The 60,948-nt window shown below is 39.9% G+C and overlaps 1 pseudogene across 1 annotated transcript; it reads left to right on the forward strand.

Annotated features, from left to right (window-relative positions):
• Window positions 1–29,148: 29,148 nt before the first annotated feature.
• LOC308258693 lies at window positions 29,149–56,987 on the forward strand (annotated as a pseudogene). The gene is made up of 4 exons: window positions 29,149–29,214; window positions 29,295–29,403; window positions 30,742–30,924; window positions 56,421–56,987. The product of its transcript is annotated as an uncharacterized misc_RNA (transcript).
• Window positions 56,988–60,948: the final 3,961 nt, after the last annotated feature.

Here is a 60,948-nt window from a genome sequence, read left to right on the forward strand (position 1 = left end):
CATGGTCCTATTATATGACAAAGTGATGGCTTGTAAGGACAATGGCACAGTGAAACACCAGGCTGGAGAGGACACCATTTAAATAAACAACTGTTTTAAGGAACTAGGTCCTCACATAGGACTGAGTAATGAGCAATGATAGCAGTGCCATTGCTCACAGCCAGGTGTGGTGGTGCACGCTGTCATCCCAGGATGTGGGAGATGGAGACAGGAAGATCACAGGTTCATAGCTGGCCTCAGCAACTTGTGAGGCCCTCCACAATTTAGTGAGAACTTGTTTCAAAATAAAGGATGAAAAAATAGGTTTGGGGATGTAGCTCAGAGGTAGAATGCCCCTGGGTTCAATCCCCTGGTACTACAAAAAAGAAAAGAAAAAAAGAAAGAAAGAAAGAAAGAAAGAAAGAAAGAAAGAAAGAAAGAAAGAAAGAAGAAAAATAAATGGTGTTTCTCCCTTTAACTGATTGTCTTTGAGAAGTTGTGCTCATCAGTAGAACAGATAAGAACTCAGGACCATAGGGACTGGCCATTTCTTAGCACACCCAGAGATATCTAGAGCCCATTGATTTTCTTCTGGCTCCATGAGTGCAAGAGAGGATTTAGACTGTCTTGAAATAGTTTAAGATTTATGAGAAGTTGCAAAGTATAATAGTGTCTATAAACCTAATATCACTCAATAATAATATCTTACATAATCATAGTACAACAGCCAACCCCTTGCATCCTATTCTCCATCACTATAATTTCGTCAATTTGAGAATGCTACATGTATTGACTGAAAGGGAAATGGGAAGATAATTGACATTGATTAGCCACCTATACTTTCCCATGCTATCTTAGTCTGTTTGGGCTGTCATAACAAAGTATCATAGACTAGGTGACTTATAGACAACAGAAATTTATTTCTTAGAGTTCTAAAGGGTGGCTATTCCAAGATCAAGGTGCTGGTAGACTCAGTATTTCTGATGAGACCCTACTTTCTGGTTTATAGGTAGATGGGTTCTTGCTGTGTCTTCATATGGCAGAGGGATATGGCAGAGGGATGAGGGAGTCTCTTGTATCCTTTTATAGAGTACTAAACCTATTCACGGCCTAACAATCTTAAAGGCCCCACTTTTGCAATGTACCTTTTAAGTCTTACTCATTTCTTTCATTTTAACGTTGGAAGTTAATATTTCTTTGTGTGTGTGTGTGTGTGTGTGTGTGTGTGTGTGTGTGTGTGTGGTACTGGGGTTTCTAGACACCATACTACCTCCAGGCTAAACTCCCAGGCCTATTTTATATTTTTATTTGGAAACAGGGTCTCTTAAGCCAGTGAGGCTGGCTTCGAACCAGCGCGATCCTCCTGTCTCTACCTCCCAAGCGCAGGAATTACAAACTATGCTACCACGCCCGGCAGGAAGTTAGTATTTCAATGTATGAAATTTAGGGGCACACAAATATCCAGACCATGGTACATTAATTAGTTTATTCAACCTCACTAACAAAATTGAGTGGTAAGCGGCATTATTGTCTCTGTACAGCCAATGGCACATCTGCTCTGTAAACGGTAGATTCATTATGCATTTTTATCATCACCTCTAATCTAGGTCATGATAGAGCCACTAAAAATATCTTTCCATTGAGATTCTCCCTAGAATAGACATATGGGGTTTATATTCCAGAAACCTTTCTGCTGCTTGAATGTGTCCCCCGGGAGTTCCTGTGTTAGAAACTTAATCCTCAAACTCATATGTTGGTGTAATGGAGGCGGGGCCTTTGGAGTTAACTGGGTTAGGTGAGGCCATGGAGGTGACACCACATGGGACTAGTGGCTTTATAAGAAATGGAAAGGAGGCCTGAGTTTGTGCACTGCCCTCTCATTCCAAGTGACACCTTCTTCTTTGTTATAATGCAGCACAAAGGCCTTTGACAAATATTGGCGTAATTGTTCTTTGGACTTCCCAGCATGCACAACTGTGGGCCAAATAACCTTCTACTGTTTGCAAATAACCTAGTCTGTGATACTCTGCTATAATAGCAGAAAACAGACTACGGCACCATCCAGGCACCATCTTCCAGGAACAGCTCCTAATTACATGCCGAGTTTTGCTCTTCCCTGTTCTCCCCTACTCTCAGTCATGTGCTTGAGCTGCACTACACCTCTGTCCTCACTCGGAGGTGAGACATACTCCATGAACCTAACTGCAGTGAGGGCATCACATTCCCTTGGCCGCAGTGATTGCGAGGCACGCTTGGTCATTTTAGATTTGTTGCAGTTCTTGGTTTGTATATTTTTAGCAGTAGCATTATTGATTTTTCTCATTTGCATACTTTAAAAAATCTATTTTTTAAAATTTTTTGTCATATTGGGAATCGAATCCAGGGCATTCTATCTCCGAGCTACACCCCAGCTCTTTTTATTTTATTATTTGGAAGCAGGGTCTCACTAAGTTACTAACAGTCTCACTAAGTTGCTATGGCTGGCTTTGAACCTGTGATCCTCCTATCTCAGCCTCCCAAATACTGGGATTACAAGTGTGTGTACCAAGCCTTGCATTATAATCTGATTTTTTATCTAATTGTATCCCTCTAACTCTAAATATAATGCAGAATAAAAAAGACTTCAGGCTCCAGGGAAAAATGCCTAGAGAATAAAATTTGGTATTCCTGTGGCATCAGAAAAAAAAAAAACGATTATTTTTTCTGTTTGAACTACTATACCTAATTTGTGTGTGTGTGTGTGTGTGTGTGTGTGTGTGTGTGTGTGTGTGGTACTGGGGATGGAACCCAGGGGCATTCTACCTTCGAGTTATACCCCCCAGTCCTATTTTTAATTTTTTATTATTTTATTTATTCTATTATTTATTTATTTATTTAATTTTTTGCAGTACTAGTGTTGGAACCCAGGGGCATTCTACCTCAGAGGTATACCACCAGCCCTATTTTTTATTCTTTATTTTGAAACAGGGTCTCACTAAGTTGCAGAGGGCATCAATAAGTAGCTGAGGCTGGCTGTGAACCACGATCCTCCGGTCTCAGCCTCCCAAATGCTGGTATTACAAGTGTGCGCCACCACGCCCAGCTCAAACTACTACACCTGATTTAATAGCATTGTTTTATACCCTTTTATCAATACATCATTGATTTGTTATATTTTCTCAGATATGTTATAACAAAATAGATTACTAACCTCTAAATCACAGTAGTCACTCCTAGCCTCATGAATTGGGCCTGGGAGAACTGGCTATGTTTTTCACTGATTGGACTGAAAATAATATTTCTGAAATAAATTAATTTCATTTATTTCAACCAACGGCATCTCCCCACAGGTTTCGTGTGCCGCATGTACTTTTGCAGTGTACATCTGCACTTCTGACTTTCATTTCTCCTCTGTGCTATCGCCCATAAATGGAGGAAGAATAAAAGTGTCAGAACTCTGTGCAAGGGGCTGAATGTGTAGGTGTGAATCTGGGTGTGTGTGTTTTAGACTGCATCTGCTGCTGTGTGGGCGCAGAGGTTCAAAGAGCAAGGCTGTGTGTTAGGATTCAGAGACTGCTCAAAACTGCATAATGGCTTTCTTTTTTTGTATCGCATTACAACTAAAGCTCTGATTTTCTGTGTATGTGTGCATGTGCATGATATTGTAGATCTCAAATTAACCATTTAACAGAATTTTAAGAGAACCATGAAATTTTAGGGAAAGATCTATATAGACCATGATGTGAAATTTTACCTGTCACACTTAAATGTAACTTGATGTTTTACAACTCTGTGTTTCCACTCTCTATTATATTAAAATTATTTGTATCTCTTTTTACACATTGGGGCTCAAAACTAATCTTAACACACACACACACACACACACACACACACACACACCCCAATAAACCCAAATTTTTAAACAAATTATTGCTAATGTTAACATGAATTTTGGTGCTATAAATTTTGGGAAGACCAGTTGAATAAATATAACGGAAGCATTTTTTACTATGTTTTGTTTTATAAAAACATCAAGGGCATCAATATAAGAATTGATATTGCTGAGTCCTGCTTCTGGCCTTGATGCTCACCTAACACACACACTGAGCAAATAATCTCAGTGATCCAAGATCCAGACTTCTCATGTAACCAAGGTGGTTTAATCAGATCATCCCCAGGCTGCTTTCAAGGTTCATGACTCCCTAAAAGACACACGATTCGTAAGTGACAAGCATCACCTTTGCATTAGCAGGAAGGAACGTGATGTGTGTTTGAAGCCTTACTCAATTGTTTAATTTTGATCCTGTATACGGACTTAATATTTAGTTTGGGAATAAACATGCTGAAATTATCCATTGATCTTGCCTTTATTTATTTATTTTTTGGTCTATCCTTAAAATGCCCAGGATACTACATAATATGATATGATAATCTTTGTAAAGAAAAGGATTTTTGTTTTTGTCCCTGCCCAGTCTCCAGTTCCCAGAACAATGCCAGACATTGAGAAGGACTTAAAACTTGGTAAATGAACAGACAAGAAAGTGCCAAGTTAGATGCGCTCATAAAACCCACATGGAAAAACAGGGTGAGGGCTTTGTAAGAGGGATGATAATTGAGCTGGGCCTATAGGGTGAACTAGAATTTACCAAACAGAAAGGCTTTCCAGGCAGAACCAAGTGTGCTGTAGCAGAGGCTGTAAGTCACCCCCCAATATCCATCTGTTAGGCAGCTAGATGGAAATGGGCAGGTTGGCAAGATTGGGACACACCTGAGGGACCTAATGCACCAGAGGAAAAAGTGAAACAGCCTTTATGAAGGGAATATGGGGTCCCTTGACTAGCTGTGATAAGAGAACCTGGGCTAGAAAACTGCAGAAATATCCCAAGGCTAAATTAACTGCACACATAACCCCGGCAGGTTTCACCTCACAAAGGTGCAAAAAATACAATGTAAAAATGTATGAGGAAGGAGGCTTCCAGGGGAAGAATATAAGCTTTCCTACATGAAGAGCCCCATGCCATCTCCACTCCAGGAAGTGGTCCTTTCTAGATCTCTTTTCTCTGGAATATAACCTCATTTATCACAACCTTCTTTTTTACGACATCCTCGCTTCCCTAAATAAGCCTCTTCTATCCTCCTAATTGTGCTTTCTGTTTGAATTCTTCCTCTCAGAAGAAGCAAAAATCAAGGAAGGGATTACTGCCTGGTAGCACATCCTGCTTCGTCACTTGGAATACAATTTCTGGGCCCATGACCACTAGAATGAAGACCATATCTCCTACTCCTCTCCAGGTATGTGCAGTCAGTCGACTAGGTTAAAGTACAAGGACCAGGTAGCCCTTTGATGAAGTATCTTCAAATAGAGAAGAGTGTGAGCTCTTCTTCATTTCATATATGAAGCTGTACGGTGACTCTATTATGTCAATTTAGCCAGGCTAAACCACTTTTTCCAGAACGCCTTTCTGTGTGTATCCAGGGAAAGAAAGCCATGTGGAAGTTCTTTTACAAGATTTTGGAGGTCTTCAGCCATGACGTAGCTCGCACACTTTGTTGCTGATCTGCTGCCTCAACTCACTGATGTGAGAGAGAGACAGCTCTGTCTTCCTCTGGGTTCCTCTGCCGGATCCTTGCCACCCAGGTTAGAAGCAATACGAACTGGCCTGAGTTTCAGTCTGTCCTCATTAGGCTCCAAACTCATGTTTATGCATTTTTTACTTGCTCTTCCTGATTCAGTCTTCCTTCGGACTTCAAGGTCTAGTGGAGTGCTGCCACACAATAAATGCCAGAAAATGTGAGGAAAGCTTTGAAACCAAGCAGTGGGGAGTAGCTAGCAAGCAGAAACCTTAATTTTGTTGAATGGTCTGTTAGTGGAAATCTGGACTTGGAGGAACCTGAGTGAAGATTCAAAAGAAAGTGAGAAACACTGGAAAAATGGAAGTCCTTATGTAGTTGCAGAACTCTTAGCAACAGTGTTGTCTACCCAGAGAATTTGCTGACTAGCTAAGGCAATTTCCAAGAAAAGTGTTGAAGGTGCAACCTGGTTCTTTCATGCTTACGTATAGTTAAATGCAAAAGAAAGAGGATAAATTGAGAGAACTGTTAAACAGATAATTTTTAAATTCTCAGCCCTCTAGACAGTAAATGATCCTAAAGTTAAGAAATGATTCTTCAGTAAAGTTCAAATCCAGCATTTCCGGGAGTGAAACTAAGAGTATGATTGTAAAACCTTTTTCTAAGATCTTCAAAGATCAAAAGAGGTTGCTGAGAGTACTATTCAATCACAGCAGGAGTCCTTTAAAAGGATTAAGGGTGTGCCCCACCGATCCTCTTACTCAAACATTAGAGCCTTTAAACGGCTTAAGAATTTATCCCTTACCAGTTTCTATAAGGACACATGGTTTTTGCAGGTGTGTGTGTGTGTGTGTGTGTGTGTGTGTGTGTGTGTGTGTTACCAGGGATGGAACCCAGGCATTCTACATCCAAGCTACATTCCCAGCCTTATTTTGTATTCTTTATTATTTTGAAACAAGGTTTCACTGAGTTGCAAAGGGCCTAAGTAGCTGGTGCTGTCCTTGAACTGGGATCCTCCTGTCTCAGCCTCCCAAAAGTGGGGATTACAAGTGTACACCACCATACCTGGCACTATAAAAACTTTTTGATAGGTTCTTGGAGATTTCTTTTACATAGACAATCATGTAATCTCCTTTTCCATCTATATCCCATTTCTTTGTTTCCATTTGCACTTGCTTTATTCTTAAGATGCTGAGAAAGGAGTATTGTTCCCTTGTTTCTGATCTTGACAGTTATTCACTCATCATTAACGACACTATTTGTTTTGTTTTGTCAACATCCTTTATTAAGTTAAGAAACTTTTCTTATGTCGTCTGAGAGTTTTCAATCAAGAATTGATGTTGAATTTATTCAAATACTTTATCTGCCTCAACATATTGGACTGCTAATATGTTGAATTGCAAATTGGTTAATTTTGAACTATTGAACCAGGCTTACAGGGCACACTACACTTGGTTTTGGTATATGATTACTTTTATATATTATTTAATTCAGTTTGTTAATAATTTTCTAAGAGGTTTTGCATCTGTGTTAATAAGATAATGATCTTTTATATTGTTTTCTTATGCTTTTTGTATGGTTTTTATATGTGGATAAGGCTGGATTAATAAAATGAGTTGGAAAATGTTCTCCTATTTTCTGAAAGATAATGTGTAGAATTCTTATTTATTTAAATGTTTGCTTGAATTTGCCACCTCAATCTGGGGATTTCTGTTTTCAAGAACATTTAAATTCCAAATGTAAATGTTCTAACATCTATAGGACTATTTGGACTTTCTGTTTCTCTTCTTGTGGAAGTTTTGGCAGTTGAAGTTTTTAAGGAATTGATTCATTTTCTCAAAATTGTCAAATTTATGTTGATAGAGAGTTGCTTTAGCATTACTTTACCATTTTAATGTCTATAAAATCTATAGTGATATATTCTGTGATAGCGATATTCTTGATATTAACAATTTGTATAATCTCATTTTTTGTCAATCTGGCTTGAGTTTTATAAATTTTATTGATGTTTTCAAAGAACTGGCTTTAGGATTTATTGAATTTCTTCAGTGTTTTTCTATTTCATAGATTTCTACTCTTATTTTTATTAATTCTTTTCCTATCCTTGGCTTAGGTCATTTTACTCTTCATTTTTATATTTTTAATGTGAAACCTTAAATTATTGATTTAAGACTTTATTTCAGTTTGATTTTAGCATTTGGCACTAAATCAATTTAATCAATTTAATTTTAGCATTTTAATATCTCTCTAATTTCTGCTTTAGTTATATAGCACACATTTTTCATATGCTATTATTTCAAATGAGTTCAAATATTTTCTCACTTCTCTGAAACTACCTCACTGATTCTTGGATTATTTGGAAATGTGCTGTTTAACTTCTATTAAAATATTTTTTCTGTTACTGATTTTATCTCATTATGGTCAGAAAACATACTTTGTTTGATTTTACTTATTTTAAACCTGTTGAGGTTTGTTTTATGACTTAGGATATAGTCCATCTTGTTGCTGTTCTGTATGCCTTGAAAAGAATGTGTCCTGTTTAAGGGCAGAGTGTTCCATAAATATGAATACATCAGTTTGGTAGATACTATCTAGTTTTTCTAAATCCAAAGTCAGCAAATTAAAGCCCATAAGACAAAGCTGGCCTATAGAATGTCTTTGTACTGCCCTCGAGCTAAAAAAGGGCTGTACAAAACAAAACAAAACAAAACAAAACAAAAAAAAACACAAAGATTTTGTGACAGAAACTGTATGTGCTCAGAAAGCCTAGTATGTTTACTGTATCACTTTTTACAAAAAAAAAAAAAATCCAACCCTGTTTTCCAATTTTCTTTCTAAGAATTTTAGAGATTACTAAAAGAGATATAGTGAAGTCTCCAGCTGTAATTGTGAATTTGCCTATTTCTCCCTTCAGTTCTGCCAAGACTGTTTCGTTTTGGAAGGTAAGTTCATATATAGGATTCTTGGTAAATTCATATATAGGATTCTTGGTGAGGGGACCCAATTATCATTATAAAGTTTTCCTCTTTGGCCTTCATAATTTTCTTTCCACAGAAATATACTTAGTTTTAAAATAACCACTCCAGTTTTATTATGTTTTTTTTTTTTTGTGTGTGTGTGTGTGTGTGTGTGTGTGTGTGTGGTACTCAGGGTAGAACCCAGGGGCTTTTCTACCTCCGGGCTATATTCTCAGACCTATTTTATACTGTAGTTGAAAACAGGGTCTCACCAAGTTGCTGAGAACTTCACTAAGTAGCTGAGGCTGGCTTTGAACCTGTGCGATCCTCCTGTCTCAACTTCCCGAGCACTGGGTGGGATTACAAGCGTGCACCACCACGTCCAGCTTATGTTTGTCTTTTTATGGTGAATGCACATTTTTCCATTGATATATAATTATATTCAATTGAATATCATTTAGGTAGCATACAGTTTGGTCATTTAAAATTTAAAATCTATTCAAAGTAATATTTTTGTCCATTTGTCAAATGTTAAATGAGATGGTTCATTTTATAGTAATCCCATTGCTAGATATGCCACCTAACGTCAGAGTTCACTCTCTGCCTTTCATGTTTTCCCATGTCATCATTTGGATGTGACCAGCGCGTAAAACTGACTTGCTATGATCCTCATCTTCATGCTTGCAAACCCAAAACTTTTGATGTTTCATACTTACTTAGTGCATGTATTAATTATACAAGTTATCCTGCTTCCATTTCCTAATAAGTTATTTTATTTTGAAAGTTTACTATTAGATGGTCTGTCTTCCAAAATATCCAGAAGTAGTAGTTACTTTTTAAAAAATAATATAATAAAGATAAAAAGTCTAACAAAATACACCTGATTTTAACTTAATTTTGGGAAGTAGTAGGTAGGGACTGAACCCATGGGCATTCTACATCTGAGCTACACCCCCAGCTCTATTTTACTTTTTATTTTGAAACAGGGTCTCACTAAGTTGCTGAGGCTTTTGCTAAATCCTGAGACTATCCTTGAACTTGTGATCTTCCTGTTTCAGCCTCTCAAGGACTAGGATTACAGACATGTACCACTATGCCCAGTTCAACTTAATTTTTTCTTTTTCTCCTTTCTTTCTTTCTTTCTTTCTTTCTTTCTTTCTTTCTTTCTTTCTTTCTTTCTTTCTCTTTCTTTCTTCCTTTCTTTTTTTTGGTGGTACTGGGGTTCCTGGAAGCCCTTCTACCTCTGGGCTACACTCCCAGACCGATTTTTACATTTTTATTTGGAAACAGGCTCTCCTAAACCAGCGCGCACGGCTGGCTTCAAACCTGCGTGATCCTCCTGTCTCTGCCTCCCAAGCCCGGGGATTACAAGCGTGCGCCACCACGCCCGGCTCATTCTTTCTTTATTTATTTAAAAAAAAAATTTGAGGATCTGGAGATGGAACCCAGGGGTATTCGACCTCTGAGCTACATCCCCTGCCCAATTTTTTATTCTTAATTTTGAAACAGGGTCTTACTGAGTTGCAGAGGGCCTCACTATGTAGCTGAGGCTGTCCGCGAACCACGATCCTCTGGTCTCAGCCTCCCAAATGCTGGGATTACAAGCGTGCGCCACAACAGCCAGCTCAACTGAATTTTTTAAATGGAACTAAAAATAGTTACTGTGGCCCAATAAGTAAAAATACTTGTCCAACATAGAATATTTAATATGCAAATAATATCTACTGAAGTTTTAAAACACTCTTATCTTCAGTGCTATCTGAAATGTCCATTAAGGGCCCCGGGGAACCCTGAATTTGGAATCAAGGAATAAGCTCTATTCCTTGAGATATTATTAGCAAGTATTGTGGCTTTGAAAATCTCTATACCTTTTTTCATTCCCTGTTTTCCCAGTCGATGAAATAAAACTATCACCTAATTTTTCAGTATAGCATGAGATCTAATTCCAAAATGCTGTATTTAATAAGCTGCTTCATGAGTTTATACATACATTGACATTTTAGTGGCTTAAAGTCTGCCACTCATTTTATTGATATTTTTCAATTCAATGAACTAGGTAATATAAGTTCTAAGACATTAATTTCTCTGTGACACCTAAATCACTGTTTTCCTTTTAGAAATGGAAAACAGCAAGTAAAGTTTTCTTGCTTCTGGGTTGTATCCCAAATTTGGATCAAGACTGGGTCGTCTTTTCCCATGGTTTCTTGTTTCCAGAGCTTTCTGACCTCACTTAAATGCGCAGTCTCCTTAGGTTTAAATAACTTTCTGCATCTTCTAAATTCACTCAAGATGTCATAATGTACCTTGGTAATCTGGTTTACCTAGTGGTTGGGTCAGGTTAACACAACTGAAATAATTGGGCAAATTTAATGGATCTAAGCCGATAGTCAAAGATTGCAAGGGTGGGACAACTGTTAGCAAGGAGATCCATTCCTCCTACTGTGTTTCACTTCCCAACATATATCCTACACAAAATGCAACTCATCTGACTTACATTCTTATGAAGTTAGGAAATTATCATTAGCTATATGTGAGAGCAAAAAAGAGAAAGAATGATTGCACAGGGAGAACAATTCCTCTCTCCTTTCTACTCATGCGCTCAGGCACAGGAATGAGCACAATATAAGCAGTATGAGATATGTGTAGCTCAGGTCCCACAAGTTGTTAGAGTATGGGCAAAGCCAAGCTAAATGTGAGTCTAGTACTTAAAGATACATCTTTTATCTTGTTTAATATGGATCCAGTGCACAACTATTTAACCTTGTTCCAAAATGACAATAATCTATTCCAAACCCAGATGATAAGCAGACTATGGACTGTACATTATGGTTATTTTATGGAATTTAAAGATAGTTTTCAGACTATATTCAAAATTTTCCCTCATCTATCATTATTATTATTATTATTATTTTTTTGAGGGTGGTATTGGGGATTGAACCCAGGGGCATTTTACCTCTGAGCTACACTCCCAGCCCTATTTTATTTTTTGAAACAGGATCTCACTATGTTGCTCATCTATTAATATTAAAAACTATCCCTGTTGGTAGCCGGGCCTGGTGGTGCATGCTTGTAATCCCAGCATTCGGGAGGCCGAGACCTGAGGATCGCGGTTTGCGGACAGCCTCAGCTACTTAGTGAGGCCCTCTGCAACTCAGTGAGACCCGGTTTCAAAATAAAGAATAAAAAATAGGGCAGGGGGTGTACCTCGGAGGTCGAATGCCCCTGGGTTCCATCCCCAGACCTAAAAAGAAAAAAAAAAAAAAACTAGCCCTGTTGGGCACCTCTAATCCCAGTACTCAGTAGGCTGAAACAGCAGGATCGCAGGTTCAAGGACACCCTCAGCAACTTAGCCAGACCCTCTTTTTTTTTTTTTTTTTTTTTTCCGGTGCTAGGGATGGAATCCAGGGCACTTCTACCTCCAAGCTACATCATTGGCCCTATTTTTTTATTCTTTATTTTGAAACAGGGTTTCACTGAGTTGCAAAGGGCCTCTCTAAGTAGCTGAGACTGTCAGTGAACCTGGATCCTCCTGTCTGGGCCTTTCAAATGCTGGGATTACAAACATATGCCACCACGCCCACCTAGCCAGACCCTCTTTTAAAAAACAAACAAAAAACCCTCCTCCAACTATTTGGGTAAATGTCAACATTTACAGTATAAAAAAAAATCCAGCTGAAAACATAATTTAGTATTTAATTCAAGCAGGGAAATATCATTTGACATTCCTAAATCTGCTTGATTGTTTTCAAGGTTAGACTTGTGTCACCGTTTTCACTACTCCTTGAGCATATTTGATCTATCCTCTAGAGAGACGTATTTATTTTCTAGTAACGTTTCTAGAGATGATCGTTCTCCCCAGGTTAGTCCATGCATCACTTTGATAAATGGAGTATAAGCCCTCTGAAGGTGTGATCTGTACCTGCTCCGTCTTGTGCCCCCTGTGAATCCCCTCAAGGCGTTGGCTACACCATGTGTACTTGTTCACTGTCTGGTAGGAGGCGTGATGGGGTTCATCACGTAGTTTAGTGATAGAATGTGTGCTTAACTAAGACACTAGGTAACACACACACACACACACACACACACACACACACACACACACACTATGCTGGCAATGGCTGGCAACGTGAACCTGACACAATCTCATCAAAGTAGCTATCTTGTAAACAGGGAATCACCATATCGTTATCTTAGACATTTTGTCAGTTAAGAATTAATGTTGACTGCAAACAATAAAAGCCCCAAACACAGGCTTAAACAAATTGAGAGTTTATTTTTTATTTATTTATTTTGTGGTGGAACCCTGGGCCATTCTACCTCTGAGCTATACCCCCAGCCCTATTTTATATTCTTTTTATTTTTTAATTAATTAGTTAACCAAATTTTGTGCAGTACTAGGAATTGAACCCAGGGACATTCTACCTCTGAGCTACACCCTCAGCCTGATTTTTTATTCTTTATTTTCAAACAGGGCCTCACTAAGTGGCTGAGGCCGGCTGCACATCTGGATCCTCCGGTCTCAGCCTCCCAAGCACTGAGATTACAAGTGTGGGCCGCCACGCTCGGCCCTACCCACTGACTTTGCCCTGCCCTGCCCAAGGTGCAGTCCTGCATGTTTCTCCCCACCACTCTACTGGCAACTCCTTGACTAGAACAAAATCACGCAGCCTCCTACCTGTCTGGGAAATTAAAGGGCCTTTTGCTTGTTTTTTACTTTGTCTTGTTTTTCCATTGTTTGTTCATTTTATCTAGGAAAAGTTGCTGTTCTCATAAAATCAGGGTTCTGGAGTAAGAAAAAATTCAGGAAGTGAGAACATGTCAAAAGCAGCCTCTGCTAGGGTCATGTTTGTTTACTCCCACAGCTAACTACAATTTAGTCATCTCAGTATTTGCTTTTGACTCAAGTCATCAGCAATAATGAAAGAGAACTATGTATTCTCTTTCTCATTTTCATACTGTACAAACTCAAACACTCCAGGATAACATACCAGGGAAAAATGAATAAAATATAATAACAGAAATAGCTAAATAAAATCATAGTGCATTTATGCAATGGAATATTTATGTAGCCATAGAAACTTGAAGAGGTACATAGAATAACATAGAAATTGTTCATCAAAGCCGGGTGTGGTAGTACACACTTGTAATCCCAGTACTTGGGAGGCTGAGACAAGAGGATCACTGTTTGTGGGAAGCCTTAGCTACTTAGTGAGGCCTTCTGCAACTTTGTGAGATCTTGTTTCAAAAATAAAGAATAAAAAATAGGGATGGGGGTGTAGTTTGGAGGTAGAATGCTCTTGGGTTCCACCCTTGTGCTGAAAAAAAAAAAAAAAGAAAGAAAAAGGAAGAAAATTTTCATCATATATTGAGTAAAAAATGGCTTATACAACAAAATGTGCAGTATGATTTTATTTCCAAAAAATATATACTGCTGCCGGGCGTGGTGGTGCATGCTTGTAATCCCAGCATTTGGGAGGCTGAGACTGGAAGATCGCAGTTTGCAGACAGTCTCAGCTACTTAATGAGGCTCTTTGCAACTCAGTGAGACCCAGTTTCAAAATAAAGAATAAAAAAAAATAGGGCAGGGGGTGTAGCTCGGAGGTCGAATGTCCCTGGGTTCCATCCCCAGACCCACCCCTCCAAAAAAATATAGATATATATATTCTGCAAATGTATTTTATATGTGTTCCAAGGGTGTTACACACACACACACACACACACACACACACACACACACACACCTACCTTACCAAAAAATGACTAGACATACTAAAAGGTTGATAGTGATTGTAGAAGATAGGATAATAGGAGACTAACTTTTGGGGGGATTCTTCTCTATTTTCTAGCTTTTTGGTGAAAAGCCTTATTCTTTTTTGTTTTGAGTAAGCAAATGCCCTGAATTTTATTTAAAAATTATTAGCTTCATTTCAGTAAGAGTATTTTAAGATAAAAACTCAGCTATCCTTTCTTTCAACAAATCAATATGAAGTGTCTGTATTTTTAGTCTGTATTTGCTTATTTTTCACTATTGCAAAACATTCATATTTATGAATTATAAAACACAATTCTAAATCTGTGAATGAAGTAGAAGAAAAAGTCATGTTATGAAGTTAACTGTTTTGTTTTTTGTTGTTTTTTTGTCTTTGTCTTTTTGCTACTGAGTATTGAACGCAAGGGCATTCTATCTCCAAGATACCCCCCTCGTTTGTTGGTTGGTTGGTTGGTTTTGCAAAACTGAGGATTGAGCCCAGGGACATTCGACCTCCAAGCTACAACCTCCAGAGCTATGTTTTATTCTTCGTTTGGAAAAAGGGTCCCACTTATTTGCAGAGGGCCTTGCTAAGTATCTGAGGCTGGCCATGAACCTGTGATCCTCCTGTCTCAGCCTCCCAAGTACTAGGATTATAAGTGTGCACCACCACCACCTCTGGCTTATTTTTTTTTATTTGTTTGTTTGTTTTGAAACAGGGTCAGGCTATGTTATTGAGGCTGTCCTCAAACCTGTGATCCTTCCATCTCAGCCTCCCAAGTACTGGGATTACAGGTGTATTTCATCACTATGTTTACTGTTTTAAATTGATAAATTTATAGTCTGGCATGGTGGTACACCACTATAATCCCAGTACTTGGGAGGCCTGTCTTGGTGGTGACATCTGCTATAATCTGATATTGGTACCCTCCTCCCAGTTTATATCTTAGAACCTAAGATATGGGGCCTTTGGGGAAGTGATTAAGTCATGAGGGCTCCATGAATAGTATTAGTGCCCTTATAAAAGAGGTTGAAGGGTGATGTCCTGCCCCTTCTACTGTGAAGAAGTCATCTCTTTAAAACAAAGAGCAAATCCCCACCTAACAGCTCATCTGCTAGCTTCTCAGTCTTAGACTTCCCAGCCTCCAGAACTGTAAGAATACATTCTGTTGTTTATAAATTACCCAGCCTGTTATTTTGTTATCGTAGCTGGAATTGACTAAGACATCCTCTCACCCCTGCTTGCCATACTCTATTCTTTAGAAGCAACCATGAGATTTAACACACACTCTTAAGATGGATACCCAGAGGCCAGGATCATGGAAAATCATCACAGAGCTGCCTGCTAGACTAGTTAAAGGACAGTTGCTCAGTACTTATTTCAAAGCTGCAATGCAAAGTTCTGCTTGAGGGCTATAGAAACGTGTTGGAAATGTCTGTCAAGGTATGTCTCTGTGTATTGAGTATACATGCAGGCTTTTACAAACCAATGAAAGAAATTCAGGGACATTTAGACTCAAACTTTTGAAAACCACAGCAGATAAAACTACATGGTTCTTGGTGGTCTTGTGAGTAGAACTGCCCAATGTGTGTGTATTGTGAGATGTATTGCATCCTGGAGAGAGGACAGATTGGTAAGTAGAACAATGTCCTTTCCTTCTTCTCTGGAAGTGAAGTCAGGGAGTGCTTTGCCACCGGGCCCCTCCTTCGATGGACCACTAAGAGCACACCTGTGTAGATTCAGCCTGAACCAGTAGGATGCCGTCCCGCTGGGTTCGTGCCCTGATTGCCTTATGAATAGAAAGGGTGGCTATGGGGCGCCTGGGCAGGGGCTTCTGACTATTGTAGCTCCCGACCCAGCACGAGCCCTAAATCTATTTTTACATTTATTTAATCTTCTCCTCAGTGTATCCTTTAGAAACATCTAAGCAAGCTGCTAGGTAGCTATGCTGACAAAAATGCATGATAAGAACGCATTAATTTCACATTTTTATAGAATTCAAAAATCATCATATTAATGCAAGAAATGTCAACATTATGTTTGTCAATAAAGATATAGCCAGTAATCTTTATATATATATATATTCAATGGCACTAAATTTTTGAATTATTATTTTAAAGAGTTTTCATTTTTTTTGCCACCCACATGTGAACAGCTTCTCATCAATAGGAACTATGAAGAATTTGAAGAGCTCTTCACAGAAGTTCTTTTGATAAGAATTACATGTAGTCATTTCAAGCACAAATTGTAACATAAAATAAATTATGTTTAGGGAAGCCAGTTAAGGTTTATCATCAAAATTTCAAATATTTTATTTAGAAGTTTCAGACGAAGTTGGGTGTGGTGATGCACACTTGTAATCCCAGTACTTGGGAGTCTGAGACAGGAGGATCCCAGGGTTGCAGCCAGCCTCAGCTACTTAGTGAGGCTCTTCACAACTTAGTGAGATCCAGTTTCAAAATAAAGAATAAGCCGGGCATGGTGGCGCACGCTTGTAATCCCCATGCTTGGGAGGCAGAGACAGGAGGGTCGCGCAGGTTCGAAGCCAGCCGCGCTGGCTTAAGAGACCCTGTTTCCAAATAAGAAATATAAAATAGGTCTGGAAGTGTAGCCCAGATGTAGAAGGGTTCCATCCCCAGTGCCACAAATAAAAATAAATAAATAAATAAATAAATAAATAAATAAAGTGAGTGAGTGAATAAAAAAAATAAAAATCCAGAAGGGGTGGCACATGCTTGTAATACCAGTACTTGAGAGGCTGAAACAGGAGAATTATAGGTTCATGGCCAACCTCAGCTACTTTGGCCACTGAAACTTAGTGAGACCTTGTTTCTAAATAAAGAGTAAAAAATAGGGCTAGGGTTGTAGCTCAGAGGTAGAATGCCCCTGGGTTCAATCACCATTTCCACAAATAAAAAATAAAAATTTTCAGACAAATTCAATATCTAATGTCTCCATTTATACTTTGTATTGTACTCTTCATCATAATTATATATAAACTAGGCATAGTGGCACATACTTGTAATCCCAGGACTTGGGAGGCTGAGATAGGAAGATCCCAGGTTTGACCTGAGCCTCAGCTACTTAGTGAGGCTCTCCACAACTTAGTGAGGCCCTGTTTCAAAATAAAGAATAAAAAATAGTTCTGGGTGTATAGCTCAGAGGTAGAATGCCCTTGCGTTCAATCCACAGTACTGCAAATAAATAAATAAAAATAAAAAATAAAATATTATAAAGTATAACCGATGTTTTACCAAGTCCCACATAGAGGCCCCCAAATCTCCAGTTTATCCCAACTTTTATATTAACTATAACCTAAAACACAGATAAAGAAGCTTTGCTTTAAAGCAAACAATCTGATCTGACTGTGTTGATTATTCATCTGGAGTTTCTCAGCAAAATACTTAACATTTTGTAATCTACTCTATACTGCTTAGGACTGGAATTCTGTCAATTACATTTCTCAGACTCCTTGCCAGTGGCTTCCTGTTAGTATCTGCTAATTGTAGGCACTGGAAAAGATCAGAAGGTTGGATGAAGGGAGAAACTTTCTACTTCTAAATTCAACAGCAACTGCTGTCATGGCAGAAGGGCAGTGTAACCACAAACTACAGCAGCCAGGCAGCACCAAATCTGTTTGTTGATTATAGTTTGAGCCAGGGAGAAACAATTTCAACAATTCTAGTTCCTGAGGTGGCAGCACCCACAGCCTCCCAGTAACAGGGCCAGGCTCATGGGTGCCAGCCTAGAAGCACTGAGAACTCTCAGATCTGTTTGTATCACTCCTTCCTTTTGCTCCTTTGGTCCCTTTGACACCCTTGTAAACAATTTCCTGTATTAAATTAAATCCTTCATGTTTGAAATACCTGTCATGGTTTCTGTTTTCCTACTTCCAGATTAATATATTGACTTCTATGTAAGGAGGAATTATTTTTCTATTCTTGACCTAGCACTTCCTGGGAAAGGAAGGAGGTTTATGAAGTGGGTCCAGGCAGTCTAGGTCCTTGAGGAGCATGTGAAGAGGGGTCACTTTCAGGTATCCTCTCTTTCTCCATCAGAAGCTCAGTAAAGCATGGAGAGAAGGCCCTAAGCCTTGGCAGTGTATGGAGAGAAAAAGCAGCTGCGGCAAAAAAAAATAGCTTGCAGATCTGTTGAGTGGGTCCCTAACATGCACTGGTAAATCTTGACTGGCTAGAAAATAACTCCTTCAAAATTGACCTCAGTGTCAGAAAAACAATGTTCTATTACTACAGATCTCTTAGTTGCAATTTCATCTCTTAGTTACAATCTATACTTTTCTTTGGTGGTTTCTTATATGAATTCAGTAGCAGATTTTCATCTAACTAGAAAATTAGGGTATCTAAAGAGAATTTAAAATCATTATCCCAGACATTTGCCTAAATTACAAATGTCAAGTCTCTAGAGTGAGAGAAAAACCCAAGTCTTATTGCATTCCTTCTCTTGGCTCACCAGCTCTTGAGTAAATGGGGTGCTTTCTCCATTCTGTATTTTATTTAAAATCAACAGAATAAAAAAAAATTAAACTGTATACTACATGTCTACACTAGAAAGACATGAAAGTAGCTTTATTTCCCTAGACTACATTAACTGACTAGTTAAATTCCAAGATATTTATAACATTTCTAAAAATTTTAACTATTGAATAAAATATCATATGACAATATTTCACATGTAAATATCTCAAGTAGTTGTAGAAAAGGCATATATGAGCCAGGCACTGTGGTGTATGCCTGTGATCCCAGCAGTAGGAGGCTGAGAAAAAAGATCACAGATTACAGGCCAGCTTGGCAGCTAAGCGAGACCCTTAGCAACTTGGTGAAACTTGGTTTCAAAATAAAAATAGAAAGGTCTTGGTGCATAGCTCATAAATAGAATTCCTTTGGCTTCGAGTTTCAGCACTAAAAACAAAAGGCGCATTTGTCTAATTAGTTACCTGCACAATTTGATGTATGCTCGCTTATGTGCACCGAGCTTTGCTGTGCAGGAACACCGTAACCCGCGGCTCCACATTGCGCCTTTGAGGGTCACATGTGCTTCACGATGCACTAGAGTGATTGCTAGAGGGTATGACAGGCTCTTCTCCAGTCAGCCTCCCCTGGAACCTTGGGGAAATGGGCTGTGTCTAGAGCAAAGGCTTCCACCTGGAGAAACTGGGTAGGTATAGGATATGCCAGCAAATTGCTTTGTCGAACAGAAAGCGATAATATATTCTCTCTGATCTTTTTATTTTGACATTTGAAAATAAAATTTCTCCCAGAATAAAAGGTTCATTTTGTCTTAAACCCAAAATTGTCTATTCTCGATGGGCTGGACACCAGGTTTGAAACATTATACTTAGAGCCAGAATGGAGTGTGGCCCATTTTTTCCTCTGAGTGTGTGTGTGTGTGTGTGTGTGTGTGTGTGTGTGTGTGTGTGTGTGTGTTGGGGTAAGAGGGTAACTAATGATGCTGGCCTTCCCTTTTGGAACCAGCCATCCCTAAGGGAGACTGCCCAGCATGGTCAGAGAGACTCGTGCAGCAAGCCATAGACTTGCAAGGTCTGATACTTTGCATTTCACCTGGTAGGTGGAGGTAGAATCTGTTGTCAGACACAGCAGAGGCATGGATTAGCAAATAGCCCCCAGGGACAATTAAGCAAAGAGACCTACTGTCCACAGGCACAGAACCCTAGCAGGGCCTCCAGAGATTGCCACAGACCACCCAATTGTGATGGCCGGGGAAGAGAAAGACTAACCCATCCCTACCTGTGGAGAATATGGACCCATACACTTACATTGGGTCTGTTCCCAGTGGCAGATGCCACCTACATTGGTGGAGAGAGATGCAGACTCAGAGTGTGTGGAAAGTGTGGAGACCCACACTTAAACTGGATCACTGGATCTGGCTCCAGTGATACTGCCACCTGCAGAGACAGGGGGGGGGGGTAGGGAGAGGGAGAGGGAGAGGGAGAGGGAGAGGGAGAGGGAGACTCAGGTACTGGCCTTGTGGAGAGCTCAGAGACCCAGGATTGCAGCAGGAGAGGCACCAGTGGCACTCAGTACCTGCACAGACAAGAGAGAGAGACCAGGCCAGGATTCCAATCATCGAAGGAGACCAAAAAGTGGGGCTACAAACTGACAGCATTGCTATAGGTTACAGCAAATCAGAGTGCTTGGAACATGCTTGAGAACCTAATATAGAAAGTGAACTCTAAACAGCTGAAAGTATTAATGCAGACCTGGGAGGACTGCAGAGGCCAAGTCTGCTCTGTAATCATATAATCATATATTTGTAGGGTTGTTTTGTTTTTGTTGTTGTGTTTTGCGTGTATGTGTGTGTGTGTGTGTGTGTGTGTGTGTGTGTGTGCCTCTTTGTTTGCTGTCTTCCTCACTTCTTCGACAAGCTTCTTCACCCTTTTATATCTACTCTCTTCTCTCTGTCCCTTTTTTCCTTCTCTTTTCTTTGTCTTGTATTAAATACATGGCCAGGCATGGTGGCGCACGCTTGTAATCTCCGTGCTTGGAAGGCAGAGACAGGAGGATCACGCAGGCTCGAGGCCAGCCTTGCTGGCTTAAGAAACCCTGTTTCAAAAAAAAAAAAAAATAGGTCTGGGAGTGTAACCTGGAGGTAGAAGGGCTTCCAGGAACCCCAGTACCACCAAAAAAATAAAAAATAAAAATTAAATCCAGTCAGAGCAATCTACCTAAATACTCTATAGTGGTTATTACAAAAATCCTCCTATATATTTTCTATCTCTAATATCTACTATATATTACCTTACTACATCCATACTCTCAGTCTGCTAGATCTTATCTGCTACTTTACCCCATTTTTTTCATCCACTACTCCAACTCTTTCCCCCTCACTCAACCTTTGCCATTGAATACAACACAATTTGCCCTTGTATATGCCAGATAATACCTATAGTGTGAGAGAAAGCAATCAAAAGCAACAAATATATAAACTTAAGAAACCTGAAATCATGAGAAAGAAGAATAGCGAGGAAGCAATGAGTTCCCACAACCCCACAATAACAGAACTTGACAACACAAAATTGCAGAGATCACCAAAAGAACAAATCAGAACTTTAATGGAAAAATACAGAATTTCCAAAAAGAATTTAGAAAGAGACTGAAAGAAATAAAGGAACAAATAAACAAAGAATTTGACACCCTAAACAGGAATCAGAAAGAAGCTCTGAAAGAAGTGAAAGATGCAATCATTGAAGTGAAAGCATCAATACAAACTATAAACAGCAGACTATACCACATGGGAAATAGAACCTCACTCTTAGAAAATGACCATTTCGAAAATGAACATATAGTATGTAGTTTAGAAAAAATACTTTGGCAGCATGAATTGGACATAAAAGAAATAGGAGCCAATTTTAAAAGAGCTAACTTAAGAATAGTAGGCAAAGAAGAAAGAATTGAAACTGAAACCAAAGGAATCAATAATCTTTTCAGAGAGGTAATATGAAATAATTTTCCAAATATAGAAAAAAATGTCAACACACAAGTACAGGAAACATATAGAAACCCCAGTAAACAAGATAAGAGAAAATATTCACCATGCAATATAATAATCAAATTGACAAACGTAAAGGCTAAGGAGAGAATCTTAAAGGCAATGAAAGGAAAACACCAAGTGACATCCAGAGGCAAACCAATTAGAACTCCAGACTTATGAAACCAAGTCATGAAAGCCAGGAGAGCCTGGAGCAGCATATTCTAAACTGAAAGAAAACAACTTCCAGCCAAGAATATTCTACCTAGCTAAAATATCTCTCAAATTTGATAGGAGAAATGAGAAGAAAAAAACTTTCCAGGTCAAACAAAACTAAAAGAATTTGTCTTCCAAACCAGCACTAGAGAAAATACTCAAAAGACATTAATTACAAAGAATAATTAATAAATGAAGGCCAAAACTGTAGAAGCGATGATTTTCATCAAGCAACTAAGCAAGAAGAACAAACACTACCTCAAACAGAAGTTAAAACTCAAAATGTTAGTAATGAATTAAAAAATCATCTCTCAATAATCACACTAAATATAAATGGCCTTAACTCTCCAAGTGAAACACAAAGGTGGGAAAATGGATTAAAAACCTTTATCTCCCCAGCTGAGTTTTCACAACACAGTTGGTGTCAACTGTGTATCTTGTAAAGGAGCCGACTCGGACATTCAGCCACATCGAGTCTCCAAGGCAACCAGTAAGACATGGTATTTTTTTTTGGTGGTACTAGGGGTGGAACCCAGAGGCTTTCTACCTCCAGGCTATACTCCCAGACATTTTTTATATTTTATTTGGAAACAGGGTCTTGCTAAGTTGCTGAAAGCCTCACTAAGTAGCTGAGGCTGGCTTCGAAACCGTGCGATCCTCCTGTCTAAGCCTCCCAAGCGCGGGGATTACAAGCGTGTGCCACCACGCCCGGCAAGACATGGCATTCTAACTTCTGGGGAGACCACAATCAAAACCTTCTCAGTTGGGTCCAATCAACTCACAGAACCATAAGAGATAATAAATTATTATTTTAAGCCACTAAATTTTAGGCCAGTTTATTGTATAACAAGAGATAAGTAAAACTTTTTTTTCTTGTAATTTACATAGCAAACACCACAAACTTGGGAACTTGCCCCTCTAGACCCTTTTCTGGGGCAGAAGAAAGAGCAAAACTAAAGAGGCCAATTTCTATTTCTAAAAGGAAAGTTGATCACATGACCCAGTATACAGCTACTCAGTAATGCAAATTGTTTAGAGCAGATCTTGGCCTGGACTTGAGGGGCTTGGGACCAGGGCTCTTACCTCAACAATATACCCCTCCCCATTCTGTCTGGCCTTGCTCTTCTTACTCAGCTGACTCACAGGCTTTCTGGATAGAGGAAGAAGATAAGCACCTCCTACAATCTCTGATACAGGACCAGACATATTGAAATTACTTTTTAAGAAGATATTGGAACAACAGAGAAAGAAGACGTAAGGATTGCTTCTCCAGAGGGTTCAATTATTTAGAAGGCCTGTATCAAACTTTGATTGATAAAGCTAACCTTTTCTTTTCTGGAAATAGTTGATCACACTATGATGAAAACAAGTTAGAGAATGGGAATATAATATTTGGATTTCAACAAAATAATGAAAATTCAGGGATTGTCTTTGACTTTTGCAAGGTGGGGAAAGATTTTACATTTTGATTATGATATGGCAGGAGTCTGTTTTAAAACCAAGCCAGTCTGCATGATGCTTTTAAAAATCAGCCTTTTCTATACAGCCACAACCTCCACAAGATTTCCTGTTGTCTTTGAGGAGAGATCACATTGTGGCGTGGTACCCTGTGCATGAGACCAATTAACATAATTTAGAAGTACGATAGTGACTAAAAATGTGGAGCTGGCAGCAATTTGTTGAGATGTGTTTTGTTACTAAATTGATTGCATAAAGCATCAAGTATTCAAATTCAAACAGGTAGAATTCATCAGGAGGGCCAATCCTGCCTACAGCTAATTGTTCATTATAAAAACCTACCTGGACAGTTTCAGAAGCTATTGAGGTTAGTTACTATTTTCTTTGTATCATTCTGTGTTTCTAGAAAAACAACTGTGTGACCTTCAAAAAGTTACATTTCTCTTTTACCTGTTTACATCTCTGTAAATGTCTAAGCATATCTTCTAGGACTGTTCAGTAGAACCTTCTCTAAAAAATGGAATCTTCTATAAATAAAAAAAAAACCTTTATCTATTTGCTGCTTGCAAGAAACACACCTTTCAAGAAAAGGTATTCTGCCTATCCAAGAGCAAGAAAGATCATTTCATATTCCAAGATCCATTTCAATTTCTTTCTTTACTGTTTTATAACTTTCATTTCATTTGTAGAAAAAATCGAACTAAATCCTTACCAGTCACCCTGCATCGGAATCAACTTGAGATGGATCAAAGACCTGGAAGTTAGACCAGAGACTGTGAAGCTATTAGAAGAGGGCATAGTCTCAACACTACAATGTATGGGCACAGGTAGAAACTTCCTCAACAAGACCCCCAAAGCTCAGAAAATTAAAACAAGAATTAATAAGTGTGATGGCATCAAACTAAAAAGTTTCTGCTAATCAAAGGAAATACTCAGAGTCTAAAGAGAAAGCCTAAAGAATGGGAGATCTTTACAGCTATCCCTCTGATGGAAAACTGATACTTAGAATATACAAAGAAATTAAAAGACCTTACACTAGAAAAACAACCCAATCAAGAAATAAGTGAATGTACACAATGAAATTTTACTCAGCCTTAAAAAAATACAATTGGGGTATTTACAGGGAAATGGATGGATCTCGAGGACATTATGCTAAGCGAGATTAGTCAGTCACAAAAAGTAAGGAATCGGATGCTTTCCCTAATATGTGAAAGCTAGGGTGAAAGGGGTCATAGGGGGAACTCCAGGTGAAAAAGGAGATCCTATAGAGGAGCAAATAAGGCGACCTAACTGTAGGGATGGGAGGTGGGGAGAGGGAAACGCTTTAAAGCGCATGATGTACTTATACATATCGAAGTCAACCACTAAACCAAGCATGGGAGGGAGGGATGGGGAGGGAGTGAGGTGGGGAGTGGGTGGGGGCTGGCTGGGCGATGTGTGCATTTATGTCTACACAAGTTTTTTTTTACCCCATTATGATGTTTAAATACAATTCACTAATAAAAATATATTAAAATTTTTTTAAAATTAAAAAATATGAGTGACTGAATTGAATAGACACTCCAGAATAAAGGATACACAAATGGCCAATAGATACATGAAAAAATGTTCAACATCAGTAGCAATCAGGGAGATGCAAATCAAAACTACAGGGAGTGTCAATCTAATCCCAATGAGAATGGAGATCATTAAAAGTCAAATAACAATAAAGATTGGCCAGGATGTGAGGAAATAGGAACTCTTCTACAATGTTGGTGGGATTACAAGGTTCAGCCACTACGGAGATCAGTGTGGAGATTCCTTAGAAAACTGGGAATAGATCTATCATATGATCCAGCAATACCACTACTGGGTATCTTTCCAAAGTGGTTGAAACCAGAGAACTACAGTAATATATGCATATCCATGTTCATAGTAGCACAATACCCAAATTATGGAACCAACCCAGGTATCCATCAACAGATGCATGGATTACAAAATTATGGGAAATACACACAATGGAACTCTACTCAGCGATAAAGAAGAACAAAATTATATCATTTGCAAGAAGATGTAAGGACCTGGAGAACATTATGTTAAGTGAAATTAGCCAGTCACAGAAAGCAAAGGGTCATATGTTTTCTAAAATGTGCAGAAGCTGGGCGTGGTGGCGCACGCTTGTAATCCCAGCATTTGGGAGGCTGAGACTGGAGGATCGCAGTTCATGGCTACTTAGTGAGGCCCTCTGCAACTCAGTGAGACCTGGTTTCATAAAAAATAATAAAGAACAGAGCAGGGGGTATAGTTTGGAGGTCGAATGCCCCTGGGTTCCATCCTCACACCTGCAAAAAATTAATAATAAAATAAAATAAATAAACATGTGCAGAATAGGGAGTAATTGGGATAGAAGAGGGACTCCAGATAATGGAGGAGAAACCTCAGAGGACCCAGGAAGGAGATTTAAGGCTAGGGGAGGAGGAGGAATAAGGTTCATTAATGGAAATACTACCATAGACTATGTGTATACATGTGAATATGCCAACATTAATCTCAGTAATCTGTATTGGGTGGGAGGGAAATGGGGAGGGGGAAGGGGACACCAAGTGCTGTGTGTATGTATGTCATTGTCAACATGATTTACATTATGATGAGAGACCATAATGCACCAATAAAATCACATTGTTATATCCTAAAAAAGAATTAGAAAGGGAGCTTATTTGTAAATACAAAGGTTTAAACTGTTGTTAATCTTTATGTAATCACATTTAAGTCGTGTGGAGACAATGTTCCAGAATACTAGCCCAAAGATTTATTGTACAACAGCAATTTTTTTCTGGGCTCCCTCCTCAATAAAATAAGTCAAATATCTTATTAAATCTAAAGTCCTGTAAATCATCATTCCTCCTCCTCCTCCTCCTCCTCCTCCTCCTCCTCTTCTTTCTTCTTCTTCTTCTTCTTCTTCTTCTTCTTCTTCTTCTTCTTCTTCTTCTTCTTCTTCCTCCTCCTCCTCCTCCTCCTCCTCCTCCTCCTCCTCCTCCTCTTCTTCCTTCTCCTTTAATACTAGGGATTGAGCCCAGGGGCATTCTACCTTGGAGCTACACCATCAGCCCTATTTGTTTTTATTATCTTAATTTTGAAGCACGGTCTTGCTAAGTTGTGAGAGGTCTCTCGCTAAGTTGCTGAGGCTGGCCTCAAACTTGTGATCCTTTTGTCTCAGCCTACCAAGTACTAGGATTGCGGGTATATACCATGCTTAGCTGTAAGTTTTCTTTTGTAATATGCTTTCTTTTTGAGTCTCACTCTGTGTCATAGTGTTAAGTTTATGCCTGATGCTGAACCTTTCTATAGCTATTTTTATAGCACATTCCTTTACATATTTCTTGTTCTCTTGCTTTTATGCCAGGTTTTTCTCAAGAGTCTGTTTTAACAGCAGAAGCAAGTTGAGAGCTTCACATTTTTAAAGGTCATTGCCACTTAAAGTTCTGCACCATGAAGCTGGACCTGTCATTACTCAGGCAGAAATATTTTGCCTCAACCTGTCTGCAGCTGAGCCCAGACTTCCTAATCATGGAATGCATCAGAGGGTGTGATTTAAACACACAGTCACCTGACAACAACCATCACAACAAACTCTTCAGAGATGCTTGTATGTCATGCCTTCTTCAATAAAAATAGAACTCAGATACCTTTTGGACTATCTCTGGCTGCAGAGGTACAGAAAAACCATGAAAAACTTGCTCTGTTCATGTTCATCTTTCCACTCAAAGGATAACCTTTTTATACCAGGGCCACAAACAGAGAAGGTAATTTTTTTCAGCCCTGGGGATTGAGCCTAGGGGCATCCTACCTTTGAGCTACACTCCAGCCCTATTTTTTATTCTTTTGAAACATGGCCTCACTAAGGAGCCAAGGCTGACCACAAACCTGTGATCCTCCTGTCTTAGCTTCCCAAGTACTAGAATTACAACCGAATACCAGCACACCTGGCTGAAGTTAATATTTTCTAGCTTTACTAATAGCATAACTAAGAAGTCTTTTGACTCAAGGCAGAATAATCACAAACACAAAAACTGAACACAAAGTCCTGGGAGTGAGAAACAGGGCCCCTGGAAAGGGGTTCACATATCTCAATGTCAGGACATTTACTGAGGCAGGGGATAAAAATTTTAGAAATTTCTATATTTATTTTTTATTTCACCCTTCAAAATGTTACATTCATCAATATTACTACTACCAGTACATTACTATTTATGTATGTGTTCTATGGGGCACAATCATGTTAATAAAAACAGATACATATATTAAGACTTTTAGGGGAATAAAACCCAAGACATTTAGACATCAGTGGTCCAGAACACACAGCTTATAAAGTGTGGATTATGGTACTTTATCCAATAGGAATCAAAACTCTTACTAAGAATTTCTTCTAGCTCTTGTTTATCCAAGTCTATTGATCCAGCTGGAAGGAGAAAAGAGAGGGTGTTTTGATATTATTTTTGTAGACACTGATTTAAAAAAATAAGTAGAAAGCAGAAATCTATTATCAATGTAGAATACAAAGGATAAGATTGTAATTCCATTTTGAGGAGGCTGTATGGGAAGATTATTTACTATTTATTTATTTATTTATTTATTTATTTATTTATTGTGGTTAGAGGCATTCTACTTCCAAGCTACACCCCAAGCCCTTTTTATTTTATTTGGAAACAATGTCTAAGTTGCAGAGGGCCTCACTAAGTTGCTGAGGCTGGCTTTAAACCTGCAATCCTCCTATCTCAGCCTTTCAAATATTGGGATTCCAAGCATGTGCTACCATGCCTGGCTTAGGAAGATTATATAGATGCCACTTCTCAAAAGAAAGTTGGCATTAAAAACTATAATTGAATTTTGATATGAAAAGATGGGTGAGGGGGTTTTGAAAAGGAAGATATAGCATAAATAAAGGAAAAAGAGGAAACTGGAAGTGTAGCTCAGTGATACAGCACTTGCCTAGCAGATACAAGGCCCTAGGTTCAATCCCCAGAACTGCCCCCCTCCAGAAAGAAAGAAGGAAAGAAAGAAAGAAAGAAAGAAAGAAAGAAAGAAAGAAAGAAAGAAAGAAAGAAAGAAAGCAAGCAGGCTGTGCTGGGCATGGTGGCGCACGCTTGTAATCCCCGCGCTTGGGAGGCAGAGACAAGAGGATCACGCAGGTTTGAAGCCAGCCGTGCGTGCTGGCTTAGGAGACCCTGTTTTCAAATTTTAAAAAAATGTAAAAATAGGTCTGGAGTGTAGCCTGGAGGTAGAAGGGCTTCCAGGAACCCCAGGACCACAAAAAAAAAAAAAAAAAAAAAGAAAGAAGACTTCTTGGTGAATAGTGTAAGGTTTCATACAGCTAAAAGGCATTGCATGATGGGTGAGCGGGAATAAGACCTCCACAGGGGCAGAGGCCAGTCCACTGAGGAAGTTTAACACTATTCTGAAATCAGTGAGAAAAACTACTCAAATTTGTTTGGGCTTTAAAGTGAGAAACTCATTTTTTCCAAAGTTTATATTAGAGAGATAGCTTGGCAGGACTGTGAAGACCAGGGGACTGGTGATAACAACAAGGGGACTGATGTCCTTGTCCAGATGGAGAGTGTGATGGCTGAATGGGGCGAGGATGGGGATGAGAATGTCAAGGCCACACTCAGGGGACACTGTAGAGACATGTTCAGAAGGACTTCGTCAGCAGACTGGCTTTGACTCTGAAATTCTAAGATTGGGAGACTGGAGGAATGGCGGTCCTATTCATTGAAATTGAGCTGCAGAAGAGCTCTTCTTGGAGAAGAGTTGAGGAGAGGGTGACTTAAGTCAGGTTTTCTGAGATGATAGGGATTTGCATGCCAGAAATTTGTTAAGGTATTCACTGATTTGCTAGCAGGACTCAGAGTACTCTGCATATAGTTGTACCATGATTTATTACAGCAAAAGGACACCAAGAAAAACCTCCAAAGCAAAAAGGATGTGGAATGAAGTCGAGAGGAAAAAAGGTACAAGCCTCTAAGATCTTATCCAGTGGAGTCCTACAGGACGTGTGTGGTGACACAAGAAAGTGCTGTCTACCAGGGAAGCTCATTAGAGACTTTGTGTCCAGGATTTTTGGTGGGAACTGGTCATATAGGTCTCCTTGACCTAGCATGTATCGAGATTCCAGACTCCCAGAGAGAAGGTGGCTATTTATCATGAACCACATTGATTTTACAGTTTGAGCACGGTGAGCTGTTCTAATCATTTTGGGGCATGGTAAATACCCTATTGAAACTCAGGTTCCAGATGTCAGCCAAGGGCCAAACTTGTAAGCCAGTATTTCAAAGGATAGCAATCTCAGGCTCCTGGGCTAAGTCTTAGCATGGGCATGTTCCCATGTGTACCATTTATGTGGAAGGAAGGGAAATAGGAATGGGCAGAAGAAAAAGGGTTCAAATGAACCATGAAACAATTACAACAAAGGCCTCAGGAAATACTACCAAGCTCTGATTCTGGGTGGCTCTCCAAAGCTGTCTTAAACCAAGGTTAGAGGGTATAATGGTTTGGATTTAGAGTGTCTCCCAGTCCTCACAGAGTCAAGGAGACAATATTGGAAGCAGGGTTAGTTGCTAAAGAGGGGTCTGTAGGGGTGTGACCTTGAGGATTACATATCCTTCTTCCTCCTCTTGCTCACTATTTCTACTTCTGGCCTCCAGGATATGAAAAATGAAACTTTGTGTTTCTCTCTCTCTCCCTCTCTCTCCTTTTCTCTTTCTCCTCTCTTTTTCTCTCTTTCCCTTTCTTCCTTCCTCCTTCTTTCTTTCTTTCTTTCTTTCTTTCTTTCTTTCTTTCTTTCTTTCTTTCTTTCTTTTTCTTTCTCTCGCTCTCTCTGTCCTTCCTGCTGCCATGCCTTAGCTCTGCAGATGTGGGACTCATATGGACTGAGCCCATAAATCTATAAAAACTGAGCAAATTAACTGTCCTTCCTCTAAGTTGTGTGATTAGTCACTTTGGATTGTAGCAGTAAGAATGTTAAGACTAAGCCTCAGGCCTTCCTACAATTGCATTGGCCAGGGTGGACAGCTCCCTCGAGCTTAGAGAAGCAACGTCTGAAACAATTCCTAGGAAAAGCAGAAGGAATTGCGCACCTTTCAGAGGGCTGGGTTAATGAGTGTTTCTGATCTGTGGTCAGCATACCTCAGCCTCCATCTTGGAGGGTATAATGAATTGAGTATTATTAGTTATACAGATTTGCTAATGGGATCCAACCCCTTTGAAGACATTGGAACTCTAGTAGAAGAAATTCATGTTCTACAGGGTCTAAATACAATCACTAAGGGTACATTGTGTACATATGACAGAATATTTGGCGCTGAGGAGCTCACAGAACAGCCCTGATTATTTGCCAGAAGACCAGATGGGGAGCTTCACTCATCAAAGACTTCTGCCTAAGTCCTATCGCCAGCCCTACCAGCCACTTAGAGGAATTCTGCATCGGAATGCTTGGCTCATCACAAGGGAATCTGCTCTACCACCAGACAGAGGTAGCATCCTGTCCTTTACATGAGAAAGCATCCAATTGCCAATCATTAGACTTGCAATCATTCAGAACCATTTTGTTTGTAATCTTGTTTTTTTTTTTTTCATTTCTTAAAAAAAATATTAGGTCTTCTGATCTCATGTATACCTCAGCAGAGGGTTACAATTCTTACAATTGAGGAAATGGAGGCTTTTGGGTTGCAGGATGAACCTTGAGTCATGCTGCCAGCAAACAGCAGATGCTGGGCCGAGACCTGGTGTGTCTGGTCTCCAGCATTCTTTATACAGCCCCAAACACATCTCCTCTGCAGCATCATCCAATTTCTCTTCTGAAAGACAGTAACGAGACCTTGGGTGTGCTTTGGGGATAATGAGAAAAGAATTTTTTTAATTAAAAATGTTAAAATGTAAAAGAGTATTTTATATTGTTGTATTTGGGGCCAGCATGCCAGAATCACTAGCAAATGAGACACAAACTGACATAAACTTAATGAACAAGGAGATTGTGGAGGTCTGCAATTCCTGTTTTGGGAATTCAAATATTCTGCTGCATGAGAAAGATTCTGTTGATTTTGGAAATACCATGAATCATTTCCTGAAAAAGAAAATAATGGAGGCTTTCTATTCCAATTTTCCAAGAAATGTTGTCTAAAGGCAGAAGACCTTTGGGAATATCAGGACATGTGTAGAGGTTGTTGGTGTATACTGGGCAGAACTGGACCTTTCTCTTAAACTACGGACCACTATGGGAAGCACCCATGCTTGGGCAGATGCTGACTTTCTACAAAGGTAGGTAACAGGAGAAGACACAGTTAATTTTGTTCGTTCTAACAAATTACATTGGTCAGAAATGCATAGTAGTGGTGGTTCAAGCAGAATATCAGAGCTTGGAGACTCTATTTGCAAGACATCAGCAAGGGTCTTTTGATCAGGGAATTTCCAATGAAGTCAACACCTTCTGCCATCACTGTCGACAAGAACCCCACAGGAACCTCAGAAGTGCAAGGTTGGTGTTTGCATCTGTGAGATTTAAGCTGAGCAGATGCTTGTCAGCACCAGCAAAATCAGAAAGCAGTCAGTCTTTCCATTCTGAGCTCTCGTGTGGCTACTCAGTCTCTTTAGCACTTTTTTAATTTAACCAGAAAAATTCACCACAAATTGAAACTTGAGACAAAGAAAAAAAATTTTTTTTTAAAGCTTTGGACAGTTCTCTCAAAACAATAGAGCTGAAATCAACTGACCTTTCCCTGTGAATGGGAGGGAAGGAACATGGCTGTGAGACATAGAACACACCACAGGATTCTATCTCTAAAACTGAAATTGGGTTGGGAGTGTACCCCTGAGGACTCTTTGAATTTCACCAGGAGATATAAAAAAATGATGGGATTCTGTGGAGCCCAGAGCAATATTTTTTCCAGAGGCTGCAGAGTTATATTGAAGCAGGTAGCAGTTAAGAAAGACCACCCCCAACTTAATTGTCAAAGACAGTCTCTAATTTCCATCACACTGCCTTTGCTAGTGATCAACATTAGCCTTTTTTATTTTATTTGCATCTCTATGCTGTTGCCCAACTAAGGAGAAGACAAAGGCCAAGTGACAAAGATTATGTTTGGTAGTAATTCTTTTTTTTTTTTTTGCAGTACTGGGGATGGAACCCAAGCTACCTCCGAGCTACACCTCCAGCCCTACTTTTTTATTCTTTATTTTGAAACAGGGTCTCACTGAGTTGCAAAGGGTCTCACTAAGTGGTTGAGGCTGTCCGTGAACCGCAATCCTTCTCTCTCAGCTTCCCAAATACTGGGATTACAAGCGTGCGCCACCACACCTGGCTTGGCAGTAATCCTTTTTAAACAGAAGTTTCTTAGACATTGTTGAGATTTTTTTTTTCTTTCTTTTTTTTTTTTTTTTTTTTTGGTGCTGGAGATTGAACCCAGGGGCCTTTTTACATTTGAGCTAAAGCCCAGCCCTCAGCCCTCTTTATTTTTCATATTGAAACGGTCTTGCTAAATTGCTAAAATTCTTACTAAATTGCTGACATTGGCCTCAAGCTGGTCTCAAACTTTTAAGCCTCCTGACTCAGCCTCTCAAGCACTGGAATTACAGACATGCACCACCATGCCCATATTTTATTTGAACAAAAGAATAATGAGATGTGATGGGGGGTTGTAGTTTGGAGGTCATGACCTCCATTATACCACACATGATGGCAGTTGTTCAAGGTAAAAACACACGGACATGCTCAAATGTGCTCTGTTTAACAGGACCATGTTCAGATATGTCTTTTCATGTTGGTAATTGTTTCTGTGCTTCACACACCAAGAAGGTGTCCAAAGAGAGGCCATGGGCTTAGTGGAAGCCTCTCAAGGCTTCTACAAACACTGAGATGCCGCTGGTGTTCTCAAGGCTGATAAGGCTTCTGAAGCCTTCTTAGCTAAGCTGCCCACCAAGCCAGGTGGTCCATTCATTGCTTGTGGTGATATATATGTGAGCTTCATTGCACTAGGTGATGGGTTTTAGAGTCACAATCAACATTCTGTCCACACATCGAAAACCTGAGATGTTTAATTGGCACTATTACAAAAATCACAGGTTTTGACCGTAATACCCTAGCAGCACATTTTCAAAAAGTTGAGTAAAATAGCAACTTTTAATAAAAACTAGCTTTTGTGTAATGATACCAAGGCATTTTACAAACCCATTCATTTCAGGAAAAGCCAAGCAATTAGTAGAATTATAGATTCATATATATATATATATATATATATATATATATATATATATATATAAAACCTACTTACCCTGAAAATGTTGGAGCATGCTTCCAATGCCAACACCCTCAGCCAACACCCCAGCCAGGTGATGGGTCTCATCATCCAGATGTGTACCACTTGAGAAACCTTAGAATTCAATGTCCTTGCTCAGAAAACAGCCTCAAACATTCCTGCCACTCCCCCATTGTGCTGCCTTTTTTTTTTTTTTTAATCACCTGGCTTCTGGCCCCTCGATGTCTGATGTCTGCAGTCTTACTGACAGGCTGCTGACAGGTAGCGTCTCCCCAGACCCCTATTGCCCGCCCAAAACTATGTGGTGTCTTTTGATTTGGCCCATGCTGTCATTCAGCTATTCTGAATGTTTACTAAACTATCTCTGTGTGAATCACTTTGCTGACCCTTTCGTGAGAATGTCAGCTTCTCTGCACTCTTCCGACCCTTACACAGGGCGCTCCCTCCTTTGAATCCTGCAAATCATTTATAACTCAGCCTTAGAGGCATGTCTTCTAAGAAACCTTCCCTGACCACTCCCTTAATTCCATTCTTCCCCACCCATGATACGAATGCACATGCCCCCAAACAGTTCACACACACCTGCATCAAGGAGTCATCTTCTGCAATTTTGTCATCCTACTCTTCTAGATGAGGATACTCTAGTGGATGGGTGTTCTTCAAATTATGGTGTGGTTAGATCCCAATGGAACCTTATCAGTTAAAAATATTTAAGTCAAAGATGCACTTCAAGCCAGGCAGTGGTGTACTACTCTAATCCCAGAAGATGGAGAGGCTTAGACAGGAGGATCACAAGCTTGAGACCAGCCTGAACAACTTAGTGAGACTCTCAGTAACTCGTGAGACACTGTTTCCACATAAAAAATAAAACAAACTAGGAGTGTATCTCAGAGGTAGAATGCCTCAGGTTCAATCTCAAGTACCAGAACAAGAAAAAAAAAGATGCATGTCATATACCTAACCTACCAAACATCAGAGCTTCGCCTAGTCTACCTTAAACAGGCTTATAACACTTAGCATCAATAAGCCTACATACAGTTGGGCAAAATCATCTAATAAAACTCATTTTATAATAAAGCATTGAATATCTCATGCAATTTACTGAATGCTGTACTGAAAGTGAAAAGTAGAATAGTCGTATGGTTATTACATTATCATACACATTATGAAGTCGAAAAATTGGAAGTCTGACCACCATTAAGTTGGAGACTGTACCCACCTTTGGAGTCTCTAATACTTACTATTTTTTATTTATTTAATTTAATTTATTTATTTATTTATTTATTTATTGCGGGTGTGGGGATGGAACCCAGGGGTATTCGACCTCTGAGCTATATCCCCTGCTCTATGTTTTATTTTTTATTCTTTATTTTGAAACAGGGTCTCACTAAGTTACAGAGTGCCTCACTAAGTAGCTGAGGCTGTCCGTGAACCATGATCCTCTAGTCTCAGCCTCCCGAATGCTGGGATTACAAGCGTGCACCACCACGCCTGGCTCTAATACTTATTAGAGACAAGATCTTAGGCAATTTAAGTTTGCAAGTCTCACTTTCCTTATCTATAATATTAGACTTTTAATAGAATTTGTTTGTAAAGCATTCAGCAAACTGTTTGATATACAATAAGTGCAAAATAAATACGTGTTAAACAGATGTTCTAAGAACACCCTTAGAATACTCCCTAAAAGGAAACTATATTTTAAGCATGTGTAGTGTCAGGAGCTGGTTCCATGTTGGATAGCTAATTAGAGTGGAACTAACGTGATAAGGGTTTGATTCACACCAGGTTATTGGCATAATTTCTTAACCCCTACTCCCAGTCATTCTCTGGTACACTTAGGAATCTGGGGGGTGTTCAGGAACTGGTCCCTCAAGCGCCTGGCAAGGCTTCTGTTGTGATTGGCTGTTGTGAGAGGGTCACTCTGGACAAGGCTGTTCTCAGCTGGTGTCCACAGCCGCCACGCTCTCTGCTTTGCTTTGAGTGTGTTTGAGACGCTTCCCCTTAACTTCCCCCAGCACATCAGAAGTCAAAGTATGTAAGAGATTGATCAAATCACCACAAAGGCTGGGAACAAGGGCCAGGAAGCAGCAGCCTACATCAGTTGACACTGATGGCTGGGCCTGTGCTCAGGAGCAGCACCTCAGGACCTCAGTGTCTCTTCTGGGGAGCTCCCATCACACAAACTACAGGCCCCAGAGTTCTAATTTCCTGCCCCGCCATTGACCCCTTCTGAGGACAGCTGGCCACAGGAGCAGCCCAGTCCCAGCGGGGGAAACCCCACCCACATAAGCACACGGTGATTCATCAGCCGTGCATTTCCCCAAAGATGCATCATTCAGCCTGCGTGTTGCCACTGTGTTGTTAATGAAAACAGTGGCTACCACATCTGGTTTGTTGAACTATCCCAGTTCACAGGAAGTAAAGCCATCATTTTCTTTTTCTGTAGTCACTTGCCATGTTCACAATCTCTCTGTTGTGTCTCCTGAAGACATCTTTGATAGACCTCTAGAGTTCTGGTCATTTTCAAGGATAAAAAAAAAAATTTAAAGCCCAATCTTCTAGTTCACTTTATTTATTTGTGTATTTACTTATTTACTTATTTTGGTTCTAGGGATTGAACTCAGGGACATTCTACCTCTGAGCTATACCCCAAGCCCTATTTATTTTATTTTTATTTTATTTTTTTATTTTTTTTATTGGTGCATTATATTCATACAACTTATTGGGGTAAAAAACTTGTGTGTACAAACATGTACTCATTGCTGATTTAACCCCTACCCAAATCCCACCCCATTCCCTCTCCGTCCCTCCCTCCCTTGCTTGGCTTAGTGATTGACTTCGATATGTTTAAGTACATTGTGAGCTTTAGAGATTTTCCTTTTCCCCCCTCATTTCTCCTCCTTTAGGTTGACTTGTTTGCTCCTCTTTTCTCCCTAACTCTCACATATTAGGGAAAGCATCTGCTTTCTTATTTTTTGTGACTGACTAATCTCACTTAGCATAATGTCCTCCAGTTCCATCCATTTCCCTGAAAATGATGTAATTGAGTTTTTTTTGATGGCTGAGTAAAATTCCATTGTGTACATATCCCACAGTTTTGTAATCCATTCATCTGTTGATGGACATCTTGGCTGGTTCCATAGTTTGGCTATGGTGAATTGTGCAGCTATGAACATAGATACACGTGCATTAGTTTGGTAGTTTGTTTTCTTTTCTTTTGGGTAGATACCCAACAGTGGTATTGCTGGATCAAATGGAAGATTTGTTCCCATTCTTCTGAGGATTCTCCATACTGTTTTCCAAAGTGGTTGCACTAATTTGCAATCCCACCAACAATGTCTTAGAGTTCCCACTTCTCCACATCCTCGCCAGCATCTGTTTTTGTTTGTGTTTTGAATGATGGCCATTCTAGTTGGAGTTAGGTGAAATCTCAGGGTAGTTTTGATTTGCATCTCTCTGATTGCCAGTGATGTTGAGCATTTTTTCATGCATTTATTGGCCATTTGAATTTCTTCTTTTGTGAAGTGTCTATTTAGTTCATTTGCCCATTTTGTTATTGGATGCTTTGTTTTCTTAGTGTTGAGTTTCTTGAGTTCTCTGTATATTCTAGATATTAGTCCTCTATCAGTGGTGTAGGTGGCAAAAATCTTCTCCCATTCTGTTGGCTCTCGATTGAGGTTCTTGATAGTTTCCTTTGCTGAACAGAAGCTCTTCAGTTTCATGCAATCCCATGTATTGATTCTCCTTTTAATTTGTTGTGCCTTTGGGGTCTTGTTGAGGAAATGTTTGTCTGTGCCTATGTGTTGTAGTGTTGGACCTATGCCCTCTTCAAGGAGCTTCAAGGTCTCTGGTTTAATTTCCAAGTCTTTGATCCATTGTGAGTTGACTTTTGTACAGGGTGAAAAAGTGGGATTAACATCCAATTTTCTGCATATGGTTAACCAGTTTTGCCAACACCATTTGTTGAAGAGGCTATCTTTTTTCTAGTGTATGTTTTTGGCCTCTTTGTCAAAAATCAATTGGCTGAAAGTGTGTGGACTTGTTTCTGGGTCTTCTATTCTGCTCATTGGTCTATATATCTGTTCTTTTGCCAGTACCATGCTGTTTTTATTACAATGGCTTTGTAGTATAGTTTAAAGTCAGGTATTGTGATTCCTCCTGCATGGTTTTTGTTGCTGAGAACTACCTTGGCTATTCTGGGCTTTTTGTTATTCCAGATAAATTTAAGGACCGATTTTTCTATGTCTGTGAGGAATGATCTTGGTAGTTTAATGGGCATTGCATTAAATCTGTAGATCACTTTTGGGAGGATGGCCATTTTAATGATATTTATTCTGCCAATCCATGAACATGGAAGGTCTTTCCATCTTCTAAGATCTTCTTCGATATCTTTTTTCAGTGTTTTATAATTTTCTTTGTAGAGATCTTTTACCTCCTTGGTCAAGTTTATTCCTAGGTATTTTATTTTTTTGTGGGAGATCCTGAGTGGAAGTGTTTTCTGAATTTCTTTTTCAGTGGATTTATGGTTGGTGTACAGGAAAGCTTCTGATTTTTTAAGATTGATTTTGTATCCAGATACCTTGCTGAATTTGTTGATCAGTTCTATAAGCCTTTTGGTTGAGTTTGTTGGGTTTTCTAAATATAGTATCATGTCATCTGCAAATAGTGAAAGCTTAAGTTCTTCTTTTCCTATTTGTACTCCTTTGATTTCCTTTTCTTGCCTTATTGCTCTGGCTAGAGTCTCTAGTACTATATTGAAGAGAAGTGGTGATAGTGGACATCCTTGTCTCGTTCCAGTTTTTAGGGGGAATTCTTGAAGTTTTTCCCCATTTAATATGATGTTGGCAGTGGGCTTATTGTAGATTGCCTTAATAATGTTGAGATATGTTCCTTCTATTCCAATTCTCTGCAGTGTTTTTATCATAAATGGATGTTGAATTTTATCAAATGCTTTTTCAGCATCTATTGAGATGATCATGTGGTTTTTGTCTTTGATTCTGTTTATATGATGAATTACATGGATTGTTTTTCGTATATTGAACCAGCCTTGCATCCCTGGGATGAACCCTACCTGGTCATGGTGAATGATTTTCTTGATGTGGTTTTGAATGCGTGTTGCTAGTATTTTGTTTAATAGTTTTGCATCCAAGTTCATCAGAGATATAGGCCTGTAGTTTTCCTTCCTTGAACTGTCTTTATTCGATTTGGGTATTAGTGTGATGTTGGCTTCATAGAATGTATTTGGGAGAGTCCCGGTTTTTTCTATTTCCCGAAATAGTTTGAGTAGTATTGGGATTAGTTCTCCTATAAAGGTTTTATAGAATTCACTTGGGAAACCATCTGGTCCTGGGCTTTTCTTTGATGGTAAGCTCTTTATTGCTATTTCAATCTCTTTGATTGTTATTGGTTGGTTTAAGTGTTCTATATCTTCTTGACTCAGTTTAGGAAGGTTGTATTTATCTAGGAAGTTGTCGATTTCCTCCAGATTTTCCATTTTGTTGGAGTATAGTTTTTCAAAGTAGTTTCTGATAATCCTCTGGATTTCTATGCTGTCAGTAGTAATGTCTCCCTTTTCATCCCTTATCTTCATAATTTGGGTTGATTCTCTCTTTTTTTTTAGTTAGGTTGGCTAGTGGTTTATCAATCTTGTTAATTTTTTCAAGAAACCAGCTTTTGGTTTTGTTGATTTTCTGTATTGTTTTTTTATTCTCTATTTCTTTAATTTCTGCTCTAATTTTAATAATTTCCCGTCTTCTGCTGGCTTTGGGGTTCAATTGTTCCTGCTTTTCAAGGGCTTTGAGGTGTGTCATAAGGCTATTTATTTGAAGATTTTCTGTTTCTCTTATGTGAGCACTCAGTGCTATAAATTTTCCTCTTAATACTGCCTTCAAAGTGTCCCAGAGGTTTTGATATGTTGTTTCTTTATTTTCATTTGTTTCTAGAAATTTCTTGATTTCACCTCTTATATCTTCTATGACCCATTCTTCATTCAGAAGTGTGGTGTTCAGTCTCCACATGTTTATGTTGTTTCTCTGGGTCTTCTTATAGTTGATTTCTAGTTTCATTCCATTATGGTCTGAAATGACAAAGGGAAGTATGTAACATTTTTTAAATTTGCTAGTGCTCATTTTGTGTCCCAGGATGTGATCTATTTTGGAGAAGGTTCCGTGAGCAGCTGAGAAAAATGTAAACTCTGCTGTAGTTGGGTGAAATATTCTATATGTGTCCAACAGGTCCATTTGGTTAATGGTGTTCTTTAGTTCTGAGACATCTTTACTGACCCTTTGTCTGGAAGATCGGTCTAGTATTGTGAGAGGTGTGTTGAAGTCTCCCAGTATTATTGTGTTGGGATTTATGTGTGACTTCATGTCACAAAGAGTTTGATTTATGAAAGTAGCTGCCCCTATGTTTGGGGCATAGATGTTGATTATTGTTATTTCCTCTTGCTGGACTATTCCTTTTACCAGTAAAATGTGACCTTCTTTGTCTCTTCTAATAAGTTTGGGTTTGAAGTCTAACTTGTCTGATATCATAGTTGCTACTCCTGCTTGTCTTCGAGTACCATTAGCATGGATTACCTTGCTCCAGCCCTTTACCTTGAGTTTGTTCCTATCTTTACTTGTGAGGTGTGTTTCTTGTAAGCAGCAGATGGATGGATTCTGGCTTTTAATCCATTTTGCCACTTTATGTCTTTTTATTGGGGAGTTGAGGCCGTTTACATTCACTGTGATTATAGAGAGATAATTTTTAATTCCCAACATGTTAAGATCTTATTTCTGTTTGAGATACTGTTTATTCTTCTTTGCTTAGTTGTCTGCTGGATGGGAATTCTTGTTTCTTTGGTTCTGGCGTGAATTACCCATTTCCTCTTTGCAGTTAATCTCCTTGAGTATTTTCTCTAGCGCTGGTTTTGAAGACATAAATTCCTTCAGTTGCTGTTTGTCATGGAAGCTTCTTATTTCCCCATCTAATTTGATGGATAGTTTTGCTGGGTAGGAAATTTTTGGCTGGAAGTTGTTTTCTTTCAGAGTTTGGAATATGTTACTCCAAGCCCTTCTGGCTTTCATAACTTGGTTTGGGAAGTCTGGAGTGATTCTAATTGGTTTGCCTCTGTATGTCACATGGCCTTTTGTTTTTGTTGCCTTTAAGATTCTCTCCTTGGCTTCCACATTAGTCATTTTGACAATTATGTGGCGTGGGGATCCTCTTCTCTGATCCTGTCTAAAGGGAGTTCTATAAGTTTCCTGGACCTGTGTATCAACCTCTTGCTCTATGTTTGGAAAATTTTCTGCTATTACTTCCTTGAAGAGATTGTTGATCCCTTTGGTTTCACCTTCTTTTCCCTCCTCTATTCCAATTATTCTTAGGTTAGCTCTCTTGAAATGGGCCCATATTTCTTCAATGTCAGATTCCTGCTGTCGAGTTTTTTTTTCTAAATTAGAAACTATGCGTTCATTTTTAGAATGATCATCTTCAAGAAGCGAGATTCTATTCTCCATGTGGTCTAATCTGTTGTTTATACTTTGAATTGAGGCCTTTACTTCATTAATTGCATCCTTTATCTCTTTTTGACTCTCTCTAAATTCTTTTCGAAAGTCCTCTATTATTTCTAAAGTTATTTTCCTAATTTGATCTTCTAGAGATCTTTGGGTTTCTGTGTTATCAGATTCTGATGTTGTGGTGTTGTTGGCATTCACTGCTCCATTGTTATTTCTCTTTCCCATGATTTTGGAAGTTTGTGCCTTCTCTGGGTTCTTCCCTGAGTCACTACGAGTTCACTTAAGATGCTCTGGATCTCTAGTCTATGGTATCTCAGTCACCACTACTCCTTTACTGTGTTGTATCACAAAGTCTCAGACCCAGGGAGTCAATCAAGGCTGCTTAGACCGTGGGGGGTGCCAAGTTGGGCGTTCTCCAGTGGGAAGTTGTGACTATGGTATGATATCTCTGCCACTGCCACTCCCCCACTGGGCTGCACTGCTAAAATCTCCGACCCAGGGAGCCTATCTGTGCAAGTCCCTGGGAGTGCAGTACTGGGATTTCTCCCCTAGGGGCCGCAATTTGACTCACGGTTGTTGAGTGCGCTGATGGAGCTGTAGTGAACTCGGTGGATTCGCTGCTGCCGCCACTGGCAATATGGCACCACTGCCACACCCTCGGCCGTGATGCGGCGTATTTCTTCTCTGGTTTTGAACTCTGCTCTGAGTCCTTGCCAGTTGTGCTGCGCCCAGCCCTTGGGAGCTTTAGATGTTCCCTGCACCAACAAAACTGCTGACTGCCGCCCGGCTGTTCAGCACCTGCTCACCTCGGCTCGCTGTCCACCCCTCCTCTCAGGCGCCTGGTGGCTGGTTGAGTGGGTTGGTCTAGGGCCGTCCGGTGAACTCGCCGCTGCCGCCAGCAGTAAGACGCTGCTTCTGCATCCTAGGCCGCGAGGCCAGAGTACCTCCTCTCTGGATTTAAGCTCTGTTTTGAGTCTCCCTCCTCTCTGGAGCCTGGTGCTGCTAGGGTAGATGTAGGCCGCGCCGCTCTGGCCATTCTGCGCCGCGGCTCTGGCTGCTCCGTACCACGGCTCTGGCCGCTCCGGCTGCTCCGGCCGCTCTGCACCGCTGCTCTGGCTGCTCTGCACCGCGGGTCTGGCCACTCCGGCTGCTCCGGCTGTTCCGCGACGCGGCTCTTGCTGCTCCGGCTGTTCTGGCCGCTCCGTTCAGCTGTTCTGGCCACTCCGTTCCGGCTGCTCCAGCCGCTCCGCTCCACGGCTCCGGCCACTCCGCGCCGCCGCTCCGGCCAATCCGCGCTGCGGCTCTGGCTGCTCCGGCTGTTCTGGCCGCTCCGCTCGGCTGCTCAGGCCGCTCCGCTTATTTTTATTTTAAAACAGGGTTTTACTCAATTGTAGAGGGGGCTTCACTAAGTTCTAAAGCTGGCCTTGAATCTGTGATCCTTCTGTCTCAGCCGCCCAAGTACTGGTATTACAGATGTGCAACAGATATTTGACACTTAAATTTTGGTCCAACACAATTGCAGCATCCTCTCCCTCATCCTAAGAGTGTGGTGGTGATATCACATCTTGGAGGCTCTTTCTCTGTCATTTTTATTCCTCCCCTCTGTCAGGAACCTGGATAGAGAGATGGAGAGCCAGAGAGATGTTTCTTACCTGCCTGCAGTGTTGAGGTCCTCTCTGGACAACCCTCCCTGTCTGCTGGTGCCTTCTGTGGCTGATGTTCAAATCCTCGCTGATGCTTATGTGAATTTTCCAGAAATCCCATAGAGGACCTCCCACTTCATAATCTCCACCATCTGCTCCTACCCTTAGTGATTCACTCTGGTTTTTTTGTTACCAGGGTCCACTTTCTCGGCAGCCAGTTCTCTTGGGTGGGACACTGATGAAGCAGGCTGAAGCATGGCTGCCTTCCACCACATCTCTTTGATCCACGGTCAAATGACACCTCTGTCACCAACTGCTGAAGGTTAAACATGGAAGCACTCTCCCTTTCTTCCTTTTCTTTCCAATTCTCTTCTTTGTCATATTGAACAGAGGTGGACTAGGCCCATCAATGGTAGAAGTGGACAGCCAACTGAGGAGGGAGGAGGGAACAGGAAAAGCATCTCTTTACTCCCCAGCACCCCGACAGCTGCAGATGACTTCCCTGAAGTCTCTCTTCCCAGCCCCTGTCTGCTTATGTGGAAAGGAAGCAGCTGGTACCAACCAAGGCTGCAGAAGCAGAGCAAGTTTAGCTGCTTCATGATACGCCCTCAAAGAATGGTTGGTTTCTGTCCATTTACTACAGTTATTTACCACACAGCAATGTCTCATTCAATGCCAGATCACTCACCAACATATGTACTCCCATAAGATTATAATGGGGCTGAAAATTCCTGTCTGCTAGAAATGATGGATAGCAGCTGTAACAGCACAGTTCAAGGCATTGCTCATATGCTTGTGTTGATGCTAATGTAAACAAACTACTGTGCTGCCAGTCATAGGAAAGTATGGCACATGTGATTGTACACCCTACATATTACTTGATAATGATAATAAACAACTATTTTATGGCTTATTTATCTACTTGACTACTCTGTCAGTGTTGTATAGTGTATTTCCACTTATTTGCTGGTAGCAACCTCATATATTTTGTGTTTGCTACATCTCTTGATTGCATTATTTTCTCTTGTGCTTGATTTAATATCATGTTGTTTTGTTTACTATGGCCCTATAAGCAGTAAGCTATACCATACACATATCCCATATACCTAGGTGTGCAGTAGGTTATTCTGTCCAGGTAAGTATAATATAATGTTCACACAGTAACAAAATTGCCCATGTATTTCTTCTAAGATGTTTTTCTTAGAAGATAATCCTGTCATCAAGCAATGCACAACTATGCTTATTGTTCAGTCCTTGACACATCTCTGTCCTAAGCTTTGGATTCCAGTTGTCAATTCTAGAGCAAAAGAAAAGTGTCCATGAACATTGTGCTACAACCACCACTGGACATTGCATTAGGGCTTATACATAATTTTTTCTTGTGAGCCTCAAAATCATGTATTATTACCTTGTATTGGTAATAATTAATTTTCATGTATTGGTTATTTAAATTATGTATTGGTGATAAGTTTGTTTTCTTAAATCAGAGAATTTAAATTTATTTATTTATTTATTTATTTATTTATTTATTTATTTATTTATTTATTTTGCGGGTCTTGGAATGGAACCCAGGGGCATTCAACCTCCGAGCTATACCTCCTTCCTACTTCTTATTCTTTATTTTGAAACAAGGTCTCACGAAGTTGTGTAATGCCTCACTAAGTAGCTGAGGCTGTCCACGAACCACAATCCTCCTGTCTCAGCCTCCCAAAAGCTGGGATTACAAGTGTATGCCATCACACACCCGGTTTAAATCTATTTCTGAAGATCACACAGTTGATGATCATTAACCTAGGACTTAGACCCAGTGCTGCAATCTAAAGCCTTCCACTTTTAAAAACTGAATGTTCATAGAAAGATCTTTTGGAGGGTTGAGTTGAATACTGTACCCTCAAAACTTTAAATCTTCTGGTCCTAATTCTGCTTTTGGAGCCACACTAAAGAAGTGTGATTCTTTCTTCATGCCAAGAGTTATGGATATTGTTTGTTCTAAACTCTGGCATGGATCTGGCTTTATTAGGAGACTAGAATATGGTAGCTTTTCGTGCAAGTGTTTGAAGACAGTTGCCATGATCATTATAGGCTGTTTTCCTCCAAGTTAAGCATCTTCATCTCCTTCACTGGATTCTCTCCTACACTCAGACTCTAAGCAATTTTATATATGTATAAGACGTTCTCCCTTTGAGCTGTACACCAGCTCTTGATATCTTTTGTATTTTTTTTTTTTTTTTTTTGGTGGTACTGGGGTTCCTGGAAGCCCTTCTACCTCCGGGCTACACTCCCAGACCTATTTTTACATTTTTATTTTGGAAACAGGGTCTCCTAAGCCAGCACACGTGGCTGGCTTCGAACCTGCGCGATCCTCCTGTCTCTGCCTCCCAAGCGCGGGGATTACAAGCGTGCGCCACCACGCCCGGCATATCTTTTGTATTTTTTAAAAAGTTTTTAGTGGTGCTGAAAATTGAACCCACGGGCATTCTACCTCCAAGTTATTTTATTCTTTTACTTGGAAACAGAGTCTCACTAAATTGCTGACTGCCTCATTAAGTGGCTGAGGCTGGCTTTGAACCTAAAATCCTCCTGTTTCAGCCTCCCAAGTACTGGGATTACAGTTGTGCGGCACCATGCCCAGCTTCTACAAACATATTTCAAGACTGAGGGAGCTCTTGGCTTCCCGTAGTGCTTGCTATTTTCTCATGTTTCCTTTCCCCTTGTCCCTCTCCTACCTCCAGCTCCTATTTCCTCTCTACCCTCTCCATTCAATTTCAGACTTGGTAGAGAAGGCTTTAAACAAAGTTTTCCCTTTAGACCTCACAGCTTTTGAATATGGTCCAGGTTGAAGATCAGTGGGCTACCAGGCCACTTTACCAAGAGGTAAAGGTGGAGGGCTTCTCAGATCCTTTTGCCATAATCCATTTCTTACCCTTCTTTTCCAGTTGGTCATGCCAACAGCAAATATTATAATACTGGCACTTCTTCTTTTAGACCAGTGGCCCACAGTTTCCTGGGATGCTTTTAAACTCAAATACCTGAGTTTGCCTCCAAAAGATAATGATTGGATTTGCCTCAGTTCATCCTCAGGGAGAGTAGGGTTACAAAGCAATTCCAGAGAATCTGAAGAGCTACAGTCACCTGTGTTAGGGGGAGTTCAGCTTCTTAGTTTCCTCCCACCAAGGGGGGTGGCACTACCACAGGTATCTGTTCTCACTAACTACCACAGTGGATTTTAAGCATCTCCTGCTCTGGTCTCTCTTCAGATGCCCACAGCTTTCCAGCTGGAGAAAGATCCTAGTTCATCATTAATTTTCAGGGCATTAGTGATCAGCTCACTCTGAGACCATGGAATAATCAAGTTCTTTCTAATAACAATCCCCAGCTTCATTTGCTCTGCCAGATTTTTTTTTTTTTTTTTTTTTGATGATACTTGGGATGGAACCCAGGGGCCTTCTACCTCCGGGCTACACTCTCAGACCTATTTTATATTTTATTTGGAAACAGTCTCTTAAGCCAACTGAGGCTGGCTTCGAACCTGTGTGATCCTCCTGTCTCAGCCTCCCAAGCGCGGGGATTACAAATGTGCGCCACCACGCCCAGCATTGCTGGATTCTTTATAGCCAACTTTTCAGGCAACTTTCCTCCTCATCTCTGCTTCTCTGAAGGGTCTGAAATGTAGGCCAATTAACAAAAGTCACACCCAAATACTTCCTTTTCACAACCATTCCAGACAATATTAATCAATCAGGCACTAGATTTCCCTGAGCCAAGATGTGATCTGGGCATCTTCTCCACTACATGCACCCCCCACACGCTTTTTTTTTTTTTGCAGGTCTGGGGATGCGACCTGGGGCATTCTACCTCTGAACTATATCCCCAATACTATTTTTTTATTTTTATTTTTTTATTTTGAAACAGGGTCTCACTAAGTTGTAGAAGACCTCACTAAGTAGCTGAGGCTGTCCGCAAGCCTGGATCTTCCTTCTTAGCCTCCCAAGTACTGGGATTACAAGTGCGCCATTACGCCATGCTTAGTACCCCATGGTTAACCAATTAGAAAAGGCATTGAAAATCCAGGTGCAGTGGTGCATGCCTGTAATCTTATTATTTGGGAAGCAGAGAGAGGAGGATTACAGGTTTGAGGCTAGCCTCAGCAACTTAGGGAGACCCTGTTTCAAACTTAAAAATAAAAAGGGTTGGGGTTGCTGGGCGTGGTGGCGCACACTTATAATCCCTGCGCTCGGGAGGTGGAGACAGGAGGATCACGCAGGTTCAAAGCCAGCCACACTGGCTTAAGAGACCCTGTTTCCAAATAAAAATATAAAAAACTAGGTCTGGGAGTGTAGCCTGGAGGTAGAAGGGCTTGCAGGAACCCCAGTACCACCAAAAAAAAAAAGTTGGGGTTATAGCTTGGAGGTCAATGCCCCTGGGTTTAATCCCTATTATCCCCCACAAATTTAAAAATTAAAATTAAATAAAGAAAAAGCATTGAGAATAAACTGTAAACACACAGTGAACATGGCTGTCATAATATCCAACAAAGGAAAATAAAAATGTCCTCCTTAGTAGCTGAGATTGTAAGCTACCACACTACCCTTATAAGGGAGCCCTCAAAACATAGAAATCTGGGAGTAGCATGCCATGTGATACCTTGAGTTCGGATGTGACCATTTCCTGTCCTCCCTACCCAGTCACTGCTACTCACATACTAGCACTGTCCTTCATGTCACTTCATGGAACATTCTAGAGAAATGGACAGGCAGTCTCATCTAAACCTGATTATAGAGACTTCCGGGAAGATGGCAACCGAGAAGAGCGGGGCTTAAGAGCCCCGCTAACAACCAATCTCCATTACCACAAAATCAGCGCCTTTCATAGCCAGAAAACACCATCACCAGAGAAACAAAAAAAATCACCAGGCTCCAGAGAGAAAGCGGACTGAGAACAGAGCTCAGAGCCACAGAGGAGATAACCGGCCTCACGCCCGAGGACGCGGCAGCAGCGCCATACTGCCGGCAGCAGCGGCAAATTCACCGGACAGCTACAGCAAGCCGAGGTGAGCCGCTGAGGAACACCCAGGCGGGATTTCTCGCCGCAGGTAAAATCTAAAGCTCCCAGTGGCTGAGCTCAGCACACGCCACAGGGATTCAGAGTGTAAATCAAAACCAAGAAGAAACACACCAGCCTCAGGGCTGAGGGCGTAACAGCGGCGCCATATTGCCACCGGTGGCAGCAGCAGAGAATTCACCGAATCCAGTACAGCTACATCTGCGTACTCAAGAACAGTGAGTCAAATTGTGGGCCACAGAGGAGAAATCCCAGTACTGTACTCCCTGGGACTTGACCCAGTGGGGGAGGGGCGGTGGCAGAGATATCACACCATAGGAGAACGTGCAACCTGGCACCCCCCACAGTCTAAAGCAGCCTCTATCGACTCTCTGGGTTGGAGACTCTGTGATACAACCCAGTAAAGGAGTAGTGGGGTCTGAGATACTACTGACTCGAGATCCAGAACACCTTAAGTGAAGTCATAGTGACCCAAGGGAAGAACCCAGAGAAGGCACAAACTTCCGAACTCATGGGAAAGAGGAATAATACTGGAGCAATGAATGCCCACAACCCCACAACATCAGAACCCGATAAAACAGAAAATCAGAGATTTCTAGAAGATCAAATCAGGAAAATAACTGTAGAAATAATAGAGGTGCTTCGAAAAGAACTCAGAGAGAGCCAAAAAGAGATAAAGGATGCAATTAATGAAGTAAAGGCCTCAATTCAAAGCACAAACAACCGATTAGAACACATGGAGAACAGAATCTCGCTCTTAGAAGATGATCATTCCAAAAATGAATGCATAGTTTCTAATCTAGGAAAAAATATCCAACAGCAGGAATCTGATATTGAAGAAATATGGGCCCATTTTAAGAGAGCTAACCTAAGAATAATTGGAATAGAGGAGGGAAAAGAAAGTGATACTAAAGGGATCAACAATCTCTTCAAGGAAGTAATAGCAGAAAATTTTCCAAACATAGAGCAAGAGGTCGATACGCAGGTCCAGGAAACGTATAGAACTCCCTTTAGACAGGATCGGAGAAGAGGATCTCCATGCCACATAATTGTCAAAATGACCAATGTGGAAGCCAAGCAGAGAATCTTAAAGGCAACAAAAACAAAGGGCCAAGTGACATTCAGAGGCAAACCAATTAGAATCACTCCAGACTTCCCAAACCAAGTCATGAGAGCCAGAAGGGCTTGGAGTAACATATTCCAAACTCTGAAAGAAAACAACTTCCAGCCAAAAATCTCCTACCCAGCAAAACTTTCTATCAAATTAGATGGAGAAATAAGAAGCTTCCATGACAAACAGAAACTGAAGGAATTTATGTCTTCAAAACCAGCACTAGAGAAAATACTCAAAGAGATTAACTACAAAGAAGAAATAGGTAACACACAGCAGAACCAGAGAAACAAGAGTTTCCATCCAACAGTCAACTAAGATTGGTTATCTGTGGAGATTCATTACTTATGTTAGTCTTTTACCTATCTTTAAATGGTATTGTTTGCCTTTATTGTTGTTAATTTTTAGGATTTCTAGTTGGAATATTAATATACCTTCAGATATAGCATTTGGAAATATTTTATCCCATTCTATCAGTAACTTTTAACTCTGTTTACATTGTCTTTGGATATACAATATTTTTTTTTAGGGAGTTTGTATACTCTTCTGTTGCCTGTGCCATTGAAATCATATCCAAGAAATCACTGCCAATTTCAATGTTGTGAGGTTTTATGTCCCAGATTTTCTCCTAAAAGTTTATAGTCTTAAGATTTATATTTAGGTCTTTTATCTATTTTGAGTTAATATTTGTATATGGGATTAGGTAAGGGTCCAACTTTATTCTTTTCCATGTAATTATTATGTTTCTACAATATTTAGTTAAAAGATTATTATTTCCACCACCAAAGGTTCGTGGAAACCTTGTCAAAAATAACTTGACAATATAGGGAAGAATTTAGCTCTAGGCTTTTATTTAACTCCAATGGTTTATATATCTGCCTTTAGAATAGTACTACACTGTTTCAATTATTGTAGCTTTATATGGTTTGAAATCAGAAAATATATATCTTCTAGCTTTGTTCTATTTCAAGATCATTTTGGGTATCTAGAGTCCATATTCCATATTAGGATAGATTTTTTTCTGAAAAATAAATATATATGATAGTTTCACCTAAAAAAAAAATAGAAAAAAATATTCTCTGGTAAGAAAGAAAGTAAAAAAATATTGAAATGTTATCTTTAAGTCATCAAAAGCTTGGTATCAGACAAATGAAACTGTTATGTGAGATTATCATTTTAAATTTTGGATAAATTGCTATAATACTAGATGTCAACGACTAAGCCAAGCATGGGAGGGAGGGATGGGGAGAGAATGGGGTGGGGATCGGGTGGGGGCTGACTGGGCGATGTGTGCATGTATGCCTACAAAAGTTTGTATCCCACTATGATGTATGAATACAGTGCACCAATAAAAAAATAATAAAATAAAATAATAAATGTACAAAAAAATAAATAAAATAAAATAAAATATTTTTAATATTAATAAAAAATAAACCTGATTATAAATTTCTTCACTCCTTACTATCCTCCAGACTTTTAAAAATGAATGTTATTAAATTTAAAGCAAAGACATGTAACTGAAAATGTCTTTTCTGCTCTATGGAGAGAGCTCACATTACAAAAAAAAAAAATTGTTTCAATGGATGACAGTGCTGAGATCTGAGAGTCTCTTACAAGATTCTTATCACCCCCATTGTCATTACAAACAAAACACAAAATTCACAGAGTGAAATGCATAGCCAGCTGTGCAAGCCAGAGCTTTTTTTCTAATGTTATTGCTCCTTCTTGATTATAATTGTTATAATCAAAAGAAGGCTGTGTCATGCAAACCATATTTCCTAATTATCCAATTGTCTTTCAAAAGATTCATGTTTTAAATTTTTTTCTGAAGAAGAAGTGTCTATACTTAATATCCATGAGTGGAGGTGTGGTTTATCTCACTAGATCTATTAAAGGGACCCAGCCCAACCAGTCAAGTCCTTCAGAACACCTGGTTTTGATTATTTGCTCTATTTTAGTTCTATATTTTGGCCTTTTGTCTACTCCTAGACCCCCAGTATGGTGTCTTGATTTTGGATGAAGCATCTCAGGAGCATCTTTAAGACATTTTCAATTCCTCCACATAGCCGCAAGCACCCTAACTATAGATAAGAAGAGATGCTCATACCCTGAGCATTCATCCAGCATGTGAGATCTGATAGCTTTACCTAGTTTTCACCTCTGAGGGGAGGGATACTGTGTAGTGTGACCTCTAAAGGACATCATAGCATTCTCCATTTTTTTCAGTCTTATTTATGGATACTCATGGATGCAAATCAGAATAAGACAGATTCTTGTCCCTCTTGGAGGTTTGATCCAATCTAGTTTGGAAGAAAAGAAAAGATTAGCACTAGACTAGGATTTCTTCCCATCTGGTGATTCCATAACCTATTCTTATCAGTGCTCACAACTCCAGAACAAAGTTATTTTGGGCAAGGATTTGTAGTGTACAGCTCAATTCCTTCAGTGTGAACGAGCTATGCTATTTATAGCCATTTCATTTTCTTGCTTTAATTTATGTGTCTTAGAGAATGTGCTCTAATTGTGGGCCATTATCAGGAGGAAAATGTGCTCTCCTGCACCTCGGGGGATTCGTTTGTGGGCCTATGGTTTTTAAATAGCCCATTTATTCCCCAGTGGGTAGAAAATCAATTTTATGGATCTTCAAACATACATAATAACCATCATGAATAATAAAGTTAAATACTAAAGTGGTGTTAGCACATTGCACATTTGCTTTGCAGGTTTTCCTCTTGATCTATAAACAATTATCTACTTTATATTATGTACTTTTTAAAGGGTATTTGTAGAATAACACAATACAAAAAGGAACTTTACCCTTCTGTGTGGATTTCTAAGAGTACTTGATGCTGGTTGGTGGCATTGATGGAGGAGACACGAGACCTGAAGCAACAGAGAAGTCAGACCCTCGAGACAAAAGAAATCACAGGGCTGACTTCCTATTAGCTATGGATGGCCTCGTGCCAGAGCAGTGTGTCCACCCAAGGCTCACCAGCCCTTCAAAGGAGCCTTTGTAAGCAGGCCTTTCCAGTCCTGTCTTCTCACGGACACTAGTCCACCTAACCAGAAGTTAGATGAAGGAAAACACTGAAATGTATTTTGGTCACATTTAGAATAAAGTTAGGCACCCATGGCTTGATTGTTTACCCATTTTGATCCCTTAATGGTGCCATGTTCTCTAACACTTTAGACCTTTCTTATATTATTTCATTGGACTCTAAGGCCATTGGCCCCCATGAAAACGCTACTCACGTTGTAGGATTTTTTTTTTTTTTTTTTTTTTTGCTGGTACTGGGGTTCCTGGAAGCCCTTCTACCTCCGGGCTACACTCCCAGACCTATTTTTACATTTTCATTTTGGAAACAGGGTCTCCTAAGCCAGCGCGTGCGGCTGGCTTCGAACCTGCGTGATCCTCCTGTCTCTGCCTCCCAAGCGTGGGGATTACAAGCGTGCGCCACCATGCCTAGCACATTGTAGGATCTTAAATGACACTGCCTCTGTGCAATGTCTTCCAATCAAATCCACCCCCTGAAGGAAAAACAGTATCCCTCCATTGTTTTATTTTTTATATCACAACTGGTTGCTGGCATAGTGACTTCGCACACACATGGTACTGGGGACTGAACCCAGAGATATTCTACCTCTGAGATACCACCCTGGCCATTTTTAATTTTGTGCTGTTGTTGTTTTGAAACAGGTTCTCACGAGGTTGCTGAGAGTCTTGCTAAATTGCCAAGTCTGGTCTTGAATCTGTGATCATCCTGTCTGAGCCTCCCAAATTCTAGGATTACAGGCATGAACCACCATTCCTGGTTAGCAAAAGCAAACTTTGAAAATTGTACTCCAAAGCCAAGATGGCACTCAAATTCACTATCAATCTGAAGAGGTCAGGCGGCAGGACATCCGGTGATGAAGAACAGGAGAGAAAGTTTGAAGTTGCAAAGTAAGAGGATTCTCTGAGTCAAAGCACTTTTATTTTTTTCCTAGTGAGACAGGGACTATGTAAAACTAGATCTAGATAAAGCTCTTAAAGTTACAGACATAACCTGAAAAGATGTTCACTAGCCAGGCATGACGGTGCACACCTGTAATCCAAGCACTTAGGAAGCTGAGACAGGAGGATTGCAGGTCCAAGACCAGCCTCGGCAATGTGAAGCCAGACTTTAAACCACCTAGTAAGACCCTGTTTCAAAACAAAGAATAATAAAGGGATGGAGGTGTAGCCCAGAGGTAGAGTGCTTCTGGGTTCAATTTCCAGTAAAACACACACATACACACACACACACACACACACACACACACACACACACACACAGTGCTTGCTCAGGGAATTTGGATTTTATTCTATTAACAGTAGAAAGCAATTGCAATTATTTATTGTTTTTTGTTTTGCTTGTCTTTAGTGGAGAAAAGTGGTGTTGAGGGAAATTTTTTTCTGGAAACAATATAGAATGAATTGAAAGATTGCAAAAATAGGGGTTGAAATTGCACAAAATGAAGGGAATTGACAATGGGACTATAAAGAAGTGGTGTGTGTGTGTGTGTGTGTGTGTGTGTGTGTGTGTGTGAGAGAGAGAGAGAGAGAGAGAGAGAGAGAGAGAGAGAACTACAAATGAAGAATCAGCAGGGTTTGGTATCTGATTGAATATGAAGACTCAAAAGAGAGAAGTTTCAAAAATGACTCAAGTTTCAAGTCTAAGGGAAGAGAAAAATGTTGGCACCAGTTAAGAGTAAAAGTAGTTGGCCTTCTTATTGTCTCCCCATTAAAATTTTCCCTGAGCATATTTTGGTGAGAATCTCATTTTATGAAAGTTTATAATAAAATGTTTGAATCAGGTAACTTAAGCAAAAACAGAGAAAAAATTTATGCAGCTCTTCTAACTAGATAGAAAAATCATATAGTCAGAGCCCAACTAAAATATATATGATTTATTCAAACCATGATTAATTAAATATTGTTTTATTTGTGTTTAGTGGTGGTAAATTGACTTTTATTCATGAAAGTTGTATACTTTCCATAAATATATAATATAAAATTATTTGGCAATTTTTTAAAATATAGCTTGGGATGTGGCTCAGAAGTAGTGTGCCCCTGGGTTCAATCCCCAGTAGCAAAAAAAAAAAATAATAATAATTGTATACTTCTTTATGTTCAAAACACTCAATTATATGACCTGAAGTACCATAAATTTTTCATATTTAATTTTTTATCATTTATGTCAGTATCAGTCAAATTTTGTTTTGCTAAATCCATTGGTAATTGCTTCATTTGGAAAAGAACATTGTTCCAATTTCAATCAGCTTTCAGTTACACAACCTTTAAAGTAATTATCTGACCCAACAGACATCTGAAATGTTCTTTTGATTTTTCCATTGAAATAAAAAATATAAAATACATTCTGTGTAGGAAACCTCTAAAGAAACAGGAGAAAAAAGATATATCCATTTATGGCTTTATTTCTGTAGCCCAGTCAAGATTGAGATAATTTAGCAAAAATATTCTACTTTTTTATCTCTCACATCAGTTTTCTTTTGTAATTGTTTGAAATAGGAAACTTTTTGGGAATTCTTTTATGGGGTTAAGAGTTAGACAATGGTTCATGGATATGTTGGGTCTTGGGCAACTCAAAGTATTAGCACCTCCATCACCTTAAACTTTTATTATTTGTTTAAGGTGAATATATTCAAACTCCTCTCTTCCATCTTTAGATATTTTATGTGTCAATTAAAAGATTTTAAAGTCAGTCACAAAAAGTGAAAAATTGGGTGCTCTCCCTAATATATGGAAGCTAGGGAGAAAAAGAGTCATAGGAGGAACTCTAGATGAAGAAGGAAAAACCATAGATGAGCAAACAAGGCGACCTGACTGAGGGGGATGGGAGGGGAAGAGGGAAATCCCCTAATGTACATGATGTACATTCACAAACATATCAGAGTCAATCACTAAGCCAAACATGAGAAATAGGGAGGGGGAGGGAATTGGGGAAGGGTTAGATGAGTGATGTGTGCCATGTTTGCCTTTACTATCTTATCCTCCATTAAGATGTATGACTACAATGCACCAATTAAAAAAAAAAAGATTTTAAAGAATAGGAGGAAGGCAAATAAACACAATAAAAGATAATCATGAGCCTGGCGCGGTAACATAGGCCTACCCTAGTACTTGGAAGGCTGAGATAGGAAGATGGCAGGTTTAGAGGTAGAACTCCTCTGGATTCTCCAGTATCACTAAGAAATAAAAAGGAAAAAAAGGTAATTACAAAAAAGTAAAAATTGAAATCATAATGGGATATAACTATACATGTTGTATAGAATTCCTAAGATTTAAAAAAAAAAAAGATTTAGCCAAGCATGGTGGCGCATGCTTGTAATTCCAGCATTCGTGAGGCTGAGACAGGAAGGATCGTGGTTCACAGACAGCCTCCGCTACTACTTAGTGAGGCCATTTGCAACTCAATGAGACCCTGTTTCAAAATAAAGAATAAAAAATAAGGGTGGGGGTGTCCCTCAGTGGTAGAAAGCCCCTGGGTTTCATCCCCAATATCACAAAAAAAATTTTAAAAGATTTAAGCAATGAAACAAATCGCTTGTTCCTAGTAAACAGCACCTTCATAACTTTAGCTGATTGAAATTTCAGAAACTGTCAACTCATGTTGTTGCTGTTTTGTTTTTCAGTGCTGGGGATTGAACCCAGGGCTTCATGCCTGATAGGCACATGCTATATCACTGAGCCACAGCCCAGCTCTGTATTGGTTATTTCAGAATAGAATTTGATTTTTCAATATCAACTCTCTGAGCGCAGTAATCCATTGTAGGGGTGTGAGGTTCCCCTCTAGGCTTTCTTTTCAGCTGGCCTGAAAATTAAATCGATATGAGACAAATCAACAGGAGAAAATCATATAAATTTATTTTAATTCAAATTTTACGGGGCATGGAACCTGTGTCATAAAGAAGCGAAGGAAGAAGCAGGATCAGTAACTTATAGATGGAATTGAACAGAGAACAGGAAGTTTTGAAGAAGCAACTAAATTAGGCAGGGAGATTTTAAAGGATGAATTATTTTAACGAGTTCTGTACAGATTTCTATCACTTTCAACTTCTAGTCTTTGATGATCAGACTGTTGCTTTTCCTTCGGTCTTTCATAAGAGAATTTCATCTCCTGCCTTTAAGAAATAGAAAATAGGTCAGAACGATATTCTTACACCTGCTGTTTTTCAAGTGCTGTTAATGCAAAATAGTCAGTATGCCAGAGTGGTATATTTTTAACTCTTTCACTGTCTATAGATAATGGTGAGATACAGAGAATCTTAGAACTTTAAACAAAGAGTGATAAATAATCCTTAGAGCTGCTTTTACCAGTATATTTAAAATTTAAGTAGCTCTTTAGAGTCCTCTCTTCCAAGATGATGAAAAAAAAAGAAGGAATAACGGTCGTACCGAAAAAGGCCGAGGCCATGTGCAGCCAGTTCGCTGCATGAACTGAACTGCGCCTGGTGTGTGCCCGAAGACAAGGCCATCAAGAAGTTTGTCATTTGAAACATAGTGGAGATCGCAGCCATCAGGGACATTTCCGAAGCAGGTGTCTTCAATGCTTATGTGCTTTCCAAGCTCTATGTGAAGCTTCATTACTGTGTTGAGTTGTGCCGTTCACAGCAATGGTCACGAATTGATCTCGTGATCAGGAATCGAGCTTGTAAAGCCCGGAAAGACCAGACACCCCCACCCTGATTTAGGCCCCCTGGTGCTGCCCCACGACCTCCACCAAAGCCCATGTAAGGAGCTGTGTCTTTAAATATGGGAGAAAATCTTCTCTGGAAGAAACAAATAAAGCAGGAAATTATACCTTGAAAAATAAAATAAAAATTAAGTAAAAAAAACTGGGTCACACAAACTTTGCGTCTAAGGTTACATAATTAAATCAAAATTAAATTCTACAGGTCTGAAACTAAGATACATGTCATGATTTGATCCTATAAACAAAAACTGTGTAAAGAGTTCCCTACAAACCTGTGTTGGAGTGAGGGCACAGCTAGAGTGCACATCCTCCTTAAGTCTCCCTCCCCTAAAGCAGATGAGACTCCACTCTGTCCACAGTTGGTTGAACCGCAGTGACACCTGACCCAGGCTAAGCCAATCAGAGTCGTTTGCCTGTGAATGTGAAATTAAACTTGGAAAGAGCAGCAATCTATGTTGCCAGAGCCTTTGGGTTCTCCACTGTCAGTAGTAACATAACACAGCGCAGCGGCATTCTTTCTCCTTCCTCCCATTCCTGCCCTGAGGTCAGCTTCCCCTCCCCTTTTAGGAAGTGTTAGGGAATGTCTTACTCTCTTGAAAAAGCTGATTTGTAAGGGGCAGAGCAGCTGGGGATCCACAGTGCTGAGCCTAGGAAGTTCCCTTTTTCTGGCTGCGCTCAGTGGAAAGGATCCTACATGGAGCAAAGCAACAAAACTCCGCTAACTGTGACTTCTTGGCACAAAGGACAAGGAGAAGCAGGATCACTCCAGTGCTGAGCCGTGATCTCGCAGTCTATGTGGTTCTGTTTCCTTACCCCAGGGCCACTCTCCACACCGCCTCTCTCTCTTCCAACTTTTCCTCATTTATGTTAGGACGTAAATTCTATGCCCCTTAAAGACATTTCAACTCCCATAGTCCTCTAGTCCGTTTTGTGTGTGTGGTACTGGGGATGGAAGCCTGGGGCATTCTGCCTCTGAGCTATACCCCAGCCCTATTTTTTACTCTTTATTTTGAAACAGGGTCTCACTGAGTTGCAAAGGGCCTAAGTAGCTAAGGCTGGTTGCAAACTGCAATTCTCCTGTCTTAGCCTCCCAAATGCTGGGATTATAAGCATGCGCCACCACGTCCGGCTTCTTTTAGTCCTCTTTTATCCCTCAACAAAATGTACCTCATTCAAATAAAGAGTTGGGGTTTTAGAATGTTTGTTTCTGACAGGCTCTTCCAATACAGCCTATTTTGTAAATCCAGAAAAAAAAAAAAAAAAGCTAAAAGGCATTGACTGCTTCTGTATCTTTGCTTTATCAGCTGGAGCCATTAAAATCTTCTCTATGTTGATCTGGATGGCTCCGGTTAAGTAGAAAGAAATACAAAACAGAAACACACACCAAGTAATATTTCAAGAAATCATCTCAGTAAGTGGGTAAACTCACTGTTGTTAACTACCACAGTCCACCTTGCAGAGATAATAACAAAGAGTACTCACAACAGAATGCAGAGAGATATCTGGGTTCCTGACACTCTTTGGACTCTCGGTTTCAGTCCCACTGAAGCTGCCCTTTTATCCTCATATCCTTAAATATCACTGTATTCTTAAAATAAATTTGTAATTCTTCTTAAGCCAGCTCAAGTGAGCTATTTTTAGCAGCCAAACTTGCTAATTAATACAGTTTTATAGTTTCAGAGTTAAGCTACATTTTTCCAAATGTCTTTATAAAAAAAACTAGAGATTAACATTAATAAGCAGTTAAATAGCCCAAGAAACTTTGTTCTGAAAGACTGTATTATTCATTGCCACTCTGTAGTTTGCATTTCTTTGATGAAAGCTCAGAGTAGCTCGGTGAGTGAGACAAAAGGATCACAGGTTCAAGGCAGCCTCAGCAATTTATCAAGGCTGTCTGTAACTTAGTGCACGCTTGTAATCCCAGTAGTCGGGAGGCTGAAACAGGAGGATCACAGGTTCACTGCCAGCCTCAGCTACTTAGTGAGGCCCTCCACAACTTAGTGAGACCCTGTTTCAAAATAAAGAATAAAAAATAAAAAATAGGGCTGGGGGTGTAGCTCAGAAGTAGAATGCCTTGGGTTCAATCTCCAGTACCACCATAAATAATAAATACAGGAGTAAATAAATAAATAAAACTAAATAGGGCTGTTATTTTGACTCAGAGATAAAATGCCCCTGGCTGGATTCAATCCCTAGAAAAAAACACATGCACGCATGTGCAAGCACACACACACACACACACACACACACACACACACACACAAAAGCAGAATATGGTGGTACCTTAAAGTCTTCTGTGTGATCCCATCTGGAAAGAGATGACCCAGATAATATACTATCTCCCTTGCTGCTATGGACGTCTTCTTCAGACGAGGCCTCCTCTCTTTGTGAGAGAGGAAGAGCAGGAAGACACTGGCCTGTGGGAGCAAGCATCAGCGCTCCCTGCTCAGCTGGTCACCAGGCTCCCAATGCTACTGATTTCCTTGCCTTGTTTTGAAGTCTGCCACACAACAGTGATGAGAGCCAGCCCTTTCCCCATTGTTTTCACTCTACCCTGATATTCTCTTTTTAGGAAATCCATGCAAGCCCCCTTTTGGGGGAGTTTTGCTCCATGGCCCTTACTAAGCAAGCAGTGATGTGACCCATTTTTTCCCAGCACGTTGGAACATGTTCCTGCCTTCAGCTGAAGCTGTCAAATTCTCTCCTGCAAGGAATCTGGATTGGGCTCTAGCAACTCCAGTCAGTCTTTGTTTGGTCTGGACAGAGGCTGGGCAGCCATGGGCATCCTGACGCAGACATTGCTGGTGTGAGAGACAAGGCGCCATGCAGAGAGGAGGAAGAAGCCATTGGGCTTCCCAGAGAGGGAGAGTAACAGTTGCCTGTGAAGTTCCCACCCTCCTGTGTTCCAGTTCCTTCTGAGGCCGGGCTGTACCTCCTGTTCTTGGATTCCTTAAGACAGCCTTGTATTCTTCCCAGAAACTTCCCTTTGTGCATAAATTAATTTGAAAGTTCCCTCTTCCAGTCAATCACACAATTTAACCTACATCTCTCTATAGGGACCAGTCATTAATTGGTAGAGTATGTGACCTGTCACCCATTCACCTGACTTTCAAAACAGGTAATGTCAAGAAAAAGAACATAATGCAAGTTTAGTTTCTTCTCTTTCATTGTATCTTTTCAGAGGGAAGAAAGGCATTTCAATTTCTTGAATTCATTTTTTTAAATATGAACAGAGATTTAAGAATTTGTTTTACAAAGTAGAATTATATTTTAGTTGTAAGCCTAGATGTGAGAGCCAAAAAAAATCTGTATTTAAGATATGAGATGACAGATTTAGCAGTTCTCATTTTAAATAATATTGAGGCCATCAAATCTTTTTCCTCACAAATTTCAACTATTTGTGGAGTGGACTTTGTGCTTAGCACTGTGCTTGTTATATGGATAGGATCAATACATATCATCAGCATACCTGTAGGACAAAGACCCAGTTACCAATCAGTGAAAGTCCAACCCGCATTTAACATATGGGGAAACCGAGCTATGGCAAAGATGTGACTTGATAAGTCACACATGAAGACCATGGCAGAGCCGAGGACCGGAATTCAGATGTCTGGAACCGCATTCAATGGTCCTTCACTTCATGATAACACCTCCCATGCGCTTGAATAAAAGTCCTGGTGGAGATGAGATTGTGACAATAAGCAAAGCATGCTCTTCAATGGTGACAGAAAAGTTACAGGTGTTAAGAATTGTTTTCCTCAGTAAATACTATCAGTTAAACATTTAGTAGCCAGGCGTGGGGCACAGGCTTGTAATCCCTGCACTTAGGAGGCTGAGACAGGAGCCACCCTCAGCTACTTAGTGAGGCTCTCAGCAACTTAGTGAGGCCCTGTTTCCAAATAAAGTATTAAATAGGTCTGGGAATATAGCCCAGAGGTAGAAAAGCTCCTGGGTTCCACCCCCAGTACCACACACACAAAAATAAACATTTATAAAATTAGCTTTATCCAGGCATAGAGACACACACCTGTTACCCTAGTATGTGAGAAAGGAGGAGCGCAGGTTTGAGGCTGGCCTCAGAAACTCATCAATACTCTATTTCAAAATTAAAGAATAAATTAAAATAAGGCTAGAGGTACACCTCAGAGGTATAATGCCCCTGGGTTCAATCCTCAGACACACACACACACACACAC

This window comes from Muscardinus avellanarius (genome assembly GCF_963383645.1).
Source record: "Muscardinus avellanarius genome assembly, chromosome: 2".
Taxonomy (NCBI): Eukaryota; Metazoa; Chordata; class Mammalia; order Rodentia; family Gliridae; genus Muscardinus; species Muscardinus avellanarius.